At 48.9% G+C, this 71,085-nt stretch overlaps 3 protein-coding genes across 5 annotated transcripts; 1 reads left to right on the top strand and 2 right to left on the bottom strand.

Moving 5' to 3' along the window:
- The first annotated feature begins 35,494 nt into the window (after positions 1-35,494).
- Positions 35,495-39,848, top strand: LOC123079883 (polypyrimidine tract-binding protein homolog 3). Of its 3 annotated transcripts, XM_044502712.1 has the most exons (15): positions 35,495-35,709; positions 35,842-35,918; positions 36,029-36,100; positions 36,203-36,279; positions 36,541-36,622; positions 37,453-37,582; positions 37,829-37,893; positions 37,988-38,037; positions 38,118-38,159; positions 38,363-38,414; positions 38,546-38,591; positions 38,694-38,707; positions 38,850-38,948; positions 39,029-39,172; positions 39,284-39,848. In XM_044502712.1, the coding sequence occupies exons 2-15, from the start codon at positions 35,862-35,864 to the stop codon at positions 39,671-39,673; spliced, it is 1,320 nt and encodes a 439-aa protein (XP_044358647.1). In that variant the 5' UTR covers positions 35,495-35,709; positions 35,842-35,861; the 3' UTR covers positions 39,674-39,848. The 3 variants fall into 3 exon arrangements, with proteins under 3 accessions (XP_044358647.1, XP_044358646.1, XP_044358645.1); XM_044502711.1 differs by having other exon boundaries at positions 38,546-38,707; XM_044502710.1 differs by having other exon boundaries at positions 39,029-39,848.
- Positions 39,849-40,838: 990 nt separating this feature from the next.
- On the bottom strand, positions 40,839-45,403 carry LOC123079886 (protein LIKE COV 2). The gene is made up of 8 exons (XM_044502714.1): positions 45,115-45,403; positions 44,074-44,126; positions 43,883-43,992; positions 42,315-42,482; positions 41,758-41,855; positions 41,488-41,614; positions 41,249-41,377; positions 40,839-41,168 (listed from the first exon to the last, which is right to left on the bottom strand). Exons 1-7 carry the CDS (start codon positions 45,232-45,234, stop codon positions 41,274-41,276), a joined length of 780 nt encoding a protein of 259 aa, XP_044358649.1. The 5' UTR covers positions 45,235-45,403; the 3' UTR covers positions 40,839-41,168; positions 41,249-41,273.
- A 3,055-nt stretch (positions 45,404-48,458) lies between these two features.
- Positions 48,459-51,379, bottom strand: LOC123079885 (ethylene-responsive transcription factor ABR1). Its single transcript, XM_044502713.1, has 2 exons — positions 50,886-51,379; positions 48,459-49,616 (listed from the first exon to the last, which is right to left on the bottom strand). The coding sequence occupies exons 1-2, from the start codon at positions 51,223-51,225 to the stop codon at positions 48,808-48,810; spliced, it is 1,149 nt and encodes a 382-aa protein (XP_044358648.1). The 5' UTR covers positions 51,226-51,379; the 3' UTR covers positions 48,459-48,807.
- Positions 51,380-71,085: the final 19,706 nt, after the last annotated feature.

A 71,085-nucleotide genomic window follows, 5' to 3' on the forward strand; every position in this document is an offset into this window, starting at 1 on the left:
TCAACAAGCCTCTGCACCAAACCGAAATAGCTATTCGGAACAGGCTCGGTTGGCCACAACCGGATTATGACATCCTTCATGGCAGCGCCGGATATCTTATGAAGTTCGGACCATTGGGACATCTGTTCGTTGAGCAACAGAGGGCGCTTTGATGCGCCAAACTGCGACCAAAAAAGCTTCTCCGTTGCATACCCATCTCGCGCTTGGTAATACTGTGCCGCATCGGAAGAACTCTTCAGCAAGTCCAAGAACTCGTCCGGAGAACTCCACACTTGGTTCAGCTGAGCATAGTTCGGGTCACCAAACTTAGTTTGCAGCAGAAAGGGCTTTCCAGCCGCAATCTCCCTAGCCTGCCGAACCTCCTCACGGACTGCTCTGGATTCCGATCGCGCTTCCCTCGCCTCTTGAAAGGCCTTGTCTAGTTCAGCCGTTAAGGCTTTATTCTCCTTCTCCAGAAATTCGCAGCAGCTAGTGGCATTTTCCAGTTCGAGCACCACCGTGGATATCTTCTCCTTGTCTTGGCGCCGTGCAGCTTGTTCGGCTTTTAGCTCAGCCGATGCCTTTTCGGCAGCAGCATTGCTACGCCAGGCCTGCTCCTTGGCCCGGGCCAGCTCCGCTCGAAGAACTTCAACGGCGGCAGCACCATCTGCAGCCACGCATATTCCAGCATACAGATTTTAGCATCATGCTTATACCACAAAAATGTATGGGGATTGCCCCGAATACATACCTTGCGACTCATCAAGACGCATATTGATTAATGCAAGATCATCCCTTGCCACATCAAGCTTCTGCTGCAGCTCGGCAATTTCCATAGTCCAGGAAGTGGCCAAGGGGGAAGCAGCCTGTGTTCAAGTTCATCAGGTTAGTCCTCAAACGATCCTTTTCGATCCTCCGTTTGCTTCCTAGTGGAAGACAACCCGAGTCTCAGGGGCTACTACCTATACACAGGCGCATCTTTGCAAATGAAACATAGCTGAAAACATTATGTCACAAACCTCGAATCCTTTCAGTAAGCTCATGAAGGCTTCATTTAATCCGCTCTTCGCGGACAAAATCTTATCAATTACTGTACCCATCAAGGTACGTTGTTCCCCCGAGACAGATGATTTCCGCAACATGTCCTGCAATATATCCGGAGTCTCCGGGTCTCTGGAAGCCGCTCTAGGAGCACAAGCATCCTTTGAAGGAATTTGTTCACCCATCTCCAGAATCACTATCGGCTGCGAGCCACACAGTCCAGGGCCTTTGTTATCATCAGCCCCAGAATCCCGGATGGTCGGAGATCCACCTTCGGGTACTGCCTCTTTTGTCCCTTGCGTAACTTGTTGATTAAGAGGGACCCTCCGCGATGACACTTCAGAGTCATCCGCCTTATTGGGCGAGGAGGTTGGAGGAGGCGTCTCGCTCTCCATCATCTCTGGGAGGAGACTTCTCGAAGAAGAGGATCGCCCAGAAAAACTCTGTGCCGACCTGCAAAAATTCATGAACATGTTATGTATATCTTCGGTAACAGCAACGGAGCGGGATGCTATCAAAGTACTCCGGGTTCACTTACGGTTTGGCCGAGGGCTTGTCGCCTTGTTGGAGCTGTTCAACGGCGTCGCTTTCCAAACCCAAGCCGCTCGACGGTGGCATCTTGCCCTTCTTGGAAGACCGCCCCTCCCAATCTTTGGAGGCGGCCCTTTTCCTCCTGCTTGGAGAAGGGATACTGGGTCCTCTTCCGCCTCTATCTTCAGGCGAGGAAAGGTCAATTTCTCCGGACTCAGTGTTCGACTTACCCCCGAAACCAAGGTCATTTTGGGTCTTCTCACTCTCCTCTTTACCTCCCTTACCGGCACCTGGTATGGTGCCGAGGCCAGCATCCTTGTTAACACAGGAGTAGCTGAGTCTTCGGGAAGGGGAGCCGGACACCTAATCCGTTCCACCTTCTTTATCCAGCCCTGAAAAAGGATGATGCTGTCAGTATCTTGCCACTGGGTATCTGATTATGAGGTATCCGACAAACGGGTACTTACCGGGGTATCCAGATGGTTATAGTCTAGGCCGACATCTTTGGTGGTGTCCGGCCATTGCCTTCGTTTACCGAAGAATAATCTCCACATTCCTTCGTGCGTAGTGCCGAAGAAGTGCTGAAGAGTCCGTGGCCCTTCTGGATTGAACTCCCACAAGCGGAAAGGTCGTCGCTGGCACGGCAGGGTCCGATGAACTAGCATTACTTGAACGACATTAACGATATTGATGTCCCTCTCAATGAGGCTCCGGATGCGACTTTGCAGAATTTGCACCTCGTTCGATGATCCCCAGTCCAACCTGAGGGAGTCCTGGATGAGGGGGTCCTCGGACAGCCGGACTGTTGGACTATGAATATAGAAGATTGAAGACTCTGTCCCGTGTCCGGATGGGACTCTCCTTGGCGTGGAAGGCAAGCTTGGCAATACGGATATGTAGATCTCCTCCCTTGTAACCGACTCTGTGTAACCCTAGCCCCCTCCGGTGTCTATATAAACCGGAGGGGTTAGTCCGTAGGACAACAACAATCATACCATAGGCTAGCTTCTAGGGTTTAGCCTCTACAATCTCGTGTTAGATCAACTCTTGTAATACTCATATCATCAAGATCAATCAAGCAGGAAGTAGGGTATTACCTCCATTGAGAGGGCCCGAACCTTGGTAAACATCGTGTCCCCCGCCTCCTGTTACCATCCGCCTTAGATGCACAGTTCGGGACCCCCTACCCGAGATCCGCCGGTTTTGATACCGACATTGGTGCTTTCATTGAGAGTTCCACTGTGACATCACCACAAGGCTTGATGGCTCCTTCGATCATCGGCAACGATACGATCCAGGGTGAGGTTTTCCTCCCCGGACAGATCTTCGTATTCGACAGCTTCATACTGCGGGCCAACTCGCTTGGCCATCTGGAGCAGATCGAGAGCTACGCCCCTGGCCATCAGGTCAGGTTTGGAAACTTGAACTATACTGCCGACATCCGCGGAGACTTGATCTTCGATGGATTCGAGCCCATGTCAGGTGCGCCGCACAATCACGACGAGCATGACTTAGCTCTACCGTCGGACAGTGTTCGGGAGATCACATCTGCAACTACTCCGGCCCTCGATCCGAAACAAATTGCGCCATCTGAGGACGGGTGGATGGACCCTGCCATGAAGGCCGCACACTCAGTGGCGATAGAGCCGAATACTGACTTCACCTCCTACGAGAACCGTGTTGCTGAACCGTTGGATTCGTCCCCGGCCACGGGCTCTGAGCCGCTTGCGTCCGTGCCTATCGAATCCGATTAGGCACCAATCATGGAGTTTATCTCCGCGGATATCTTTCAGCACTCGCCCTTTGGTGACGTGCTAAACTCGTTGAGGTCTCTCTCCCTGTCAGGAGACCCTTGGCTGAACTATGTCCGGCTAGAATGGGATGCGGACGACGAAGAAATTCGCTCCCCACCCACCACCCACTTAGTAGCCACTATCGACGATTTAACCGACATGCTCGACTTCGGCTCCGAAGACATCGACGGTATGGACAACGATACAGGAGACGAACAAGAACCACCGCCCACAGGGCGCTGGACTACCACCTCATCGTATGACATATACATGGTGGACACTCCCAAAGAAGGCGATGGCGATAAGACAGCGGAGGATAATCCCTCCAAGAAGCAATCCAAGCACCGACGTCAGCGGCGCCGCTCTAAGTCCCGCCATAGCAAAAGCAGCGATACCGGCACAAGAGACAATAACACTCCGGATAGTGCCGAGGACGATGACAATCCCCTCCAGCCAGACCTCGAGCGGGAGGATGAACAAGCTAGCCCTCCGGAACAGGCAGCAGACGGAGAATCAGAGGATGACAATTACATGCCTCTCTCCGAAGACGAGGCGAGCCTCGGCGACGAAGAATTTATCGTGCCTGAGGATCCCGTCGTGCAGGAGCGCTTCAAGCGCCGGCTTATAGCCACAACAAATAGCCTGAAGAAAAAGCAACAACAGCTTCGAGCTGATCAAGATCTGCTAGCGGATAGATGGCCCGAAGTCCTTGCGGCCGAGGAATACGAACTCGAACGCCCAACCAAGAGTTACCCAAAGCGCAGGTTGCTACCCCAACTCGAGGAGGGAGCATTAAAACCTACATCACCAGCGTATGATGCGGCTGATCGGCCAACTCGTGGCCGAGACAGAGGGACATATCAGCCCGAAGTCCAGCCCGCACCCCGTCGCCAGACCAACAAAAACACCAAGGCCCGGGGCAACACACGGGACCTGCGAGACGTATTGGAAAACAAAGCAGGGCATACAAGATTGATCTACGGATCATGGGGACGCGCCCCAACACGTGACGATGATCTTCACGCCGGATACACTAAAAGCAAATCCGGCCGGGCCGAATACAGCAGACAAGACTCATATGAACTGCGTCGTGACATAGCCCGGCACAGAGGCGCCGCACACCCCCTATGCTTCATCGATGAAGTAATGGATCATGAATTCCCAGAAGGATTCAAACCCGTGAACATTGAGTCATACGATGGCACAACAGACCCCGCGGTATGGATCGAGGATTTCGTCCTCCACATCCACATGGCCCGCGGTGACGATCTACATGCCATCAAGTACCTCCCACTAAAACTCAAAGGACCAGCTCAGCACTGGCTGAATAGCCTGCCAGCAAACTCCATTGGCAGTTGTGAAAATTTGGAAGATGCATTCCTTGACAACTTCCAGGGCACTAATGTGCGACCACCAGATGTTGATGACTTGAGCCACATAACCCAACAGCCTGGGGAATCGGCCAGGAAATTCTGGACCCGGTTCCTAACTAAAAAGAACCAAATCGTCGACTGTCCGGATGCTGAGGCCTTAGCGGCATTTAAACATAACATCCGGGACGAGTGGCTCGCCCGACACCTCGGCCAAGAGAAGCCGAAGTCCATGGCAGCCCTCACGACACTCATGACCCGCTTTTGCGCGGGCAAGGATAGCTGGCTGGCTCGCAGCAACAACACATCAAGGAATCCTGGCACTTCATATGCCAAAGATACTAATGGCAGACCATGTCGTAACAGACACAAGTGCCGCAACAACGGCGATAACGCCGAAGACACGGCAGTCAATGCCGGATTCAGTGGCTCTAAAACCGGTCAGCGGAAAAGCCGTTCAAAAGAAGCAATCTAAGCCCGTCCAGTTTGGACCGCATACTTGATCGCTCGTGTCAAATTCACGGCACCCCTGATAAGCCAGCCAATCACACCAACAGAGAATGCTGGGTGTTCAAGCAGGCCGGCAAGTTGAATGCCGAAAACAAGGACAAGGGGCTGCATAGCAACGACGAGGAGGAGCCCCGGCCGCCGAACACAGGAGGACAGAAGAGGTTCCCTCCACAAGTGAAAACGGTGAACATGATATACACAACCCACATTCCCAAGAGGGAACGGAAGCGTGCACTAAGGGACGTCTATGCGATGGAGCCAGTCGCCCCAAAGTTCAACCCATGGTCCTCTTGTCCGATCACCTTCGATCGCAGGGACCACCCCACTAGTATCTGTCATGGCGGATCTGCCGCATTGGTTCTTGACCCCATCATTGACGGGTTTCACCTCACTCGAGTCCTTATGGACGGTGGCAGCAGCCTGAACCTGCTCTATCAGGATACAGTGCGCAAAATGGGCATAGACCCCTCGAGGATCAAACCCACCAAAACCACCTTTAAAGGTGTAATCCCAGGTGTAGAGGCCTGTTGCACGGGCTTAATCACACTGGAAGTGGTTTTCGGGTCTCCGGACAACTTTCAAAGCGAGGAGTTAATCTTCGATATCGTCCCCTTTCGCAGCGGCTATCATGCACTGCTCGGACGAACCGCATTTGCCAGATTCAATGTAGTACCGCATTACGCATACCACAGCTCAAAATGCTAGGACCGCGCGGGGTTATAACAGTTAATGGAAACACAAAGCGCTCGCTCCGCACGGAGGAGCACACTGCGGCCCTCGCAGCAGAAGCGCAAAGCAGCCTTATTAGGCAAACTGCCAATTCGGCGAAAAAGACCCCGGACACCTTCAAGCGAGTCTGGAGTACCCCGCAGGCGGATCGGCAGGCACGTTTTGAGCTCGACTAGCAATTCGGCCTCCGTCCTAGTCCCAGTCAAGTGGCGAAATTTGCGCCGCGCGTACATAACTACGCACTCAAGATACCGTGGGCATAGGCGGAGGCACCACTACGGCACGTCCCACAATGCGGCTCAACCACCCCAAGGGTTGTATACGTTTATCATTTTCTCTCTTTCAAGACCTTACTCTCTGGAAGCCCTTTCCGGCAGTCTAATTGTTCGACTCATCGCGGTAAGTAAATACCAAGGAAGCAAGATAGTCTGACGTACAAGGGAATCCCCAGGTGTTCTCTGGTAACAATCAAAATACCTGTTTTACATACCCGCACGCAACTTGCCCTTGGATAGGAGATGTCAAATGGCCCTATTTTTTGCTTATTGCACTACTTGTATCCGTACGCCTTGACATATTATTTAATAACAATGCATAGCGTTAGCCTATTATTGCATTCCCCTTTCCTTTTCTTTTTCTTGGCCGCCTATTTACGACAAATTGCACCCGTACATTCTGGTACGACCAATGCGCCAGGGGCTTCAGTATACCCCATAACACGGCGTGAGAAGTCCGAACACTTTCGACAGTACGGCACCCCGAACTTATAGCATTATATGCATCAGCTCCGAATCAAGTCTTGGGTCAATAGTTGGGTTTGCCCGCCTCCCATGTTTTGGTACCTTACGTTCTGCAATATCGGCTAAGGTAGCGCTGGGAGAACTACTGCGATTGTGTCCCGGTTCTTCCGGACAAGCACCTCAGTAGAGAAAGCCGAAAACTGACTGTCATGATGAGGCGAGAGCTGGTCGCTGTTCGAGAGGTCTCAAGTCCTTAAAGACTTTTTCCGCTTCGGGCGAGGAGTCGGCCTTGCCTGACTTAGGCGTATATAGCGCCCCAAATTCGTCCTTCCGAATACTAGGGGCTTCGCCAAAATTTAAAATTGTAGACTTCTATGGCTAAGTGAGAGTGATAAAGCTTTATAGTCCGATTGCCTGGTTCGCTCTGCTGAACACCTCCTTCGAAGGACCCAAAATTGGGATAAAGAGTGCTTAGGTTTATCCCGAACACCTCAGTACTAGTTACATGGGGGCAGAAGCCGACGACTGGCCAACTCTCAGATTTCATAAACGGCCGCACAGAAGGTAATATTTTAAATTAACAAGCGTTGCATAGCGCAAATGAACTCGTTTCATATTACAGGATCGCATGAGTACATTCATTCGAATATTACATCCTTAGCACATTCCTCCGCCACAAGCCGACCACCCTTCAGGACACTGTCATAATACATTTCGGGGTGGCGATGCTCTTTGCCTTCCGGCGGCCCCTCCTTCACCAGCTTTGCGGCGTCCAGCTTCGCCAGTGCACCTTCGCCCGGGCAAAAGCCCTGCGCGCACCCTCGATGCAGACGGACCGCTTTATGACTTTAAGCCGTGGGCAGGCATTCACAAGCCGCCTCACCAGACAGAAGTAGCTATCAGGAAGGGGCTCGCCAGGCCACATCTGGACTATAAGATCCTTCATGGCCTGTTCGGCCGCCTTGTGGAGCTCGACCAGTTGCTTCAACTGGTCGCTCAAGGGAATTGGGTGTTCGGTCCCAGTATACTGAGACCAGAACAACTTCTCCGTCGAGCTCCCCTCCTCAGCCCGGTAGAACTCCACGGCATCCGACACACTGCGGGGAAGATCTGCGAACGCTCCTGGAGAGCTCCGAACTCGGGTAAGTAAAAGGAAAGTTTCCTTCACATGCTTGCTTTGCATAATGAATGCCTTACTCGCTGCTATCTTCTTAACCGCCTCAATTTCCTGGAGGGCCTTTTGGGCTTCAGCCTTGGCATTTTGTGCGCTCTCGAGTGCCTTTGCAAGCTCGGACACCCGTGTCTTAGAGTCACGCTCCAAGGACTTGTACTTCTCGGCAAAGTCCTGGAGCTCTTGCTGCACCTCGCCAACTCGGGCCTCTTGTTTCTCGCGCTCGGTGCGCTCCTTGGCCGCTTTGTCTTCGGCCTTGGATAGCGCCTTCTTTAGGGATGCCACTTCGGTCGTGGCCCCTAGCAAATTCATGATGATCCTATTATTCCAAAACCAATTTTTTTTATAATGTACAGACGGGGTATGACTTACCTTTGTTCTCTTCGAGCTGCCTCTTGGTAAGGCCGAGCTCTTCCTTGGACCGCTCAAGGTCCTGCTTCAGTGCAGCGACCTCCATAGTACGTGCGGCAGCGGCTAGCAGTGAAGCCTGCATATGCACATAGACATATTCCGATTAGACTCCTGCGGTCATTATTTGATCCTCTATTCGTCCTTTCTTCGCGAACGCCAAACAGAGCATCAGGGGCTACTGTCTATGCGGTAATATTCTCTTATAATCTGATTACTTATCTCAAAGCCTGTTAGAAGGCTGGTACAGGCTCCAGTCAGTCCGCTCTTGGCGGACTGAACCTTCTCGATCACGGCACTCATGATAGTGCGGTGCTCTTCGTCGATGGAAGCGCCGCGAAGCGCTTCCAGCAAGTTGTCCGATGCCTCTGGATGGACAGAGGCCATCAGCACAGGCGGCTTGCCCCTCTTAGCGAGGGGTCGCCTGACAGAGTCCGGAACCACTGGAGGTTCTGGCGCAGTATTCGGCTGGGGGCCGAATTTGCTGCCCCCGTCATCGGAGCCCATGGGAGTCTTGCTCCCCTTGCGCCTAGTGTCCGGAATGTCGCCTTGAGCCGCCTCTAGGACTACCTCCCCTTGGTTCGGTGCCCTTTGAGACAACACCTCGACGTTGTCCGTAGGGCGAGGGGAGGAGGCGGTCGGAAGTGAATCGATGTTGAGGTCCAACGGGCCCAAAGAATCATCCGACGAAGATACGTCGATGTGGGCTCGGGAGGGGCTGCATAATCACGCGCAGCGTGATAAGAAACAGTAAAATAAGACGTACCATGAATTATTATGGTATCCAGATACTTATGACTTCGCCAGGGGCGTGTCCCTGGGCAACCACTCGTCGTCGCTATAGGCGGCCGTCGTGGAGCAGTCCAGGAGGAGGGTCCTTCCCTTCTTGGACCCTTCGGCCTCCCCGGATGGGGCGACCTTCCTTTTCTTGTCCCCGGCAGGGGGGAGAACTTTCCTCTTCCTCCTCCTCGTTTTCATGGGAGGAGTGCGCCTTGGTGTTTTCGGATGATGAGTCCGATATAACCTTGCGTCGGAGACCCTTCCTGGTCCCCGTGGCCTTCTTCGTGGACTTCTTCGCCGGCACCTCATAAGGCGCTGGAACCAGCATCTCCGTTAGGAGAGCATCGGCTGGATCTTCGGGCAGGGGGGCTGGACAATCGATCTACTCCGCTGTCGCTACCCAGTCCTGTTAAATGGCGTGGAGGCTTAGATCCCGCACATGGTTAAACTGGGGAAAACGAACATCTTATGAGATATAAAAGACTTACCGGATTGGCAGGGCGCTTTGCGCTCAGTCCGCAGTCCTCGGTAAGGGGAGGAGGTACCTCGGCGCCCTTGAACAGCACCTTCCAGACGTCCTTGTGTGTCGTGTCGAAGAGCTCTCGCAGCGTCTGGTGCACGGCCGGGAAGAACTCCCACAAATTTAATGCCCGTCTTTGACACGGGAGGACCGGCAAAATAGCATGATTTGGACCACGTTGACGAGCTTGATCTTCTTGCTCATCATGTTCTTGACGCAGGTCTGGAGTCCGGTCAGCTCTACCGAGGAACCCCAGGATAGGCCCTTCTCATTCCAAGAGGTGAGTCGCATGGGGATTTCGGATCAGAATTCGGGGGCCGCCACCCAGTTGGTGTCGCGCGGCTCGGTGATGTAGAACCACCCCGATTGCCACCCCTTTATGGTCTCCATGTAGGAGCCTTCGAGCCAGGTGACGTTGGGCATTTTGCCCACCATGGCGCCTCCGCACTCCGCTTGCTGGCCGACCACCACCTTCGGTTTAACATTGAAGGTCTTCAGCCACACGCCGAAGTGGGGCTTGATGCGGAGGAAGGCCTCGCACATGACGGTAAACGCCGAGATGTTGAGGATGAAATTGGGGGCCAGATCGTAAAAGTCCAGCCCGTAGTAGAACATGATCTCGCGGACAAACGGGTGGAGGGGAAACCCCAGTCCACGGACGAAGTGGGTAAGAAAAACCACCCTCTCATGGGGTTCTGGAGTAGGGACGATCTGCCCCGCATCTGGCAGCCGGTGTGCGATATCCGCGGCCAGATATCCGGCTCTCCGTAGCTTTGTGATGTCCTCCTCCGTAACGGAGGAGACCATCCACTTGCCTCCCGCTCCGGACATGCTTGGAGTGGTTTGAGGAGGAAATGCGAACTTGGGTGCTGGAGCTCGAGTGCGCAAGAATGGATGAGCAAGGAGGAAGAAGGCGTGGGTGAAAAAGAGGAATCCTTGTCCCTTTATAAGGGCGGAAGAAACTATACGCCTCCCCACCTGCCTGGTAAACTTGCTTATTCCCCAAGCGCCGTAATTAATGGCGCGGTTGGGTTACCCACACCCGTATTGATGAGAATCCCGTGATAAGGGGACACGATCTCTGCTTCGACAAGACGTGCCAAGAAAACCACCTCGCAATATGTGCAGTAGCTGGTTGAGAAAAACGGTTCGAATAATGACCGGGCCATGGTGTGGTGTCATGCTGCCGAATGTGTCAGCAGATTAGATTGGTGGAAATATTATTCTCTCTATGGTGGTATGTGGAACTTGTTTTGCAGAGCCGGACACTATCCTTATGTTCAAAATCTTCTATGGAATATTCAGAGGAGGAACCCGCCTTGCAATGCCGAAGACAATCTGCACGCCGGACTCATCGTCATTGAAGCCTGGTTCAGGGGCTACTGAGGGAGTCCTGGAATAGGGGGTCCTCGGACAGCCGGACTATATCCTTTAGCCGGACTGTTGGACTATGAAGATACAAGATTGAAGACTCTGTCCCGTGTCCGGATGGGACTCTCCTTGGCGTGGAAGGCAAGCGTGGCAATACAGATATGTAGATCTCCTCCCTTGTAACCGACTCTGTGTAACCCTAGCCCCCTTCGGTGTCTATATAAACCGGAGGGGTTAGTCCGTAGGACAACAACAATCATACCATAGGCTAGCTTCTAGGGTTTAGCCTCTACGATCTCGTGGTAGATCAACTCTTGTAATACTCATATCATCAAGATCAATCAAGCAGGAAGTAGGGTATTACCTCCATCAAGAGGGCCCGAACCTGGGTAAACATCGTGTCCCCCGCCTCCTGTTACCATCCGCCTTAGACGCACAGTTCGGGACCCCCTACCCGAGATCCGCCGGTTTTGACACCGACACAACCCCTTATTAATCCATGATGCAAGCTGAATTGGGGGGCTGGATCGCAATGCAGGCGCAGCCGCCCACTTGGAGCCACGAGGCTTGGTGATATAGAACCACTCCTGCTGCCATAAATCGGAAGATTTGGCGAAGGATCCTTTCAGCCAAACAGCGCTAGCAAGCTTGCTCACTGTAGCACCACCGCACTCAGCTTGCTCCCCCTCTATCACTTGCGGCTTCACATCGAAGGTCTTGAGCCACAAGCCGAAGCACGGAGGAGTTCGGAGGAAGGCTTCGCACATGACGATAAACGCCGAGATAAGAAGAATAGAGTCCGGGACCAGATCGTGGAAATCTAGCCCGTAATAGAACATGAGCCCTCGGACGAAGGGGTTAAGTGCAAACCCTAACCCGCGGAGGAAGTGGGACACGAACGCGACCCTCTCGTCGGATCTGGGGGTGGGAATAACCTGCCCCTCGGCGGGAAGCCGGTGATGGATTTCTGCGGTCAGGTACCTCGCCGCCCGAAGCTTTGCAATATCTCCCTCCGTGACAGAAGAAGCTACCCACTGGCCTTGACGGCTGGATCCGGACATGATTGGGGCTTATGGCAACTGAAACCCGGGTGCTAGAACTCGGGGTAGCAGGGGTTGAGGAAGAAGCAAGTGTGAAAGGAAAAGACGGGTCAGTACCCCTATATAAAGGCTGCGAATATCAAACGTCTCCTACTAGGCCTCAAAAACTTGCCTGTTTTCAAGGAGTTGTACCCAAGCGACGGTTGGGTTACCCACGTCCGGGTTGACAGGAATCCCTTAAAAAAGGGGAGACACGATCTCCGCCTGGATAAGACATGCCAATAAAACCACGTATTGAGACATGGGACGACGTGCCAGCTAAAACGGTCCAAAAATAATGGTCGGGCAGGCGTGCTGTCATATTACCAAAAAGTTGTCAGCGGATTGAACTCGTAAAATATTATATCCTCTTCGGTTGTGTATACAAGTCCGGATACAATCATTACATCTGAAGATTGTCTTAGAGTTCAGAAAGAAGGGAACCCACCTTGCAATGCCGAAGACAATCTGCGCGCCGGACTCCTCATCATTGAAGCCAGGTTCAGGGGCTACTGAGGGAGTCCTGGACTAAGGGGTCCTCGGGCGTCTGGCCTGTTATCCATGGGCCGGACTGGTGGGCTGTGAAGACATGAAGGCCGAAGACTGTACCCGTGTCCGGATTGGACTCTCCTTGGCGTGGAAGGCAAGCGTGGCGATCTACTATGAAGATTCCTTCCTATGTAACCGACTCTATGTAACTCTAGATCCCTCCGGTGTCTATATAAACCGGAGGGTGTAGTCCGGAAAAGGATACTCATTACCATAGTCATACAGGCTAGACTTCTAGGGTTTAGCCATTACGATCTCATGGCAGATCAACTCTTGTAATACTCATATTCATCAAGATCAATCAAGCAGGAAGTAGGGTATTACCTCCATAGAGAGGGCCCGAACCTGGGTAAACATTGTGTCCCCCGGCTCCTGCAACCATCGACCTAAGACGCACAGTTCGGGACCCCCTACCCGAGATCCGCCGGTTTTGACACCGACAGAGATGCTGACAGCTGGGTCCACGGCCGCAACAAGGAAGTGCCTCCTTATTACGCGGAAAATAAGTATTCCTCCACCTGACAGCAGGGACCCACCAGACGGGCTACCGTATTTCACAAAAAAAATGTTTTCCCCTGACTGCTGGGACCCACCAGCTACATCTTTGCATGCAAGGAAGTGCGTCCATATTACGAGCAAAAAAAATGATTCGCCCCCCTGACTGCTGGGACCCACCAGCTACATCTTCGCACGCAAGGAAATGCCTGACAGTCGGGACCCACCTGGTCGAAGTGTACGTAGCGTTGTCATTCTGGTCGCGAACGTGTACGTACATACGGTCGGTCTATCTACAGGCTGCAGCGATGAACCGTGGCCGTGTAAGGAAGGGCATGTGTCATAGTAGAGGCGCGCACGTGTCGTAGTAGAGGTGCGCACGTAGCATGTACACGTACGTACAGTGGCCAGGGTGCAAGATAGTAAATACGGCCACGTACGTACATACGGGCGGGGTCTCGAACGCCTACTCGCGCATACGTACGGCCAGGGCTCGTGTACATGGCTGGGTCGGAACGGAGAAACTGCGTCGTCGTCATGTTCATGGGGATGCAACGGAATGCGTCGTGTTCATCGCGAGGCAACGGAACGCGTGCTGTTCATCGGGAGCCAACCGGCTTGGACGGAACAGCCGATGGAAATGAGGCCTGGCGTACCGCGGAATAGAGGAAACGACCTTGTGTTCGACCGACCAAGGTCAAAATGGGATCCCGTTCATCGGGAGGGGTCTGGCATACCGCAAAACGGAGGAAACGGACCTCCTACGATCGAAACGGGGTCCTATTGATCGGGAGGGGTGTGGCGTACCGCAAAACGGAGGAAACGGACTTGTGTTGGAGCGCTACGGTCGAAACGGGGGTCCTGTTCATCGGGAGGGGTGTGGCGTACCGCAAAACAGGACTCCACGGGATACTGTTCATCTCCACCGTCGACCTCCTCCAGCCTCCATGGGCTACTGTTCATCCACCGTCGACCTCCTCCAGCCTCCACCTGCGACTGTTCATCCACGGGCTCCTGTTCATCCAGCCTCCACCGCGCGCTCCTCCATCGGCTACTGTTCAACCAGCCCTCTCCACGGGGTCGTGTTCAACCACCCCTCCACGGGCTACTGTTCATCCAGCCCTCCACCGGCCGTTCAACCAGCCCTCCACCGGCTATTGTTCATCCAGCCCTCCATGGGGTCCTGTTCATCCAGCCCTCCATGGGGTCCTGTTCATCCACCGGCTCGATCGATCGGGGTACTGTTCATCCAGCGGCAACGGCCTTTACTACCACGGGTTCATGTTCATCCAACCCCCCACCCAGAACTGTTCATCCAAACCCCCCAACAACGCTCACTGTTCATCCAGAGGCAGCATTGATCGGCTTCAGTTAGCAGCAGTAGCGAAGGAATCACTCGGTTTCAGTTAACAGCAAGGGATCGATCGCCCAGGTTCGGTAACATAGCTAGTGCAATCGCTCGGGTTCAGTTAGAGCCCAACGCCTCGCACACACACGCGTACGTACGAGAGAAATGCGCATCGCTCGGCCCCCGACCACCCACCGTAACCGGGAACTCCCCGATATTTTCCGAGTTCTCGCTTCTACCACGGTTTTTTTCCGTCATGGACAGCCCAAAGAATGTCATGCAGCTGCGTCTCCAGCCCGCCCAGGACGAAAAGCCCATTTTCTGTCATGATTTTTTGTCATAGAAGTAGGACCCCACCACATCCATGATGATACCGGGTTTTGTCACAATTATCGTCATAGAAGTGTCATAAGTATGACAGAAAAAAAATCGTTCGGCCCAAAATGTCACGGATGTGTCCTTTTTTGTAGTGTGTGGTCGGGTTTTGAGTCTTTACTCAACTTCACACCTTGCAACACAGGCAAGAACTCCTCCTTTGAATATTCCATTTTGAACTACTTCAAAATCTTGTCAAGGTATGTACTCATTGAAAAGAAAAACTTATCAAACGTCTTGTTCTATCTCCGTAGATCTTGATGCTCAATATGTAAGCAGCTTCACCGTGGTCTTTCTTTAAAAACTCCTTTCAAACACTCCTTTATGCTTTCCAGAAAAATTCTACATTATTTCCGATCAACACTATGTCATTCACATATACTTATCAGAAATGATATAGTACTCCCACTCACTTTCTTGTAAATACAGGCTTCACCGCAAGTATGTATAAAACCATATGCTTTGATCACCTTATCAAAGCGTATATTCCAACTCCGAGATGCTTGCACCAGTCCATAGATGGATCACTGGAGCTTGCACACTTTGTTAGCACCTTTAGGATTGACAAAACCTTCTTGTTGCATCATATACAACTCTTCTTTAAGAAATCCATTAAGGAATGTAGTTTTTGACATCCATTTGCCAGATTTCATGAAATGTGGCAATTGCTAAGATGATTCGGACAGACTTTAAGCATCGATACGAGTAAGAAAATCTCATCGTAGTCAACATCTTGAACTTGTCGAAAACCCTTTTCGACAAGTCGAGCTTTGTAGATAGTAACACTACTATAAGTGTCTGTCTTCCTCTTGAAGATCCATTTTATTCTCTATGGCTTTCCGATCATTGGGCAAGTCAACCAAAGTACACACTTTGTTCTCATACATGGATCCCATCCCGGATTTCATGGCCTCAAGCCATTTCGCGGAATCTGGGCTCATCATCGCTTCCTCATAGTTCATAGGTTCGTCATGGTCAAGTAACATGACTTCCAGAACAGGATTACCGTACCACTCTGGTGCGGATCTTACTCTGGTTGACCTACGAGATTCGGTAGTAACTTGATCTAAAGTTTCATGATCATCATCATCAGCTTCCTCACTAATTGGTGTAGGCATCACCGGAACTGATTTTTGTGATGAACTACTTTCCAACTCGAGAGAAGGTACAATTACCTCATCAAGTTCTACTTTCCTCCCACTCACTTCTTTCGAGAGAAATTCCTTCTCTAGAAAGGATCCATTCTAAGCAACGAATATCTTGCCTTCGGATATGTGATAGAAGGTGTACCCAACAGTCTCCTTTGGGTATCCTATGAAGACACATTTCTCCGATTTGGGTTCGAGCTTATCAGGTTGAAGTTTTTTCACATAACAATCGCAGCCCCAAATTTGAAGAAACGACAATTTGGGTTTCTTGCCAAACCACTGTTCATATGGTGTCGTCTCAACGTATTTAGCTGGTGCCCTATTTAACGTGAATGTAGTTGTCTCTAATGCATAACCCCAAAACGACAGTGATAAATCAATAAGAGACATCATAGATCGCACCATATCTAATAAAGTACGGTTATGATGTTCGGACACACCATTACGCTGTGGTGTTCCAGGTGGCGTCAGTTGCAAAACTATTCCGCATTGTTTCAAATGAAGACCAAACTCGTAACTCAAATATTCACCTCCACGATCAGATCGTAGAAACTTTATTTTCTTGTTACGATGATTTCCCACTTCACTCTAAAATTCTTTGAACTTTTCAAATGTTTCAGACTTATGTTTCATCAAGTAGATATACCCATATATGCTCAAATCATCTGTGAAGGTCAGAAAATAACGATACCCGCTGTGAGCATCAACACTCATCGGACCGCATACATCAGTATGTATTATTTCCAATAAGTCAGTTGCTCGCTCCATTGTTTCGGAGAACGAAGTCTTAGTCATCTTGCCCGTGAGGCATGGTTCGCAAGCATCAAGTGATTCGTAATCAAGTGATTCCAAAAGCCCATCAGCATGGAGTTTCTTCATGCGCTTTACACCAATATGACCTAAACGGCAGTGCCACAAATATGTTGCACTATCATTATCAACTTTGCATCTTTTGGCATCAATATTATGAATATGTGTATCATTACAATAAGATTCGATAAACCATTTATATTAAGTGTATGACCATAGAAGGTTTTATTCATGTAAACAGAACAACAATTATTCTTTGAGTTAAATGAATAACCGTATTGCAATAAACATGGCCCAATCATATTCATGCTCAACGCAAACACCAAATAACATTTATTTTGGTTCAACACTAATCGCGAAGGTAGAGGGAGTGTGCGATGGTGATCTTATCAACCTTGGAATCATTTCCAACACACATCGTCACTTCACCCATAACTAGTCTGTGTTCATTCTGCAACTCCTATTTTTAGTTACTACTCTTAGCAACTAAACTAGTATCAAATACTAAGGGGTTGCTATAAACACTAGTAAAGTACACATCAATAACATGTACATCAAATATACTTTTGTTCACTTTGCCATCCTTCTTATCCGCCAAGTATCTAGGGCAGTTCCACTTCCAGTGACCATTTCCTTTGCAGTAGAAGCACTCAGTTCCAGGCTTGGGTCTAGCTTTGGGCTTCTTCATGGGAGTAGCAACTTGCTTGTTATTCTTCTTTGAAGTTCCTCTTTCTTTCCCTTTGCCCTTTTCTTGAAACTAGTGGTCTTGTTAACCATCAACGCTTGATGCTATTTCTTGATTTCTACCTTCGCCGATTTCAGCATCGTGAAGAGCTTGGGAATTACTTTCGTCATCCCTTGCATATTATAGTTCATCACTAAGTTCTAGTAACTTGGTGATAGTGACTAGAGAACTTTGTCAATTAATATCTTATCTGGAAGATTAACTCCCACTTGATTCAAGCAATTGTAGTACCCAAACAATCTGAGAACATGCTCACTGGTTGAGCTATTCTCCTCCATCTTCTAGGCAAACTACTGTCAGAGGTCTCATACCTCTCGACACGGGCATGAGTATGAAATACCAATTTCAATTCTTAGAACATCTTATATGCTCCGTGGCGTTCAAAACGTTTTTGAAGTCCCGGTTCTAAGCCGTAAACCATGGTGCAGTAAACTATTAAGTAGTCATCATATTGAGCTTTGTCAAACGTTCATAACGTGTGCATCTGCTCCTGCAATAGGTATGTCACCTAGCGGTGCATCAAGGACATAATTCTTCTGTGCAGCAATGAGGATAATCCTCAGATCACAGACCAAGTCCACATCATTTCTACTATCATCTTTCAACTTAATTTTCTCTAGGAACATATCAAAAATAAACTGGAAGCTACATTGCAAGCTATTGATCTACAACATAGATATGCAAATACTATCAGGACTAAGTTCATGATAAATTAAAGTTCAATTAATCATATTACTTAAGAACTCCCACTTAGATAGACATCCGTCGAGTCAGGTAAATGATCACGTGATCCATATCAACTAAACCATGCCCGATCATCACGTGAGATGGAGTAGCTTTCAATGGTGAACATCACTATGTTGATCATATCTACTATATGATTCACGCTCGACCTTTCGGTCTCAGTGTTTCGAGGTCGTGTCTGCACATGCTAGGCTCGTCAAGTTTAACCCGAGTATTCTGCATGTGCAAAACTGGCTTGCACCTGTTGTATGTGAACGTAGAGCTTATCACACCCGATCATCACGTGGTGTCTCGGCACGAAGAACTATAGCAACGGTGCATACTCAAGGAGAACACTTATACCTTGAAATTTAGTGAGGGGTCATCTTATAATGCTACCGCCGTACTAAGCAAAATAAGATGCATAAAAAAGATAAACATCACATGCAATCAAATAAGTGATATGATATGGCCATCATCATCTTGTGCCTTTGATATCCATCTCCAAAGCACCGTCATGATCACCATCGTTACCGGCTTGACACCTTGATCTCCATCAAAGCATCGTTGTCGTATCGCCAACTATTGCTTCTACGACTATCGCTACCGCTTAGTGATAAAGTAAAGCAATTACATGGCGATTGCATTTCATACAATAAAGCGACAACCATATGGCTCCTGCCAGTTGCTGATAACTATTACAAAACATGATCATCTCATACAGCAAATTATATATCATCACGTCTTGACCATATCACATCACAGCAAACCCTGCAAAAACAAGTTAGACGTCCTCTACTTTGTTGTTGCAAGTTTTAAGTGGCTGCGCTTAGCAAGAACCGTTCTTACCTACGCATCAAAACCACAATGATTTTTAGTCAACTGTGTTGTTTTAACCTTCAACAAGGACCGGGCGTAGTCACACTCAATTCAACTAAAGTTGGAGAAACAGACAACCCACTAGTCACCTGTGTGCAAAGCACGGCGGTAGAACCAGTCTCGTGAACGCGGTCATGTAATGTCGGTCTGGGCCGCTTCATCCAACAATACCGCCGAATCAAAGTATGACATGCTGGTAAGCAGTATGACTATTATTGCCCACAACTCTTTGTGTTCTACTCGTGCATATAACATCTACGCATAGACCTGGCTAGGATGCCACTGTTGGGGAACGTAGTATTTCAAAAAAATTCCTACGATCACACAAGATCTATCTAGGAGATGCATAGCAACGAGCGGGGAGAGTGTGTCCACGTACCCTCGTAGAACGAAAGCGGAAGCGTTAAGTAACGTGGTTGATGTAGTCGAACGTCTTCGCGATCCAACTGATCAAGTACCGAACGCACGACACCTCCGCGATCTGCACACGTTTAGCTCGGTGACGTCCCTCGAACTCTAGATCCAGCTAAGGCCGAGGGAGAGTTTCGTCAGCACGACGGCGTGGTGACGGTGATGATGAAGTTACCGACGCAGGGTTTCGCCTAAGCACTACGACAATATGACCGAGGTGGAAATCTGTGGAGGGGGGCTGTAACGCCCCGGATGTAACTTTCCATATTTGTAACTCCAACTCTTGCCATTTTCGGCTATGTGTTATGATATTCCCTCCGTGGTTGGGTTTTTTGTCTTTCGTTTTGCATTTTTTTCATGTCATGCATCTCACATCATGTCATCATGCGCATCTCATTTGCATACGTGTTCGTCTCATGCGTCCGAGCATTTTCCCCGTTGTCCGTTTTGCAATCCGACACTCCCACATGCACCAGCGCACCCCTCTTGTCTTTTTTCGTGAGTGGGTGTTAAACATTCTCGGAATGGACCGAGGTTTGCCAAGTGGCCTTGGTACATCACCGGTAGACCACGTGTCAAGTTTCGTTCCATTTGGAGGTCGTTTGATGCTCCAACGGTTAACCGGGTAACCGCAAAAGCCTTTAGTGTGTTGCAGCCAAACACCCCTCCAAACAGCCCAATAACCCATCTAAGCCATCTCCATACTCTCGGTCATTCGATCACGATCGTGTGGGCGAAAACCGCACCCCATTTGGACACTCCTAGCTCCTCTACCTATAAATATGTCTTCCCCTTCCAAATTCACGGTCAAACCCTAGCCTCTTCCTCCTCCCGCCGCCGGACGCGTCCACCCCGCCGCCGGACACGTCCGCGCCATCGCCCCGGCCAATCCCACATCGCCACATCACCGCCGCCGGCCCCCCTCTCTCTCCTCCGCCGCCAGGGCCCGCAGGGCCCGAGCCGCCGCCGCCCGTGCAGATCCCGCACCTCGCCGCCCTTCGCCGCCTCGTCGCCGGTGCCGCCCCGCCGCCTGTTCGCCACCGCCTCGCCCCGGTGCGCTGCCGCGCGGCCGAGCCTCCCCGAGCTCTCCTCCGACCCCGCCGGCCCGAGCCCGCCTCGCCGGACCCTCCCTTGCCGGATCCGAGCTCGCCGCCCTCCTCCTTCCCCATCTCCAGCGAAGTTCCGGTGAACCTCGATTCACGTGCCCACGAAACCCTAGATCGAGGTTGACTTCCCCCCCCCCTCGTTTTTCTGCTAAGTCCCGAATATATCACTTTATGTTGCTCTGTTCATCATGGCATATCTCATTGCATACTGCTCCGTTTTGCATGTATGATATATCGAAATGTTCATCACGAGATGCTCTTCATTTTGTTCCATTGTGGTATGCTCGTTTGAGTCCATCTTGATGCCCAAATCTCTGATGCAAGAGTGCTATATGTTGTTTACTACTGTCACTTATCAGAATTTGATGTCTTATCATTTTTGCTGCATTTGATGTGTGCATCTTATGGGCATGAGCTCTACAGGTGTTTTGATCTATGCCATGCCATCTTTACAGAGGTGTATGCCATGTATTTTTGTGATCTATGTGGTGACTAGCACAAGCATGCAAACTAGGCTTCATGATGTTTCTGTTTTCAGGGACTTAGGATTTTGCTAAGTCATTTACCTGCTGTTATTTTGTTGCCATGTATCCATGTGGCTACAGTGAGATCCATGCTTCTTTTGAGTATATTCAGTAAGGATGTTTTGGACATATAGTTGTGCTCTATCCATCCATGCCCCTGTTTGCAATTATGGAGTGCCCTAGCATGTCTCAATCTTGCTCTACTTTTGCTATAAAATGTTCCTGGCAGAATGTTAACATGATATTCAATTTTGCCAAGGTTGTTGTAGTTGATCCATACATGCTATGAACTTGCTCTTGCCATGGTTAGCTTCATGAACATGCCATCTTTCTGTAGGTATGCTTGTTTTGTCATGCATTGCTTTGTGATGAGTGAATAGAGCTCACAAAGATGCCTTCATAATTCTGTTAATGTCATGCTCTGTTTTCTGCTAAGTCTGAAACCTGTTAACGAAACTTGCTATGTTTACATGGGTGCCATCATATCTGTTGAGGATATAGACCTTAGAGTCACCCGCCAGGAGGGGCCGGGTTACTCGTATGGTCATTGCCAGAAGCCCGGAGCCAAGCTTGAAGACGATGGGCCAGAGATGGGCTAAGACCCGGATATGGCTTAAGGCCCGTAATTACAATCATTGTTATGATAGAACTTGTAGTGTAAGGCAAGAATAGTTGAGAGTCCGAGCAGGACACTCTTATGAGCCGGCCGGGACTCTGAGAGCTGCAGGGCGTCAGCCTCCTTATATAAAGGGACGACCCAGCAGCGGTTTAGGGGCGACAACAATCTCATCGAGAGCCGGGATAGCTGTTTAACTCCCTAGTGATCGTAACCCTAATCAATACCACCTCAAACTGGACGTAGGCTTTTACCTTCACCGTAAGGGGCCGAACCAGTATAAACCCTCGTGTTCCTTGTCCCGCATTAACCCCTTCAAGCTTCCTAGTTGCGATGGCTCCACGACTAAGTCCTAGCTCGAGGACATCTGCCGTGACAATTCCACGACAGTTGGCGCCCACCGTGGGGCCAGCGCACGGTGGATTTGAGTTCTTGAAGGGCAGCTTCGAAGGGCTCAAGGGATACGCTGTGGGCCGGATGACCAAGAGTCGTCGCGGCAAGCTCTACATCGACGATGCAAACTGGGGCCCCGACGCCGGCTCAATTGAGTACGGGTACCGGGTCCCCTTCGGCGGAATTCATGTTTTCATTGGCAAGATTGGTGAGCCGGGCCCTGAGCCGGGTCTCTGCGCTGATCTCATCGAGACGGCTCAGCTTGCGCGACCCGCCCAGGCCCGGCCTGCCTTAAGGCATGCTTTTGTGGGGTGCATCCATGGAGGACTCTCCGATCAATCTGGATCTGGTGATGAGACGGCCGCCGGCTCTGACGGCGAGTCGGCCACCGATGAGTCAAACTCGTTGTACCAACTTCAAGATGGCAGGCTCATGGGTTGTTCCGATGGTGACAGTATTCCGGACCTTTTTGAGCCACCAAGTCAGGTTGGAGTTTTTATGGCTGGTGCGCAGCCTGTTCAGAACCCCGCTGCTGGAGCGGGAAACCCGGTGCCTTCTCCGGCTCAGGTGCTAATGGATCTCACGGACAAGATGACGGCCCTGTTAACCGCCACGGTTGACCCGGCGGATCAAGCTCAGCATGATGCGGAGGTGGCACAGTTAAAATTGGATCTGATAAAAGCTAAAGAGGATCTTGCAGCGGAAGGGATCAGGCTGGCTGCGGAGCGGGCGGCTCTCGATGCCCAGACTCAGCTGATTCAGGCGCAGTCCTTCCAACTCACGATGGATCAGAACGCGGCCAATGAGGTCATGAGAAGGAGGCATCAAAAGGCCCAGTCTCGACTCCCACCGGTTTACGATCCACGCAACCTCTTCAACACGCCAGGTGCAGGGTCTAGTAACCCGCCAGGGGTCATAGCGCCCGGGTCTGGACCCCTTATTCAGCCACGAGTGATGGGGCCTCCCCAGGTGCCCCCTGCCCCGCCTCAGTATGTGCCAATACCCCCGGGTCATTATAATAACCCGCTGGAGAACATGGTCGCTGCGGCAGCACGGCTGGCGGCTCTCCCAGTTGACGGCGACTCTCCGACGGCTATTGAAACCCGCCGGGTCAGGGAACTCCTGCAGACGGCACTGGCACAGCAGGAGGCGTACTCCTACAGCCGGGATAGGATCCACTCGACCCCTCGTCCGGGGCAGAGCCCGAGTTACAGCCGGCACATGGTCTCAGCAACCGGCTCAAGTAACGTCCGACGCCATGACCCGCCCCCTGGCCATGGTCCGGCTCATAATGGAGCCTTTTATGCAGCAGAGCAGGACAAAGCGCGGCAAGAGGCGGAGCAAGTGCCTCAATTGACGGCTTACCAGACCCCCCCGGCTTATCCGACGACTTCCGTTGATGTGGGTATCCCTACCAGGACCGGGGGTGTCCCTTGTTTGGTGCCAGCTATCCGTAATGAACGTCTACCTAAGGACTTCAAGGGCCCTAGGAAGGTGCCTAACTACACAGCTGACTTACAGCCTGCAGCCTGGATCGAGAGTTATGAGATGGCCATGGAGCTACTGGAGGTCAGTGAGGCAGCCATGGCTAAGTACTTCACCATGATGTTGGATGGGACTGCCCGCACTTGGTTGAAAGGGCTACCACCGAACTCCATCGGATCTTGGGCTGAGCTGAAAGCCCGGTTCATCCAAAACTTCAAGGATACCTGTAGGCAGTCTATGTCAATTGTGGATTTGACTAACTGTAAGCAGCAGGAGGGTGAATCCACGACTCATTGGGTTCGCCGGGTCAAGGAGATCATACATTCATCAGATAAGATGGATGCCGGCTCTGCAGTCTTAATGTTGGAACAGAATTGTCGCTTCGTGCCCCTGAAGATGAAACTCGGGCGGCTTAAGCGCGACTGCAGTGACATGGGCACGCTAATGGCGGCTCTTGTCAAGTACGCCGATTCTGATGGTACCAAGGATCCCCCTTCAGATGATGAAAGGGCAGGGAAGGGAAAGAAGAATGGCAATGGCAAGGGTCCCCAGCATAACCCGGGGAACCAAGGAGGAGGCAAGCGCAAGGCCGATGGCAGCCTAGAGTTTGTAGCCAACGCCAGCTCACAAGGTAATAACCAGCGACGCAAGGGGAGACCCCCTCCCCGCGGCGGCGGGTCAGGTCCGACGCTGGAGCAGCTGTTGAATGAACCTTGTCCAAGGCATGGCTCTAGAGAGAAGCCAGCGACTCATCTATGGAAGGATTGTGCAATCATGAAAGCCTTTAAAAACTACAATGGCCCGGGCGGCGGCTCAGGCGCCGGCGGCTTTCATGGCCCGGGGGGCGGCTCAAATTCTGGTCCTCAGAGTGGTCAAGGGGGCTTTAATCAACAGTCTGGCCAGGGTCATCAACAGCAGCAGGGGGGTTATCAGACCAATCCAAAGCAGCTTAGCGGTGGACAGTATCATGTGTTTACCACTAGTTTGTGCAAGCGAGATCAGAAGCTTCACAAGAGGGCTGTGAATGCGGTTGAGCCGGCGGTCCCACGCTACTTGCGGTGGTCTGAGCAGCCTATAGTGTGGAGTAGGGAGGATCACCCTCCCCGGGTGGATAACCCGGGCCACTTGGCCTTAGTGGTGGCTCCTCAAGTGGGAGGATATAAGTTCACAAAGGTGCTCATGGATGGAGGCAGCAGCATCAACATCCTCTATTATGAGACCTTTCGCCGTATGGGGTTGGTTGATAAGAACCTCAGCCAGTCAAACACCATCTTCCATGGTGTAGTACCTGGTAAGTCGGCTTATCCAGTTGGCAAGATCGAATTGGAAGTGGCCTTTGGTGATGAGAACAACTACAGGGTGGAGAAATTGACCTTTGAGGTGGTCAAGATAAGAAGTCCATACCATGCTATATTTGGACGGCCGGCTTACGCCAAGTTCATGGCACGGCCGTGTTATGTGTACTTACAGCTCAAAATGCCGGGTCACAATGGGACTATTACGGTTCACGGCAGCCGGAAAGTGGCTCTGGAGTGTGAGGAAGGCGACGCGGCTTATGCAGAATCTGTGTGTGCTACAGAGGAGTTGAAGTTTTACAAAGACAATGTTGACCCAACAGATATGACCTCTCTGAAAAAGCCAACCACAGAACAAGAGCCGGCAATGAAATTTAAGTCAGCTGATGAGACTAAACTTGTTGATTTTGTTCCAGGTGACTCATCTCAGCAGTTTAGCATCAGTGCAAATCTGGATCCAAAATAGGAAAGCGCGCTCATCGAGTTCATCCGTGAGAATAGGGACATCTTCGCGTGGAAACCTTCTGACATGCCAGGTGTACCTAGAGAACTCGCTGAGCATACTCTCAATGTTGATCCGAAATTTAAGCCGGTCAGACAGTTCCTTCGGCGGTTTAATGAGGAAAGGCGGAAAGCTATTGGTGAAGAAGTAGCCCGGCTCTTGGCGGCCGGGTTTATCGTTGAAGTTTTTCACCCAGAGTGGTTGGCTAACCCGGTGCTCGTACTCAAGAAGAACGGCACCTGGCAGATGTGTGTGGACTACACGGACTTGAACAAGGCGTGTCCGGCTGATCCTTTTGCCCTCCCCCGTATTGATCAAATCATTGATGCTACGGCAGGTTGTGCACGTTTAAGTTTCTTGGATGCTTATTCTGGTTATCATCAGATCAAGATGGCAGTTAAGGACCAGGAGAAGACGGCGTTCATCACTCCCTTTGGAGCCTTCTGCTATGTGTCTATGCCCTTTGGACTCAAGTGTGCACAGGCGACTTACCAGCGTTGTGTGCAGAACTGTCTTCATAAACAGATCGGACGCAATGTTCATGCTTATGTGGATGATATTGTGGTTAAATCCATCAAAGAGGAAACCCTGATAGATGATTTAAGGGAAACCTTTGATAATCTCCGGGTCTATAAGATGATGCTTAACCCGGCCAAGTGTGTCTTTGGTGTTCCTGCAGGAAAACTCTTGGGCTTCTTGGTTTCTGACAGAGGCATTGAGGCTAACCCGGAGAAGATCAAGGCCATCACCTTCCTGGCTAAGCTGGCATGTATAAATAAGCTGTTTGGGTGAGAAGGCCATGCCCTTATATCAGTTGATGAAGAAAACCGATAACTTTGTCTGGAATGATGCAGCTAATATCGCCTTTGAGGATTTGAAGAAGCAGCTGGCAGAGCCCCCAGTCCTTGCTGCTCCGATTGATAAGGAGCCCTTACTACTGTATGTGGCGGCAAACGCACGAGCCGTCAGTGTGGCTATTGTGGTGGAGCGCAAGGAGGAGGGTAAGGAGCATCCGGTTCAGCGGCCGGTTTATTATGTCAGCGAAGTGCTCATTGAGTCCAAGCAGCGGTACCCGCATTGGCAGAAGCTGGTATATGGTGTGTTCATGGCAAGCCGGAAACTTAAGCATTATTTTCAGGGTCATCCCATCACTGTGGTCAGCTCTGCCCCCCTTGGCGATATCATTCAAAATAGAGAGGCCACAGGGAGAATTGCTAAGTGGGCTATAGAACTTGGACCTCATGGTCTCAAATATGTGCCACGCACTGGTGTTAAATCTCAGGCCTTGGTGGATTTCATCAATGATTGGACAGAGTCACAAGTACCCGAGCAAAAGCCGGACAACACATATTGGACCATTCACTTTGTGGGTCCAGGCAGTTGGAGGGCTCGGGGGCTGGCGTTGTATTGGCTTCCCCTAAGGGTGACAAGTTCCATTATGTGCTACAGTTGATGTTCCCTTGCACTAACAATGCGGCTGAGTACGAGGCCTTGCTCCACGGTCTTCGGATGGCTAAGGAGATGAGCTTGAGCCGGGTAAGGTGCTTTGGTGACTCAGACTTGGTGGTTCAACAAGTATCAGGCAAGTGGGATTCTAAGGATCCTCTCATGGCGGCTTATCGCCGCGAGGTTGATGCCATTGCTGGGCACTTTCAGGGCTACCAAGTGGAGCACATTGATCGCAGGAAGAACGAGGCGGCTGATGCTCTAAGCCGGCTGGGCTCTCAGCGAAAGCCGGTGCCGCCTAACACTTTCCTGGACGTCCTGTATAACCCTTCAGTTAAGTTGCCTACAGAGGAAGACTTGGCTATCCCTGACCCGGAGGCACGACTGGTGGCGGCTCTTCATGTCATACCAGACTGGACAATGCCATATCTGGCTTATATAACCCGGGGAGAGTTGCCTGAGGATGAAACTTTGGCCAGGCAAATAACCCGGCGGGCTAAGTCAATGATCGTTATCGATGGCGAGTTGCATCATCGCAGTGTTACAGGGGCATTTCAGCGTTGTGTCTCCCCTGAGGAAGGTCAAGAGATCTTGCGTGAGATCCATGAAGGGGATTGTGGCCATCATGCCGGCTCAAAATCCCTTGTGGCCAAGGCTTTCCGTCATGGTTTTTATTGGTTGACGGCTCATGCTGATGCAGAGGACTTGGTCAGTAAATGTGATGGTTGCCAAAGGTTCTCACGACGGGCTCACGTGCCGGCTCAGGAGTTGAGGATGATCCCAATCACTTGGCCCTTTGCGGTCTGGGGGCTTGATATGGTTGGGCCTTTTAAAAGGTCCAAGGATAAGAAGACCCACCTCTTGGTGGCAGTTGATAAATTCACAAAGTGGGTGGAAGCTGAGCCAGTTAGCAAGTGCGATGCAGCCACGGCGGTTCAATTTATGAAAAAGGTGATTTTCCGCTTTGGCTTTCCGCACAGCATTATAACTGACAATGGCACCAATCTTTCCAAAGGCGCCATGGAAGAGTTTTGTCAACGAGAGCATATCCGACTTGATGTTTCCTCAGTGGCTCATCCTCAATCCAATGGTCAAGCTGAGAGAGCTAATCAGGAGATTCTGAAGGGCATCAAGCCCCGGCTTTTGGTCCCTTTGCAGCGGACGCCGGGTTGTTGGGTGGAGGAGTTGCCCTCCGTCTTATGGAGTATCAACACTACTCCTAACAGGTCTACAGGCTTCACGCCTTTCTTCATGGTTTATGGAGCAGAAGCAGTCCTTCCTAGTGACATCCGTCACGACTCACCTCGCGTGGCGGCTTACGTTGAGACGGATAATGAACAGGCGCGTCAAGATGCTCTTGACTTGTTGGACGAACAGCGTGATGTGGCAGCAGCCCGTTCAGCGATTTACCAACAAGACCTGCGCCGTTATCATAGCCGCCGGGTCAAATCCCGGGTCTTCCAGGAAGGCGACCTTGTGCTCCGGCTCATCCAGGATCAAACAGATGCACACAAGTTATCCCCACCTTGGGAAGGGCCCTTTGTGGTCAGCAAGAACTTGCACAACGGGTCATATTACCTCATTGACATTCGGGAGCACAAAGATTCACGTAAGTCGGAGGAAGAGACCCGTCGGCCGTGGAACATAGCTCAGCTTCGGCCTTACTACACTTGAGCCACCGGCTCTCGTGGTGTACATATTTCTCTCAGCCATGTATATATTATGATAAGCAATAAAGCAGGACCTCTGTCCTTTTTTCTCCCCCAAATATGCACGTGTTGTTTACATGATGACTTAAAGGAGGATCCGGCTTATGATCGTATTCGAATCTAGCCGTAAGCGGTAAAGTCACTTGGGGGCTTCCTGTTCAAACATGGGTCGTATTCGAACCAAAGAGAACATAGCTGTCGATACCCATTTGATTGGCAAAGTGCCGAGCTCATTGGGAGGTTACCTTTGGTCATATTTGAATCATGGTTTACCCCCTCTGAGAACCGACGTGGATCGTATTCGAATCAGCGTCGTTAAACAATTCTAAAAGTCACTTGGGGGCTTCCTGTTCAAACATGGGTCGTATTCGAACCAAAGAGAACATAGCTGTCGGTACCCTCTTGATTGGCATCGCCACACCCACTGGGGGCTATATGATCGTATCCGAATCTTGGCTTAACCCCTTTGGGCCGGGTCTCTGGTCGTATTCGAACCGGAAGCCCCTAAAGTTCCTCTGCTTTATCACAAGTTTACTCTGATTATGTCAAGGTGTGTACGGCCGGGTCTCACTTTACCGGCTTAACTTTGGTTTACAGTGTTCGTTGAACGCCATGGGTGTCATTACGACAGGTAAATCGGAGTTAAGATACCAACCTTGTTACCCGGGTTATCTAAACCGGAAGTATGCTTACAGGCCGCTAAGTGTATTATTACGGCTGTGTTAAGGATATAATTGAGGACCAGTCTTTTTTGATTCATATTCCGGGTTATCTATCCAAAACACCTGATTCTCAGGGCGGTAAGCTGCCTTGAGACTTGTGATTTGCCTTTCTATGCAGGTTATTTAAAGGCACCTCTTTGAGGTTGAGAAAAACAAAGGGATGGTTATAACCCGGAGAAATATCAAAGAGACAACTTCAAAGGACTTTCGCATTCAATACGTGCACGATGGCACGGCAGAAATGAACTGTTGCACCTATTCTATTACAAAAACTCATCAAGTCTAAGACGGGTGGAACATTGTTTGGTAAACCGCCAGCCGAGTCACGATGCCCGCTGAGTTGAAGTCTCCGGCTCGTTCCTGTCTTCTCCTCCGGCTGATCCCAACACCTGGAAGGTTGATGACTTCCAGTCGATGCCGCTGAGAGCTTCGAATTGGGCTTCCTCGTCAATTAACCCGGCCGGGTCAATCTCCGGGGCGAAGGTGTGCTGACGAGCCGGAGGGATCAGGTTGAGGGCTTCATAGCGAGGGGTTGGAATCCTCTGATTCTCCGCATCATAACCCGGCTGGTACTTGGTCAGATCCGTGTCGTTCCCGATAAGGGTGGCCACCGGGCGTACAGCCTTCACGCACGCTGCGAAGTCCTTCTGGTCGAAAGCTGAGCCGTCCTCCTTCAGACTTGGATAGCCAAGGGCGATGTCCGCCGGGTCTAACTCCGGCAGGAATGCCTTGGCCCGGCTCAGCGCGGCGATCGCTCCGGCTCTCGCAGAGGCCCGTCGCAGCTCTTGGATCCGCTGAGGCAGAACGGCGAGCCGGCGCAGGACTTCTGCCAGGTGAGTCGGCACCTCGTTGGATAGGGCCACCACAGCTAAGGCGCGCTGTGACCCGGTGTAGAGCTGCTCCACCAGGGTGTACACGGCCTTTAGCTTGGTGACCACGCTCTGGTTGAGGTTGGCACTTCTGGGACCTGTTTAACAGAATCAGATAAGCCGGCGACAAGGATGAATCATGAGATGTAAACATTCTAACATGGATGAAAGCCGGTGAGGCGACTTACCGAAGATGGCGGCCACCATTTGGGAAACCTGGCGCTTTAGGCCGGAGAGCTCGGCGGTCTTCTCAGAGAGAGCCTTCTCCGCCTGTTCCGCCCGGGTCACCAGTGCGGCCTTCTCTTCGGCCCAGGCTTTTCTCTCAGCATCAAACTCGGTCTTCAACTTTTCTTGCGTGGCAATGCTGGATACAAACTTGGCGTTTGCCTTCCGGGTCTCCATCTCCTGCATCTTCAGCCGGCTCTTGAGATCCGCAAGGTCCGCCTCTAGCTTCTTGCCCACAGCCTGTATAAATTTCCGGGTTATGACATGAGCAGTTACTATATAAGTCCCAAGCACTTTCCAAGCAAAGACACTTGGCACTTGGGGGCTAATGCATATTGAACGTATCTATCTACATACTGCCGGCTCAATTGAGTAAGCCGGAACCTAAGTCTACAACATATTCAAATCATAAGTCGTCGACTTGGGGGCTAGCATGGCAAAGGTAACTATGCAGTAAGTAAGAAGATAGCAGAAGGATACCTCAGATTTTTGCTGGATCTGGTTTACCATGGCGACCTCGGCGTCCCGGCTCTTGTGTACTTGGCTGATGTAGCCAGAGACGAGCTCTCCAATGCTCAGGTTGCTGTAGTTGGAGAGGTCCAGATTCGCCCGGTGGGGCTGCAGCAACTCCCCCTTAGCGGAGCACTTGGCCAACACGGTCGGTCTCCCCGGCTCAACAAACTCCGTCCGGGTGATTACCACGTCCGGGTCGTCTGCTGGTGGAGCTGAGCCGGAGGCCTCCGGGTTAACCGAAGCTTCGGTCGTTGCCTTGGTAGTTGGGGCAGTGGCTTCAGGTGCTGTGTCCATTGGAGTGGTAGCTTCGGGGGCGGAGGCAGCTGGTGGTTCTTGAACCGTCACATCCGGCTCAGGCAAATCCGGCACTCCGGCTGATCTGGTCTTCTTTGCTCTTTTGGTGAGTTTTGCCTGGGCACTGAAAAGACAGAAGTGTTAAGCACACAAAGAGTAAGTACAGACAAAGATAATGTAAGATGGTTGTCATTACCCGGGCGCGGTCTTGAAAGTCGGAAGACTCGACTGCATAGAGTCGCCCGAAGAAGGGGAGGTCTCCTGATAATTGGAGTCAGAAGAATTGAGTGGCTGACGGATAACACCCGCCAACGGATGAAAAGGGTACAAGTGAGAAAAAACCTCAGTTCGACGCTTCCTTGTTGCGTCGGGTAACCCGGCGGAGAGATCGGTGTCCTTGTTGGTCCGGGTGTGACGCCGGCTTTCATGAACCTGTCGCTTCAAAATAAATTGAGGGTCTTGGTAAGCTAAAGGATGTGAAAAGCTTACTTTCCGGGTTACCCTTCGGACTTTCAGCTGTGGCAAGGGCTCCGAGTCGGAGGAAAGTGACATTACCTCTTCAACCACCGGGTTACTGGCGCCGGTGTCATCCTGTCAATGAGCAAGTGTTGATAAGGAAAACAGCAACAAATAACAAGTACAGCAAGAATTTAAAGGCTTGGGGGTTACCTCTGACTCGGAGCTGTCGCTTAATTGCATCAGCTCCGAAGCAGTAGGCCTGCTTCCTTTTTGCGAGGGGCGGCTTTCTTGGCGGCTTTCTTCGCCTTCCTGGCCTTCTTGGCCGCCTCATGGTCATATTTGACCCGCCAGAACTTATCATCAGCCTGAAAAATACAATGATGAATTCTCAAAACGGTTCAGATGCAGGTTATATGCAGAAGGAGATAAAACATTAAAGTCAGCGGCTTACCGCTGGGGCTGGGTTGGTCTTGCAGAAGGGGGCTAACCCGGTCCTTCCGCAGTCTGCCAGGCTCTCGTTTAAAAGAGCCTTGGTCATCTCCTCTGCAACGTCTTCTGGAAGATCATTGCGGCTGTGCCTCTGAGGGTCATCCTTTCGTCCGGTGTACTCACACATTAAGCCGGGGCGGCGGCTCAATGGGATCACCCGCCATGAGATCCAGACCCGGACCAGGTCGATTCCGTTCAGACCATTACCCAGGAGAGCTTTGATTTTGTTGATCGTGGGGAGCAGAGGCTGGCGCTCCGCTTGAGTCAGCTTGTCCGACAGTGGGTGAGTCGGCTCCAGACGTGTTGGGCGAAAGCCGGGCAGCGGGCTTTCGTCAGCCGGGGATGTATCTTGGCAGTAGAACCAAGTCATGTTCCAATCCTTTGGGTGGCTCGGCGGCTCTGCGTAAGGGAAAAGACAGTCCCTACGCCGCTGGATGGAGATGCCACCTAACTCCAGACTTGGCCCATTGGCACACTCATTCTGACGGTTTAAGTAAAACAGCTCTCTGAAGAGCAGCAGACTCGGCTCTTCTCCAAGGTAAACCTCGCAGAAGACTTGGAAATTGCAGATGTTGGACACTGAGTTGGGTCCTATGTCTTGGGGCCGCAAGTCGAAGAAATTGAGCACGTCCCTAAAAAACTTTGAGCCGGGCGGTGCAAAGCCCCGGCTCATGTGATCTGCAAAAATCACTACCTCCCCATCCTTTGGCTGTGGCCTTTCTTCTGACGGGTCAGGGGCACGGTAGGACATGATGTCTTTCTTGGGCAGATATCCTGACTTAACAAAATCAGCTAGGGTCTCGTTGGTCACGTTGGACCTCATCCAGTTGCAAGTGATGGGAGCCTTGGGAGGCATGGTGAAAGTTGGCAGTCTATGACAAAAAGGAAAATGTCCGGGTTAATTATAAGCCGGAGATCTACAGTTCCAAACTAAGGTGGCGGCTTATGAAGGGGACTAATGATATATACTCAGGTACAGTGGGTTACTTAAGCCGCAGGGGCATTCAGAATAAGTTGATTATCTACGGCCTTATCACAGTTAAGCCGGAGGAATCTACGAAGCATGGTTTTCTTTAAACCGGAGGATTCTACAGCGCGTGGTTTCTTTAAACCGGAATTATAAGCCGCCAAGATTCAATGGTTGCAGTTTTTACTAAGTGTGGTAAAACAGGTTTCACATACTGCAGTAACTTTTTTGGATCAAAATGGTCGGTCCAAAGAAAATTTTCTAGACCTAAAATACGGGCACAGGGGATGTTCTTGAGCTCGAACGAAGCATTCATGCAGTAGAAAGAGATCTACGGGCATTTGAAATGAGTCCTAAACAACTGCCGCACTAGTTCTATACAAGGCTAAAGATCAAACAAGGGCAGTGACTAGGAGAACTACCGAAGCTTGTGGCAATGGCGAAGAACACGGACGAACCCTATGGTAGATCTATCCTACAGGACAAGCAAGACTTACCGGAGCTGGAGAGCCGCGGAGGTTGTCACGTTTCTCTGGTCCGTTCAGGGTGATGCAGCGGCCTGAGCTGGTGACGACGAGGAGACCCGCGGCGGCGACGGCGGCGGAGCTCGAGCAGCACGGGACAGTGAGAGGAGGAAGATGACAGAGAAGGGAGCGTGAGAAGAGCCCGTCGGGCCGGCCTATTTATAAGGCAAGGTCATAAGTGGGCGCGAGATTCAAGGAGACCACGGCGTGGTTATCTCCCCACGGAACGCCTCGATTTTCGGGATGACAGTAAAGAGAAAGATCCGTTGCGGATCTGGCGGAGTAAAAAACGGACTTAATGGAGGATGACGTCACGGCGGATTATCCGGAGTCCAGAGGATGACGTCACGCCGGGTTATGGCCTTCACATGAATGGTAAGCCGGAGATTTTTTCTGTCAGAAGAGTTGAAGATTGACATGAGCCGGCTCAAATCAATCTGGGGCCTAATGTTGAGGATATAGACCTTAGAGTCACCCGCCAGGAGGGGCCGGGTTACTCGTATGGTCATTACCAGAAGCCCGGAGCCAAGCTTGAAGACGATGGGCCAGAGATGGGCTAAGACCCGGATATGGCTTAAGGCCCGTAATTACAATCATTGTTATGATAGAACTTGTAGTGTAAGGCAAGAATAGTTGAGAGTCCGAGCCGGACACTCTTATGAGCCGCCCGGGACTCTGAGAGTTGCAGGGCGTCAGCCTCCTTATATAAAGGGACGACCCAGCAGCGGTTGAGGGGCGACAACAATCTCATCGAGAGCCGGACATAGCTGTTTAGCTCCCTGGTGATCGTAACCCTAATCAATACCACCTCAAACTGGACGTAGGCTTTTACCTTCACCGTAAGGGGCCGAACCAGTATAAACCCTCGTGTTCCTTGTCCCGCATTAACCCTTCAAGCTTCCTAGTTGCGATGGCTCCACGACTAAGTCCTAGCTCGAGGACATCTGTCGTGACAATTCCACGACAGGTCCGTCGAGGCCATGGTAGGGCTTCCGATGGCGGTAGACTCATAGGTGAAGGACCCGTTTCACTTTTTGGTGCGCTGTCATGCGGGTGCAGGGGACAAAGTGTTGTTTTCGAAAGATCGTTGGCTTCAAGCGTCGCGTCACAAAAATCTCCCCAACGATGACAACTGTTATTTCGTATTATTGGGCGGTCAGGGATGGACTGTTGTTGTCGTTGGGCTACTGACATGGAGGGGAGCTGCTCTTTGAGGGCTTGGTTCAGTTTATACGCCTATGACAGATTATCTTGGAGGTACAATTGAACCCTCGGGTAGTGACTTTGCTATTTGGAAAGGGTTGAAATATATACCACCAGTCGAGCTCCCCGCAGTCCCATGATGGGTTGGATCACACCCCACGTATTGCGCATCCGCCATGGTTGGAGCCATACCCGAGCTTGGGCCCGCTCCCAAGATCCCTGACTCGGCTGCATGCACCCTACCGGCATGTACCACAGTCAATCTCTCTGCGTACCACCACCCCGCCCATGGTGCACCTGCGACGACGCTTTAAACGACGAGGTCGAGACCTGCAACCGATCCCGAACCCTAGCAAAATGGCAAGGGAAGTTGACAATATCCCCGTTGTCAACTGACTCCCCGACCCGAAGGGAACGTGCCGTCACGCCCCTGGTGTCCTGGAGCACGAGGCGGAGAGCGTCCCGGCGAAGTCAGAGCTCCCCGTCGACGAGAGTCACGGTGCGCGGGCACAATATTTTTTGCTACCAAAATGCTCACCAAAATTTTCCCAATGGAACCAAGCAAGTCCGCAAAGGCACAGGTGACAGGACCCTTGCTTCCACGAGTGCGTGCGTACAGCCGTCAAAGCTTGTCGGTCTCTCGGGCTCGCTCGCCCCCTGCCCCCGTCAAACAGAAACAGGCGTGCGCTCGCCCACCTAATCCCAAATCCAAACAAATCCGGCTCCTCTCAAATCCCCCGGTTCTCCATCCGTCCATCCCTCCCCCCTCCTCTCCTCTCCCCCGTCTTGTTTTACCGAGCGATCCCCCCAGCGAGCTAAACCCTAGATCCTCCGCCCAACCGCTAAAACCCTAGCAGGCGAAGGTACGGCTCCTCCCCGCCCCCTCTCGCGCTCGCCTCCTCGGCTGTACGGATCGAGCCAACTTGTTTCTCGAACCCTAGTGGACTAATCTGTTCTTCGTTGGATTGCTCTTGTTTTGCTGCCTGCGATTGCAGTTCGTGTGTCCGGGGCAAGGATGGCCGAGCCCTCCAGGGTGATCCACATCCGGAACGTCGGGCATGAGATCTCCGAGGTGAGTGAATCCTGGCCCCCTTTCCCGAGCTGCTCGGCGGAATTCCTCGCCCGGATTGCTCTGTTGTCCGGTTCAAAGTTTGATCTTTTCGGTCTTCTCGTTGCGTGCAGACTGACCTGCTCCAGGTGGTGCAGCCGTTTGGCGCGGTCGCCAAGCTCGTCATGCTGCGGACCAAGAACCAGGTGCCCTCTCGGCCTCAGCCGTAGTTTCATTAGGTGGATGGATGCGCGCTTCTTGCAGTTTTGTGTGATTGTAATGTGGCGTTTGTGCCGCTGCTACTGCAGGCCCTTGTCCAGATGGAGGACCTGTCTGCTTCAATTAGCGCCATCCAATACTACACTACGATTCAACCTAGCGTGAGGTAATCTTCTTCTTGGACCTTATGTGGGCGCATCCTAAAGAATTTTCCTCTTGGTGCTTCAGTGTCAGCCGTTTTCTGTCTGTAGAGTTACTTTTTGAGTTATGTTTCTGTGTGTTGCTATTATTATCCACAATAGCAGAGAGTTATGTCATTGTCATACTTAATGTTGTTATGCTTCCATTAATTTTTTACTTAACGTTGCTATGCTTCCATTATAATTTACAAAATCAGATAGTGATGTCAGTTTTCATGCCATATCAGGGGAAGAAACGTATACTTGCAGTACTCATCTCACCAGGAACTGACTACTGATCAGAGCTCTCATGGACGGAATCCTGATCAGGTACATAATTATCCAGTTGCACTTTGGGTTCTATACTCTATTAGCATGATTGCTTTTCTATAGGTAATCAGCTGTTTTGTGCATTTCTGTAATCTATGATCTCTGCATGTAAACATATTGGCCTGTTTTCATTCCTTCTACTTAGAGTGTGGGTTGCTCTTCTCTAATATAACATTATGGGTTCTTGCTTCACAGTATATACCAACCTAAATGACCAAGAGTTTAAAAATGAACAGCTGGCTTTTCAAAAATATTATATGCACGTTGTAATGAGGTACTGATGCAAGAAAAAAAATCATCATTTCTTAGAAGAGATCATCACACATTAGAAAGTTAGTTGGCCCTCGTTCAGAACTTTGAAGCCTATAAGCTCTTACCCAACTGCATATGATGGTTTAGTTGCATCCATTTATCAGTTTTTGAATCTTTTGGGCCTTGAATTGTTCGTCGTGATATACATTCTTGGACATAATGTGTATGTTTTCCCATGAAATAGGTGCTTGCTCAAATCTATTTTTATTGTTCGGGCCTTTCAAAGTGTGCTGCTAAAAAATATTCTTTTGTCGTGCCAGCAACCATGTAATATTACTGTTACTGATTAATTAAGAAATTAAAAGAAAAGTAAAATAAGTCATTCCATATAAAATGTAATAACTTTTCATACTGTTGTTATTTTCACCTACTTTTTCATCATTTGCTGTAGCTTACTGATTTAGTTTACATGCTCTCTCTACTCTCTTCTATTCCAACTAGATACCTATTCTTCTCTATTCATTCTTCTCTCTCTCTCCTCTATTCTTTCTCGGTACTCGTCTGCTGCTGGGCCTCAGGATGAACCCAACCGAATTCTCTTAGTTACCGTTCATCATATGCTCTATCCTATGACCGTCGAGGTGCTTCATCAAGTGTTTTCTCCTTATGGATTTGTGGAGAAGATTGTCACATTTCAAAAGACTGCTGGTCAGATTCTTCCCGTCTCTAATTCTCACTCTTCTTGTATTTCATGCATGCTTATTTTCTTCTTAGTATCATGCAATTGACGATGTGTTTTTCATGTTGCTTTCAACTGCATATATTTTTTTAAAATCTAGCCATTTCCTAGCACAGTAGAACATATCCTTTTCCACTAGAATTATCAATAAGTTACCACATGTTGAATAGAAGGACTCGTGTTTGCTATTACAATACTCATTTTTGGTGATGTAGGTTTTCAAGCCCTTATACAGTTTCAGTCACGCCAGAGTGCAATACAAGCAGCTGGTGCTTTGCATGTAAGTCTCCTGTTGCATATACAACTTTCAGAACTTAATGTCCAGATGCTTTTGCTATGAATCTCTTGACATCCACCAAAATAAATAATTTCAGGGACGGAACATTTATGATGGTTGCTGCCAGTTAGATATTCAGTACTCAAAGTATGTCTTCAAGCAGTTCCCCTGTTTTTCTTTTGTAACATTTAACTCCTGAGCCTGATCTTATTTTCTTGAATTCCCAGTCTCAGCGAGTTGCAAGTTCACTACAACAATGATAGATCTAGGTAAGATGACTTATTTTTTATAAGTTTGGTTTGGTTTATTTTTTATTAGTTTGGTTGAGCAGCTAGTAGAAGTTGCTTCCATCCATAATAGATTTCACTACATTATGGTTTCTCAAGTGAATGTTGTATGTGATTATACATCTATTTTATTCCTTGTTATATATAGATTCTGAAAGCCGCTTATTTCTGTTTTTCTTCCTCAGAGATTTCACAAATCCATCTTTGCCCACAGAGCAACGTCCAAGATCCTCTCAGGTAGTTATTTACTCCTTTGTGTTATCTTCTATTATTGTTTCTACTATCTAATGTTTGTTGCATTTTTGTTTGGATCATTTGAGTGGGTAAGCTAAGTATTAAGCCTCTGTTTTGTCTATTACTTTGAACAGCTTGGTTATAATGATCCTAGCCTTTTTGGTTTCCAACAGCCTGGAGGTAAGACATTGCAATTTTCCTTCACATTTTTCATCATTCACTCTTGTCATCTTATTAAAAGTATATTAACTTCTTTCCTTCAATCTTCTTTCCGGGCTACAGCTGCATATGGACAGGTTTGTATTCTTTCAAGTCGTCCCAATTCTATAATGTCTGTTAGTTTTTACTGCTTCATTCTGTGCTTCGCTAAACGATATCATTATCTCACATAAAGCATTTGCTTTTGCTGCTGCAATGTTTCTATATCTGATGGGGCAGGCTGCAGTGATTGCTGCTGCATTTGGTGGAACATTGCCTCCTGGAGTGACTGGTACCAATGATCGCTGCACACTTATAGTTAGCAACTTGAACAGTGATGTAAGTAAGACATAACTTGCCATGCACTCTCCACGTTGTTCAACTCATAATTATCTTGTTTATCTTACCTTTATCTGCAGAAAATCGATGCGGATAAGCTCTTCAATCTATTTTCTATTTATGGAAATATAGTGAGAATCAAGGTACTCCGCAACAAACCAGACCATGCCCTTGTCCAGATGGCTGATTGGCTTCAGGCCGAGCTTGCTATACACTATTTAAAGGTGCTTTGTGGTCACTTGACTCCTACCTTAGTTCATTCATTCGTCCTACCTCATTACGTGTTTGTGGTATATATCACCCTTGATACCATTGGAATTTATTTCCTACTACAGGGAGCAATGTTACTTGGACAGAAACTGGAAGTGAACTTCTCTAAGTACCCGAGTATTACCCCCGCTCCTGATGCACATGACTACTCAACCTCCAATCTTAACCGGTTCAACAGTAATGTGGCGAAGAACTACCGCCATTGCTGTGCTCCGACCAAGATCATCCACATCTCAGCGCTTTCACCAGAGATATCTGAGGATGCGATCCTTGAACACCTAGGTGAGCATGGCACCATCGTCAAGTCCAAGCTGTTTGAGGCGAGTGGCAAGACGCAGGCTCTCGTGCAGTTTGAGAGCGAGGAAGAGGCGACCGAAGCGCTGGTCTGTAAGCATGCGAGCAAGCTCGAGGGATCCACAATTAGGATTTCTTTCTCCCAGATGCAGAATATATAGCTATTCTTCCTGGAAAAAGTGTGATGACTCCTCTTTCTTTCTAAACTTTTCAAGTTTGTTATGTGGACCTGTCTTTGTTTGCGCCATGACCAACGATTGTTGCCTGTATCTTGTGTGATGGTTGTAAACTGCTGCCAGCTCATCTGTATCATTTTAGCCTGCTATGGTTTGCTTCCGAGTTACCTGTTCATTTGCAATCGTGGATTCTTTTGCAATTTTATGAGTTGTTGCTTCTCTTCCTAGTAATGACTTCTTTTTAATAATAATATGTACTAGTGATCTAAACGCTTTTATATTAGTTTATGGAGGGAGTACTAATGTATTACTGAGACCATAAATATTTAAACCATATTCCCTTCAGACCATAAATTAGACCAGCCAAATGTGAATTATATGTGAAAATATGTTTTCATTATTATTGATTTAATTTATGATCAAAGTTTGATTTTGAAAAGCGTTGTGCACCTTATGTAGGTAGTATAACCTTGAAATCCAGGGAGTATAACTTTGAAAAATCCATCCGAGGACGATAAGGGGTAGTCATTCCCAGCGAGGATGACAGGTTGCCTGTGCCTGTGGCTGCAATTTGCCCCTATTCTGTTCCATGTCGTTTCCATTTACGATGACTGCTTGCCGAACTTGGTCGAAGGAAGAAGATGAAGACGAGACAACGATTTCAATCGACCTAAATGGACCTGTCACTGATGAGATTTTTATAATAACAGTAATATTTTGAAAAAAAATAAACACGCAGTACTCTGGGAACAAAATATTGCTGAACCTAAAAGGTTCTCTCGTTGCAAAATGCAATGTTGTAGATTCATTTTACTATATCTCACTGATTCAATTTTGTTTAATAAAACTTGGTATCACTGATTAAGAACTCCACACTCCAAAATACTAGCAGGTTAAATAATTGTATCACCGGTAAAGAACAACAAACCAAAACTGGATCAGCAGAACGTGCCAAAAGGATGAAGCAGCGTTGATGCTCTTTTACTGCTCCCTCCGATCCATAATAAGTGTCGTGGTTTTAGTTCACCACGACACTTATTATGGACGAGGGAGTGTGTCACAGCAGACCATGAAACAAAGAGACAGTGTCCTGGCTTTAGTTCACCACGACACTTATTATGGACAGGAGGGAGTATATCACAGCAGACCATGAAACAAAGAGATGTTCACAAAGAAACCAGTCAGCATGGTATGTATACTATAGTAACGAAGTCGACATGGTATTACACGACACACTCTTACAAATGAATGTAATCAGGCACACTAGTTGTACACCACCGGTGCATCGAAGTTAACACTTTGGACCAGTCAGCAAACAGAGAAAAACAACATGCGTCACATAACAGCATTCCAGGCCATCGGTACGATGCTTCCGTCCAGCTTGGTCATCACGTTCCCGTATCCAACCTTGACATTTTACACGTAAGAAACGAACAGCACAAACAGACCAGCACTGGAGTCCCATCCACCCATTTGCGACCTGCTTGATGGGCAAGCCAATATCAGCAAGCATGAAGCAGAATGGTTAGAGCAACTGAGCTCATGGCACTTACTACTCACCCTTGCTTTGATGACTCACACATCCTCATGTCATTATTCTATTTAGGCGGATGCTCTGGCTCTTTCTTGGGATGGGATCTAGCGATGCAATTACTTGTGGCATGGTCATTCCTCCAGAAACGATAATTTCTGTAGGATCAAATGATTTCAGGTTAGTTTCATTATCAGCTCACAGCTCTAGCCAGCAAGAAACAAACACGGGGAGAAGCCTGTAAAGCGAAATAGGATAGACATCATACCAATTCCTTCTCGAATGGATAAGTTTGGTCTGATGATCTCTTCAGAGTTCAGCAGAAATATATCACCAATATATAGATGATTTGTTGGCACATAAACACTACACAATTCCTCATCACCTTTGTCTGTCTGTAGCACAACACAAAACAGGAGACCATAAAACAGCTGTAATTGCACCATATGGAACATATATTACCCATATAGAGTGGGGTGTCTCAATAACACATTGCTTATAACCAAACTATAGCAATATCCTTGTGAAAAATAAATACCTGAAGGACAACAGTTGATGTTATAAATCCGAATGCGTATTCACCAACACGTGGATGCCGAATTATTGCAACTTCTTTAAATGCTGTCGTATTTTGATCTGTCAAAAAAAATGTAATAAGTCATCATGCGCAGTAGGTCCTGTGATACACTTTTAACAAACAGAACAAAGTAAACACAATGTAACCCTGCTGTGAAACAGATGCACCAAAAGGACTACAAAGAACTGATCTATGACATAGTTAAAATGGGGGTACAACTTAGAAAAAGGACAAACCACTCAGATAGCTCACATGGTTTTTGCAGTAAAAGCCTAAAAGGCAAAGCTGTGTTGTGCTATTTACTAAGTGTGCAAACTTATATGTAATTCAAGCCATCTGAGGGGAGTATTAACCACTAGAAAAATGTCTGAAGAGCATTTGTAAGCATAGAACAAACAATCGGTCCAGTGCAGATGACAAGATATGTCAACTACTTAATGGCAATAAATTACATTAAAGGCAGTCTGTAAGACATGAGAGATAGATGATCAAGCATCACATATGATACGAAGAATAACCTGGTGAAATGGCAGTGCTGACTTGCTTTGATGCCGAATATATGTGCTTCACAAATGGCATTTTCTTTATAAACCATTCTCCAACCCAGAAGACAGTTGAACCCAACCACGAAGAAACAAATATTCCAGCCAGAAATATGAATGCCAGAGAAGTCAGAAAACCAAGACCTGCAAAGTGTGGGTGACAAAATAAGTACTCCCTCCGTCCGAAAATACTTGTCCTAGAAATGGATGTATCTAGACTTATTTTAGTTATAGATACATCCGTTTTATCCATTTCTAAGACAAGTATTTTTGGACGGAGGGAGTACTTGCTACAAACATAAACATTGATTTAATGATAAAGAGAATTACTTGCATTCCATATAAGTGCACGTTTAAGTGCTACAAAATCATTACTGCAGTAGAGGATCTAAGTTAAAATTGGCTATTGTTCAAGAATGCGGACACCAATACCATCAATATTAGCTTATGTAATATCCTACTAAAACATAAAGTTGGATATTATGATTGCTTGCCAAAGGCCCTACAATACTTAGGTGTATGGTTGCATGATGCCAACCAGATATTCCTTTACAATCACACAATATACAACTAGAAGTTCCAATCTCCATAAGAGCATCTCTAGCAGACCCCGTAAAAGGCCGCCGGCCCAGAAAATTCCAGCCGACATGCAGGTTTGGGCATTTTGTGCTTTGAACAGATCCCGCATATCGGCCTGGCCCGTAAAAAAAATATAGGGTGACCTGGAAATTCGGCCCCTCCGCCGCTATATACACGGCACCGAGGGGCTTTTAGGGTTAGCCTCCCGGATCCCCTCTGCCGCAATTCGTCCTCTCCGCTGCAAGCCCTAGCCAACTCTAGCGAGAAATTCCCTCCGCCTCTTCTCTGTTTTTTCCCCTCCACGATGGCCGGCGGCGCTGGTGGAAGCCGTGGCGGCCACGTCGGGTTGCCTCCGAGCAAGCACGCATAGCACAACACGGAGGCCGGCAGCTCCGGCCGCGCCGTGGAGCCATGGCAGTCGAGGCAGGCGCGGGACCGCGGCCGGCTCTCCCGGAGCAGCGGGCGGAACGCTTGGGCCGGCTTTGATGTGCTCGACGAGCATGTCTTGCCGCACATCAAGAGGTGTCACGCCACCGATGAGGAGCTCGTCGCCGCAGAGAAAGCGGTGGCGGGCGGAGAAGAAGGCACCGCCGACCGCCAAGAGGAGCACGACCTCACCCACGCGCTCCACAAGTCGGCCGCCAAGTTCTACCTCGGCATCGACGAGTGAGGATGTCGCCAAACTAGGGTTAAATTTCTAGCGCGAAGTATGTATTAGTATGTATGCACTATGGTGACGAACATGTTCTAGTGCGAAGTTTTAATTTAAATTTGCAGTACCATAGAAGTATGTTGTGGTATACCGCAAACGGTTTTTGCGAGAGGCCGCTTTGCGGGATCTGCTAGAGATGCTCTAGCCACGCCAATAATTATGGAATGGAGGGAGTAGTATTTGTAATTCTAAGTTAGTAAGTTCAGAACTGCCATAAACAGCATGATCATCAAAGTACAAGTACAAGAATTACCAAATATGTTGACTCCGAGTTTTGCGTATAGTGGGCTGAAAAACCCATCAACAAACTGAACGAACCACCATGTGATGAAGAACGTGAAAGCCACAGGAAAAAGAACCACACTGGAAAAATATGACAAAAAAAAAAGATCGGTAAGCATAGTATTGGTAACAAGTTTAACTTATTTCTGGTGAAGGATGTACCATCCAGTCATAAATTTTCTCGACACCCAACTCTGAAGAACAGCGCAGCATGCCTACACAAAATTTACCAACCATCAGCAAATTAGTGAAATGAAAAAATGGCCTGCCTAGTGGATGCAGCTTCTTTTGAGTAAAACATTGAAAAGATCACAACATTAGAGAGCTGTGTCAGAGTTCTATACAATCCTAATAAGCGCTACAAATGCATGAATTGCAAATTACTCCGTACTACTTACTCGAATTAAGGGCATAAACAGAAATTCATCAAGCACAAAAATGTTCAGCTTACCAAGTAACTGAACTTGAAATTTTTCATTCATAAACCTCTTTCCAGCGAAAGTATGCAATGCAAACCTATATTGGGTTCTACCTTGGCACCTAAATAAGGGTATGATCCCAGACACCCACCATGTTTTCCATACACTAAATACAACACCACAGTCCTCAAATCGCTACCGGGTGCATTTCTGCACAAATAGGCGACCAACATTTCTCAACTCTGGCTTCCCAGCACGAACATTGTACCACCAGTTCACAGCTCTTTCAGAAATGGAACACCAGCACGTCCAAATTCATTAATAGTAACTTGGACACTAAGGAACTAAGACAAATTAATCGTATCCAAATAAGAGAATGTGTTCTAAGCATATGTCTCAAGGTAAGCCACCACAAGGCACAAATGGACAACAAAACCAGGGGCCGAACCGCTTGATTACTCAAACTATGAAGAAAGCTTCAAGTCAGCTCCAGTCTCCTGAACAGCATCCATATCCCCAATAATCTCCCGAACTAGTAAATTCGATCAAACCTAGCAAAACTCCTACTACTCTGGAAGCACAACATACTGAATTTACCAACCGCCCCACACAAGAGCCGGCACCTAAAACGTGCTCGCCTACGCGCAGATCCGACCATCTGGAAGGCCACAACCACACCGAAAACTCCGGAACTAGCAAACGCAGCGGCGGGGCCCTACGGCAGCGGCACAGGTACGCGCGTGCGATTGGGCTGGCGAGGTAGCGGGGTTGGATGGATCCGGACCTTGCGGGTGGAGGTGGTGGGCGAGCTGGGGCGCGGCGGCGACTTGGCCGGGTCCTCGGGGTCGACGGCCTCCGCCGCCTGGCTGAGCGGGACCGACGTCGACTCCTTCTCCTCCGCCATCTCTAGAACCTTCCGGCGGGCGCTGCGGCTGGGGGCGGGGGTGAGGAGGGAGGTCAGGTGAGGTGAGGCGTCGCTGGCTGCGGCTGCCTTTTCCCCGGCTGGCGGAAAGTAGCAGCAAGCGGTTGGTGCGGAGTCCGCAACCGAGCGAGGGGAGGCGTCAAGCGGTGCCGTGGCGGAGCCACCAAGTCCAAAGTCCAAGCGAAGACCTCCTATGACAGGCTGGGCCCACCTGTCACGGCGCGAGCCAGCTCGCCTCGGCTGCCCCCTGCTCCGCCACGCGGCGGTCTGCGGCACATCGGCTATCCCTGCTGTGCGATGCAGGGCGGTAACGACAAGCCGTGACGGCGTCAGCGAGGCAGCGCCCGAGCGGCCGAGCGCGTCGTCGCGGGTGGCCTTGTGGGGTTTGGGTTCCGTTTGGGTAAGCTGGTGCCGTGTTGGACGCGCTGGCGTTGAGCTGGCCCGGGAGAGTGTGACGCGACGGAGGAGGAAGGGGCGGACGTCGGCTCCATCGGGTCCGACCGGACGGAGGCTGGCCGGAGACCCGTCCGAGTCTGTTCGACGGTCGCTCTCCATGCGCCCACTGCGGCCACCACATCGTTATGGGGTGGGCTGAGGCAGGTCAGCTACTTCTCCCCGGCCTGTTAATTGCAGATCTTTTCTAAAAAAAATACGCGTTTTCGTTTTTCTTTTCTTTCGCGAGAGTCACGGGCGTGCCTCTTTCGGAAAGGAAAAAACACGTTTTCTGTTTTTTTTCTTTCCACGAGAGTCACGGGTTTGCTTCCACGAGAGGCACGGTTGTGATTTCGCGAGAGGCACGGGCGTGCCTCTTTCGGAAAGGGAAAAAACCGTGCTCCCGGTTTGGTTTTTTCGTCCGGTTTTTTCGTGAAAAAAAAGTTCGTCAAAATCTATCAACATGGGATCTAGTTTTGAAGATCTCGACGCAAGAAATCCAAAGGTGAAAACGGTTTGAGATTTGGATGCACGGTTTAAGAGATAAAACATTTTGAATAAACGAATATACGAAAAAAAGAAAAACTGCCAGGTTGCGACAAGTGGCGCGCTGCATGTGCGCCACTTGTCGTGACCTGGGAAGATGGAGTGTTCTTTGCAACAAGTACTCTTTAATTAGTGATTTCGGGTAAAATGATAGTCTATAATTGTGGTTCGACCATGAGTTAGGAAGATGTTTATTGGAGAGTTGCTCAATGAAAATCAAGAAAAATGAAAGGAACCCTTTAAAAAAAGGAATGGAAGATATAGCCCAACGATATGCAGAGACTTGATACTGGATCGGTTCATCGGATCTCATGGGCCGACACTAGGAGAACCTCCCAGTTTCTTTCTTATGTGCGAAATAATTGAGCCCAATTCTGGCCCATAAAATTCTATCTAGTAATGTTTCATTAGTATTTTTCGTTTCTTCTTTACGATAAAAATAATTTGTCGGCACATTTGATGCATCAATTCCAGACAAATAAAAAACTGAGAGGCCCTACAACGAGGGGTGCATTTGATGGCGGCAAAAAAGGTCGGTAGATTTATTGTAAAAAAATTGAGAGGCCCTTCGACGAGGGGTTCCCAACCCACTAAGATTTGACCATGTCAAACCGGTGCCATTGAACTATTGAGATATATGGAGATCATGCCAGAAGAACACATCATTCCAAACAAATATAGAGTACCGACACTTGAAGAGAAGGTGAGCCACAGATTCTTGCACTTGGTTGCAAAGTGGGCATAACTTGGCCATCCTCGTCGTTGGAGTCTATCCGCCGCCCACATCTTTTTTTGAGTGAGTAGCCAAGCGAAGAATTTGCCCGAGGGGGAGGGGGAGCCTTCCAAATCGTGGCTTGTAAGCTAGACCCGGTGAGCCTAGTAAACGGGGTCATGTAGGCGGTCGTAGTGAAGTAGTTTCCATCCTTGGTGAACTTCCACATGATGATATCCTTGATGCTCAGTTGGACGATGACATTAGCAAGCTTCTCCTAGAGCCGTGAATTGTTGGATGTGCCAAAAAAGAGGCTTATTTGGGTGTCAATTTGAGCTATCCAATGTCCATCCCTCAAAGCCATAGCAGCAGATCATCTTTTCTTGCGGGATATCGCAAAAAACTTAAGTGCAATGTCTTTGGGTTTGAGACCCTCAAGCCAAGAGGACTCCCGAAAATTTTCCTTAGTTCCATCACCTTAGTGGCTGCCGCGAAGAGGCCACGATCCTCATTAGTGCATGCCGTCCCCAAACCACACCACGCCCCGGTGGATCATCCCAGTCAAGCCAAAGCCATCACAGACGAAGAGCAGTGGCATACTTCACAAGATTCAAAATGCTAAGACTTCGACATTCCTTTGGTTTGCAAACTTGATCCGAATTGACTATGCACTTGCATCTGTGCGCTTTTAATATAAGTGTAATAGTTGTCTTCGAGCTCTAGAGTTGTGCCAAAAGATTGTATTGACGTGGTTTTCACATATAGAGGTGTACATATATACATGTTTTTATCTTCAAACATGAAAACCCCCATCAAATTGAACAGTACCCCCTCCTCCCCTTTAATCTTTCTTTTTCCTCACCCTGTGTAACTACATGAATGTCGTCATCTCTCCCCAGCAAATATAAGTTCAGGCTGGCACAGGCCGCCCTAATTTCCCGTAAAAAAAATTAAACATTGTACAAAGAGGTCAGTGGAAGGAAAATAATGGCATCACACACAAATGCAAAAAAAAAAAAAATGGCATGAAGGCCGAGCATGACACCATCTTTTTTCCATCGGCCGGCCGTGGAATGGATCGCGTTTGTATCGTAGTACGATCTCTTCTTGTTCAAACATTGTACTAGAATTCAGTGGTTTCTTTAAAGGCATATACAATGATTATAAGATAATTTTATTTTAAGTCTTGCATATAATTTAGAGATGAACAAAAAAATGTCTACAATGAATCATTTCTTAGTAATTACTGTAGTTATTTCTAAAAACATGATGAGACATTATGCTAAAAGATCATCTCTTGTTTTCTTTTAAATATAAAAGAAGACAAGTCTGTCTTAGTATGAGTTCTTCCTCCTCCATCTCATCATGTATCCTACATGACACTTCTAAGATAGCATCATCATACATTCCTAATAAAAATCGATCGGAGCTGCTAATCCATGCCATGCTTTGCAGTAGAGACCACACTACAAATCTACGCAGCAACATTATTTTTCCCAAACGACACGATTAAAGCTTCCCAAAAGACACTGATTTAACCTCCCCTGAAGTATCCAAACCTCCATTTCTTCGCTTAATTTGCAGTAATAACCAAAACAGAAAGTACTAACAACGGGTCGACCCCGCCCCACCACCCAAACTAATAATCAACGAACGAACAAAATGAGCACCGTCCATAGCTGTCAATCAACACATGCCCCTCAGCGAGTGACGCCATCATTCTCGATCTTCTTCTGCTTGTTTTTTTCTCGATCTTCTGCTTGCTGCTGCTGCGCCCGTCTCCGTCGCCATCCGTACACAACTTATTCTTTCTTCCAGAGACGGCGCAGAATCTTGGCCTTGGCTTTGGTTTTGCGATTGCTGCGCTATTGGGTGTGCGGCGGGTGGTACGGCTGCTGGCTCGAGTCGGACCAGGAGGCCGCCGCCGTCGTCCCCGGGTAGGGCGCCAGCGCGCTCTCCCAGCTCCACTCCGCCGCCGCGTCGCCCTGCTGCTGCTGCGAGTCGTGCGGCGACGAGTAGTAGTGGCCCGGCGCAGAGGAGGCCGAGGAGGAGGACGGCACGGTGGCCACCGACACGGAGGAGGACGGGAACGAGTAGTAGGAGCCCAGGAAACCGCTCATGGTGCCGCCGCTGGCACCGCCGCCATAAGAGCTGCTCATGACTCCGCCGCCGCCGCCGTACGAGCTGGACATGGCGCCGCCCCCGCCCCCGCCGTAGAACGAGAGAAGGTTGCCCTGGTTGGCGGCGGCGCCCCTGCCCTGCAGGAGCATCTGGTAGCGCAGGTAGTCGGAGGCCGGCCCGGCGGCGGCGTACACGGCGGGCGTCGAGGCCGATGCCGCGGCGATCGGCGCCCGGGCCGGCGCGGCGGCGGGGGCGACGGTGGCCGGGTGCAGGCGCGCGTCCTCGGGGAAGTTGAGCTTGGCGCGGCTGCCGCGGAAGCGCAGCGCGGCGTCGTCGTAGGCGCGCGCCGCGGCCTCGGCCGTCTCGAAGGTGCCGAGCCAGACGCGCGCCGCCTTGTGCGGGTCCCGGATCTCCGCCGCCCACTTGCCCCACGGCCGCTGCCGCACCCCGCGGTACCGCCGCCGCGGCGCCTCCACCACGTTGGACGACGCCGGGGAGCGGGAGCGGTGTTCCTCCATGGTCGCGCTCTGGGTGTCCGAGCTCTGATCCGACCCTGCGCACGCACGCGGAAGCATATTTATATGGTGTCACGGGGGCGGGGCGCCAAAGCGAAAGCAGATAGGATGCAAAGCGAGCCAGCGCAAGCGTGTTCCAAGTTGTGCACTCGCGCATGCAGTGTGTGTATGTGCATGCACCGGAACGCGATTTGCAAGGTGTTAATAAAGCGCGTCCGTCCCGATCACCGAGGGGCTAAATTTAGGAATGTGAACTGGAAGGCAGTAGAGAAAAGATATTCATGCTCCAGCAAAGCGATAAGCACCAGCTCAAGAATTCGAAGCGCTTTTCGTCGCAAAAGAAGAAGAAAATGAAGGAAAAAACTGCCTTTTCAGGAAAGAAATGAAGTCTCTCGACCGTATTCTCGGTGTTGTATGCGCGTCACGCAAGCTCATCCATGACATATTGACATGTCCTACTTGACACGAAGATGCACTGTATTTTATACGTATGTACGATGAAATGCTACCTGAAGACTTAGCTGTATCTTTGTTCCGTTGCAGAGGTGCAGTGGATTACAAGACTAGGTTCAATGGCGTACAACTGTGCAGCAGTGGATTACAAGAGATAGGGTTTGTTTCATTTTCCTTATGTCAGCTAGACAGCTACGAGGAATCCAGGCGCCTCGGTTCCGTCCAGCGTTTCGACTTTGAGCTGCACGCCGTTCGTCCGTACGACCAGTTTGTTACACTCGCGCGCGCTTGCATGTTCCGCACGCATTTTCCTCTATTATTTCCAAGAAATAACTCTTTTCGTAACACATTTTGTGCCTAGGGCTCTGCACTGACCAAAACTGGTAGTACACGTGTTCACCGGTTCTTTATGACCTGATCAGAGCTAGAAACGTAAAGGTTCGAACTTCATCGAATGTCTTCTTGGTTAAGTTAAGTTATAAGAAGAATGGTGTACGCCCGGGGTGCCAATATTAGTTTTTTACCTCTAAAATATTCTTGTAGAATATTACTATAACTTGCTGTTTTGCACCGATGGATATAGACATTTCCTTTATGTTACAAGCTTATTAGGATACTAGTAATGAACCTCTGAATGCATCGCATAAAAGACACTCTAAAAAAGGAGATTTTGCCCATGCCTGACACGTTTCGAGCTGGAGTAGCATGCAAGAATGCGATCGGGCAAAAGCAGATCGTGCGGAGAAGCTCGGTGGAGCAATATCAAATCCAAGGCAAAAGCAGAGCATGCAGACTCAGAAACTCTTCCTGGCCAAGCTAGCTTCAATAGCATGCGTGTGTTGACTGTTTGTTACCTGCGAACTCTGAAGACGGGAAGCTCCCCAGCTCGTGCACGTAGCCGCCGCCGCCGCCGCCGCCAGCGCCGGCGTGCATTGCCTGCTGCTCCTCCCAGCCCCACCCCTCCGGCCCGGCGCCGGAGCCGGACGGCGCCCACGGGTCGTCCTCCGCCACGACCCGCGACAGCGCCGACACCATCGTCGACATCTCCTGCGCCTGGTAGTAGCCCGACATGAGGTCCGCCGGGCTCGCCATTGTCATTCCCGACGCCGCCCCGGCGCTGCCGTCGTCGCCCTTCACCGTCCGGCCGCCGCCGCTGCCGTGCGGTCCACGTTGGTCCGCCAGCTCGTAGCACATCAAAGTCGCCCGCCGCCCGCCCAGCGCAGAAAAAACAGCGCCTCCCTCCGAACCTTTCTTTTCAAATGGCAGAGCAGAGCGGAGTCGTCGTGAGGCTGGGAGCTACTACGATCTCTCTCACTCTCTCTCTCTCGTTTAATTTCGTTCAACGCTTCGAACATTTCCGGGGGGCGACCTTCGCATATATAGCTAGGCTAGCGGCGGAGCACGTACGTGCCACTAATAATAATCAGCAAGCAAGAAAGGGAGAAAGAGAAAGAAAGAAAAAACGTGGCGAAATAGCCGTCATGAGATGTTCGTTTCAAACGGGGAGGCAGAGAGGCCAGTTCAGCTGTAGCCTCGTCCCTCCTCTGCTCTCGTTTATTTTTCTGAAGAAAAAGCTTCAGCTTCCTCCTGCCTCTGACGATCCGAGGCGGTCAAGCAATGTGCGAGTTTTACCCCTCGGATTATAAATTTAGTTAACGAAGGTCTCTTGGTAATTCACGTACCTTCCACTTACGCTGCTACTAGCCTACTACTAGTACATTCCAGGCAGTCCCCGGTGTGAACGGGGGTCCGTACGGTCGCCAATGCGCATGATCGAACACACAGTTTCATAGGTCGGCAGCGTTGGATCCGATCCATCCATTCGATGTCGCTCGAATACGCAGCCTCGTGTTGTATTATCTGAGGGCCGAGGCTTGGGTCAGATTTACTTACTGCTCCACTACTTGCTCCGGTACCGATCGCTTTCGCCGACATGAGGGAGGGAGGAGCGCGTACGTGGTTCACGCACCCTGGACGGCCGGTTGACGCGGTCAGCGACGAGGAGGAGCAGTTCGTTATGTGGAGCGTGCTTATCTCATTTCGCTACCTTTCTTTTCTTCTTTTTCCCGTCGCGATTTTGATCATTTCCTTGGGTAGTTTTCCTTCCAACGAACTGTCTAGTAGTAGTAGTGGTATAACTTTCTTCAGGTAACCGCGCGCGACGGTGGTGGATTGTTTCGTTGAGTTGCCACTGACGAGTGACCGGACTGCTTCAGCATAGGGATAACGGGATATGCTCGGAGGAGGTTGGATGGATAACGGGCCGGTCAATGTTTAGCGGGATCATGTTGCTCATGCTGCTCTCGCTCCTTGACTCATTCGCAAAATATTAGGCGTGGTTGGAACATGGTCTTTTCACTGGTTTGATGGGGTCTACCGTTTCTTGAGGAGTTGCAGCATCTATTACTCCTTCTGTAAACTAATAATATAAGAGCATTTAGATAACTATAATAGTTTACGGAGGGAATACATGCTACAACAGCCGGACTTGGCAAATCCGGCCCGCAATATGTCCGTCGGACGTGTCCCGCCGCTCATATGTCATGCCTGACAGCCATATATCTTAAATCCAAACTCTCAAATACATGTAAATCGATGCACGTCCATCATACACGTCAATGTAACGCGTAAATAACAAATGTTGGTAGCAAAAATACATAGTTCTTGCATAAAATTGATGTTAAGTGCACAACTCAAACATTAGCTCTTTGGTTTTCACTATGGATCCATATATGCTCCATAAGATCATCTGATGATCTCAAAGATTCTGATGCATCCGCAGAAAGTTCATATGCTGGTTTGCATTTTGATCTTCCGAGATTTAAACTTGTTCTCTAGGCGCTTCAAAATCATTGGTTTGGGCTACCCCATCAACCTTATTCTCGACAATCATATTGTGCAAAATAACACATGTCATCAATTGCCACAAAGTTTCTGATTCCCACATCATTGCAACTCCATAAACAATTCCCCATCAAGCTTGAAGCACTCCGGGTGCCCTCTCCACATCCTCCCTAGCTGGTCCCTGCATTGTTGCAAAGTGACTTTGTTTGTTGCCTTGTGGTCCAACTATGGTCTTCACAAACGCCGCCCATTGAGGATAGATGCCATCGGCAAGATAATATCTCAAGTTGTGGTCGCGACCATTGACAGTGTAGTTGCACGATGACGATTCCCCATTACAAAGTTTTCTGGAGATGGGAGATCATTGAAGCACACTGATGTCGTTGTGAGAACCTGTCATTCCAAAGAAAGCATGCCAAATCCATAAGTCATTATGCAAGCCATTCATTACAAGAGATTGCAGCGACAAAAGGATGGGTTGGAGAGGGTGGAGCAGGAGGAGATGGCAACAGCGGAGAAGGAGGCGGAGGCCAAGGCGACGTACACGACAGCGACGACAGATTGAGCGTGGAGGCTCAGACTGGCGGTCTCGCAGGGCAAAAATCCTATTATTTGCATGGACAGCCGGACCAATATCCTTTTGTCATCGGGCCTGTACAAACTAAGCATATTTGCCTCTTTTTGGTTGTGATTCCGATGAGGTGATCCGGTGCTGGTGTGATCCGCCGCACTATGGATCAAACGTATTTGAATTTGAAATTGCCCTTTTATTGTCAGACATATAGTGGCTAGATCTTATTTTGCGAATTGAAACTTACATTACTCAAACCCCACCAAGATTACAATCATAAGAAGCAAGTTCTAAAGCTCTAGGCTGACCAGAGCCTAACCATGTCATAGTTCTACCTTCCTCTATAGCGAAAATAGCTAAACAATTACTAAATTTATTCTCGGGTCTACGAATATGAGTAATACTAGTCTCACGGATGCTCATCATATGCTTAACCTCTATAACTAGATAAGCATTGATCTATCATTGTCACCGGACTGCACAAGCTTGATCAACTCTAGGGAATCCACCTCCACTTCAACAAGTAACTCGGTTCTCATCAAAGAAGATGATAATCCCTCCATACACACACATAATTCTGCTTCCAAGGCATCTCTACAGGAGAACAAGGATCTGCATGCTGAAAAAATGATGGCTCCCGACTCATCTCGCAACACCATACCAGCATACGCCATTCCATTCGACGGAAAGGACCCATCTGATTTCAACTTGACCTTCCCGACAGGAGGAGGGATCCAAGTAGGATCAACTCCCGCTCGGTTAATACAGGGAACAACAGCTTGCGACAACATCAATTACCGGCGTCTTTCCCTTGCAAGGGTCTGCAAAAGGTTCATTCCTTATAGCTAGCAAGGAGTCCAAAATAGCTGCATAAAAATCTCTTGGAAATCTCTATTGGCGACGGTTTTTGTCATGGAGAATTTCATTCCGAACATACCAACTTCTCCACAATGTCATCAGTATCATGCTCCTTACTAATTCAGAAGCTTGATCAAGCAGAGACAACATACATTCCTTTCCTGTATTATGAGCTTCTTGTAACCTTGGTAGAGACCACATTGATGACATGCAACGCCAAAGTTCATGTGTCAAAGGGCATCGACAAAATGGGTGATAGTTGTCCTCTTCTTTAGTTTCGCAAACTGGGCATATTGCAGCCACTTCCAGATTCCTTTTACATTTGTTCTTCCGTATCGGCAAGGAGTCTGTGGCTAATCTCCAAGCGAATTTGATGGCCGTGGGAGAACATTGTGATAACCCACAAGTATAGGGGATCAATTGTAGCCTCTTTCGATAAGTAAGAGTGTCGAACCCAACGAGGAGCTAAAGGTAGAACAAATATTCCCTCAAGTTCTATCGACCACCGATACAACTCTACGCACGCTTGACGTTCGCTTTACCTAGAACAAGTATGAAACTAGAAGTACTTTGTAGGTGTTTGGATAGGTTTGCAAGAAAGGAAAGAGCGCGTAAATAAAAAGTAGGGGCTGTTTAGATGAAGACACAACTAAGTTAGTTTTAGTAAAGAGCTTTTTGTCACGAGAAAGTTATTTGTCCCTAGGCAATCGATAACTAGACCAGTAATCATTATTGCAATTTTATTTGAGGGAGAGGCATAAGCTAACATACTTTCTCTACTTGGATTATATGCACTTATGATTGGAACTCTAGCAAGCATCCGCAACTACTAAAGATCATTAAGGTAAAACCCAACCATAGCATTAAAGCATCAAGTCCTCTTTATCCCATACGCAAACAACCTACTTACTCGGGTCTGTGCTTCTGTCACTCACGCCACCCACCATAAGCAAATCATGAACATATTGCAAACCCTACAGCGGGAATCCCTCACGCTTGCGCGACACGGAGAGCACCATAGGACAGCACCAATAATAAAACATGCAACTCAAACCAATCTTGATCATCAAATAGCCCATAGGACAAAACGGATCTACTCAAACATCATAGGATAGCCATACATCATTGGGAAATAATATATAGCGTTGAGCACCATGTTTAAGTAGAGATTACAGCGGGTAAGAGAGAGAGGTTACACCGCTGCATAGAGGGGGGAGAGTTGGTGATGATGGCGGTGAAGTTGTTGGTGAAGATTGCGGTGATGATGATGGCCACGGCAGCGTTCCGGCGCCACCGGAAGAGAAGGGGAGAGGGGGCCCCTTCATCTTCTTCTTCCTTGACCTCCTCCCTACATGGGAGAAGGGTTTCCCCTCTGGTCCTTGGCCTCCATGGCGTGGGAGGGGCGAGAGCCCCTCCGAGATTGGATCTGTCTCTCTGTCTCTCTCTGTTTTTGCGTTCTCTCGTGCTGCCCTTTCACCGTTTCGTATATATATGGAGATCCGTAACTCCGATTGGACTGAAATCTTCGCCGTGATTTTTTCCTAAAAATTAGCTTTCTTGCGGCCGAAGAAGGGCATCAACCGCCTTACGAGGAGCCCACGAGGGTCAGGGGCGCGCCCCCTGCCTCGTGCCTCCCTCGGGCACCGTCTCGCGTGGATTTTCCTTCCCATATTCTCCGAATATTCCAAAAATAATCTCCGTCCGTTTTTATCCCGTTTGGACTCCGTTTGATATGGATATTCTGCGAAACAAAAACATGCAACAAACAGGAACTGGCACTGGGCACTGGATCAATATGTTAGTCCCCAAAAATAGTATAAAAAGTTGCCAAAAGTATATGAAAGTTGTAGAATATTGGCATGGAACAATAAAAAATTATAGATACGACGGAGACGTATCACATTGCACGACAACAACAATTTCCAATAGGCAAGGCTTCCATCAGGTACGGTACTTGAGCCCAACGTATCCTCCAAAGAAGCTTCTTCGAGTGCCAAGTTATATGCGCTTTGCACTGAGAAAATGCCCATCTTCCCTGGACCCCACGACAAAGTATCATCCTCCAGGCGTGGAGAGATTCTGATCTTAAGTATCTCCTACACATCACAGGGCATAAAATATTCTTGAAGATCCACCTTCCAAGCTCCAGCTTCATTTATAAGATCTGAAATAAATCGGATCCTAAACCTACTCCGTGGGGAGATTGGTTTGTAAGGAAATGGCCTAGGAATCCAATTATCTCTCCATACCCGGACACTTCTACCATTCCCTATCCTCCATAACAAACCCTTCTTCAATAATTGCAAGCCATGACTGATTGTTGTCCGTGATGAGGATGCATTAGCAGAGAAGACCGTGTCTTCGAGGTTACCATTTGGATAATAACGAGCCTTTAAAACCCGAGCACACAAGCTACCTGGTTTAACAAGGAGTCTTCATGCTTGTCTTGCGAGTAGTGCTTGATTAAACATACGAAAGTCTCTAAATCCGAGACCACATTTACTCTTTAGTTGTATAAAAAATTTCCAAGCTTTCCAATGGACTTTCCTCTTCCCATCTCTTAATCCCCAATAAAAGTTTATCACCATTCTAGTGAGATCATAACAAACTAAAAATGGGAGCTTAAATACACCCATAATATAAGTTGGTAATGATTCGGCAACCGATTTGACTAACACTTCCCTTCCTGGTGGTGCAAGAAAAGCATGTAGACTCCTTCTTAAACCAGGTTGGCTTGCAAGTTTTGGAGCCATCCCTTGGACATGCGGCCTTCAGGAGTAGGGAGCCCAAGGTATTTTTCCCAAAACATGAGCTAGAAATTTTTAACACCTCTCTAACCTGCCCCTGATCCTCCACTGGACAAGCCGAATTAAATAAAAATAGAGCACTTGTCATAATTTTAAAGCTGGCCAGTAGAATGTTCATAGAGATCAAGCCCCTCCTCTATTCTAGTAGCTTCAATATGAGAGGCTTTGAAGAATAACAGTGTGTCATCCGCGAACAACAGATGAGAAATACCAGGCGCACATTATCACACCTTAACAGGGGAAATATTATTTGACTGGACTCCATTCTGTAATATAGCAGACAGTCCATTAGCGACAAACAAGACCAAGAACGGGGATAGTAGATCACCTTGCCGAAGCCCAGGCGACGGTGCAAATGAATTCAAGAGGGTCCCGTTAAATTTTACTGAGTATTTCACCGATGTGACACACACCATAATCCAGTCGACCCATCGGTGCGAGAACCCTAACTTTTGCATCACCTACTGTCATATGCTTTTGATAAGTCCAACTTGTAAGCACAAAAACTCCTTGTGGGATCTTTCTCCTGTTTTATGTGGTGAATGCATTCAAAAGCAACCAACACATTGTCTGTGATCATCCTACCAGGAACGAAAGCACTCTGTTCCTTAGAGACAAGCCCATCCAAAATAGTCCTCATCATGTTTACCAAACACTTGGAAACGACTTTGTAAATAATTACATAAAATAATTGGTCTACACTCCGATAGCTTGGTTGGATTTGAAATTTTTGGGATAAGCACAATGGATGTGGAGTTCACCCCATTAGGCATCACACGTGAATCAAAGAACCCCTTCATAGAAGCAATAACACTCACCTTAAGTGTGTCCCTATTGCGCTGAAGAAACCGGGCAGGAAAATCCTCTGGTCCCGGTTCCTTTAAAGGCCCTATTTGAAACAATGCATTGGCTATCTCTTCATCGGTAAAAGGGTTAGTTAACCTTCCATTATTCATCTCAGTAACTCTTGGCATAATTAAGTCCAATAAGCCGAAGCATTCAGGCGAGGGTCCACCAAGTACACTGTTTAGAAATATTTTGTGATCATCTTACTCAAAGTCTGCACAGCCAAATGTGAGACTCCATTGCCATCTTTTAATTCTCTGATATTATTTTTCCTTTCCCTCCAAACAACTCTACTTTGGAAATATTTTGTGTTGCGATCCCCCTCTTTCAACCAAGAAATTCTAGACCGTTGTGACCACATCATTTCCTCTCTATACAATAATTCATTGATTCTATGAGTTATCTTCCATATTTCCTGACGGTCTGCATTCACGTTCATCAATTGTTCAAGCTGGGCACGAGACTTCTCTAGTTCCTTTCTGATATTTCCTAACTTTGCTCGACCCCATGACCTCAAAGTAGTCATAGTACAACCCAGGGCATCATGCAATTGAGCCTGATTCTGTACAGTACCAAACGAGTTCCAAGCATTTTTAATGATCTCCGATAGAGCCGCATCACGTTCCCACAAAAGTTCATACTACCTACATCTTGATCGGGCAAATGAAGTTTCTGGCTCACCCTTTAACATCAAAGGAACATGGTCAGAACATGGAGTAGTCAGATGATGAACCAAATGTGAAGCATACATGTTACGCCATCCATTGGTGGCCACGACCCTGTCTAGCCCCACTTTGACATTTGCATTGCCAGCTCTCTTATTATCATATGTATGTGGCACACCCGTGAAGCCAAGATCAACAAGTCCACAAATCTCTAGAACATCTCGGAAGGTAATCATCTGTGCTTTCGGTCTCGATGTTGCCGAGAAGTGTTCAAAGTCCCACAAGGCTTCATTGAAGTGAAGCTTCACCCACATTAGATGGCGATTTTTCAACTCGAGGTTCGTCATACACACAAGTCAATCTCCACTGTTCACTTGATTCCATAATGTGTACCACAATATCAATATAGTGGTCATCTTTATCTATAATATTAACCAAGCAAGGTTCATGCCAGTGAAGCGCTAACCCACCGCTTAAACCTGTACTGTCAAGACCCTCAAAACCACGGAGGCCAAGCCGATCACTTTTACCTCTCATTCTTTCCACCTTTTGTCAAGTTTCACACACATAAAAAAACGAACGATTTGTCACAAACGTCGCTAGCTCTCGAATTGTTCGGGTATTCCCCCCTCCCCGACAGTTCCAATTGATGATATTCATTGGGTTTGGTGGTCCTCCTCTAGGGAGGCCGCCGTTTTGGACACATCTGAATCTCCTTGGTCACCACCATTAGCTTGCCTTCTCCTTTTGACAATAGGCACTTTCCCTGGAGTACCCGCAGGTGGTAGCGACACCCCAGGTTCCTCCCCTGCTCCATTCTCAAGCATAAAAATAGTACCAACAACCTTCCCTAGTAAGTTTGGCACCGGTTGCCCATTCACATTTATAGTGCCATCATCTCTAACCAGCCTCTTCCTAACTCCCCTACCCAACTCATTAACCATCTCTGGTGTATAATCCATGTTATCGAACATCTCTTTCTCACCTTCACCTCTACCCCTACCTCTCCCTCTAACTTCTCTCCCTCCCCTTTCTCCTCTACCTCCTCCATCTCTCTGCCGTATGGGTTAACAAGAAAGAAAGAACTCGCAGCGAAGGTGCCAAAGAAGGTGGGAAAACCACCCTTTACAGTGGTAGTAAATGAAGGGAAGATAAACCCATCAAGCTCACTCCGTGTAAAGGTTTTCGTCGATGTCAATCAGCCCTTGGTGAGGTTTGTGTCGATTACTCTCAAAGAGAGGATAAAGTATCTAGTGCACTATGAGAAACTACCAGATTTCTGTTTTTTTGTGGACGTATGGACCATGTGGTGCAAGAATGTAGCGACGACATACATGAGCCAAGTGCTTGTGAGTGGGGAGGCTGGCTCTTATGGAGTAATGATCTGAATGGTAGTTGCAATGGTGGTGGGAGGGGGAGGGGGTGGTTTCGATGATGGATAGTGTCTAGCTTTGGATGACCGGCTCCCGCATCAGTGTCCGCGGACTGGTCCCCGTGTCCGTAGACGAATGCGGTCTCCGGTTTGCGGATCGGTGTTGAAGATGCCCTTATATACCTGCTTCCAAATGATTCATTATTATGTTAAAACTACAAATTATCGCTTTCCTAGGCCACAGGCCAGGTTGAGCCAGGCTTGGCGTTCTTAGCTTGAGCTATGCAAATCCTGACCAAAACTTGACCTAGCCTAGGGTATGCTTGCGTAAATTATGAACTGTTATGTTCTTTTACGTGAACTAACTATTTTATAGCCCTTCTAGGATAGCTCTGTTAGAATATGTATAGGATAGAGATATTTCATTCAAACTGTAATCTATCTCTATCTCCTTTTCTTCCTCTCTCTCGTTACCTCTTGTACCGAACTCTCCCTAAGATCGATCCTTCCCTGATCTCTACTTGTACTCCAAGGCATTGCCAATATATAAACATGCGGTCCGAGACCAAAGGGTTCAATGCTTCCAACCCAATTTACATGGTAATCAGAGCATCTTCCTCCTAGATCGAAGATCGCATCTAGCTACCTTCCCGCGGCCGAGATCATGTCTTCCTCCGTAGCCCTATCTTCCACCACGAGCGCGCTTTCCACCTCCATCTCCTCCACCTTCGCATCATCATCCAGCAGCAGCTCTGTTCCTCTTGTACCGCCATCACAGGAGAAGCTAACAAGGGGAAACTTCCTTCTATGGAAGGCCGTCGTGCTCCCGCAAATCAGAGGCGCACAGATGGAGCACCACCTTGACGGGAAGAGTCCGAAACCACCGGCCACCCTCACCATCACCAAAGATGGCAAAGAAGAACAGGTCGTCAACTTCACCCGAACTCTCTGGTATGCACAGCAGCAACAACTCCAGGGGTATCTGATGGGATCTTTGTCCCGTGAGATCCTTGCTCAAGTTTCCACACTCCAGACGCCGGCCGAAGTATGGAGCGCCATCAACGCCATGTTCGCCGCCCAGAGCCAAAGTCAAGTCATCAACACCCGCATCGAGCTCACGAACCTGAAGAAAGGTAACATGTCCATGGCAGAATATCTTGGCAAAATCAAAACTCTTACAGATGAAGTCGCATGCTGCACCGGAGTCCCTCTTCCCGATCCCGAGATCATCTCCAAGATCATGGCTGGTCTCGTTCTGGATTACAATCCAGTCGTGTCCGCCCTGTCTGCTAGGGTCGAGCCAGTCTCGGTTCAGGAGTTGTACAACCAGCTCTTGAGCTTTGATGCTCGCCTCACTCTCCTTCACGGCACCAACATTAGACAGTCCTCTATCAACTCGCCGGCTCGTGGGTGCGGCCGTGGGCACGGTCACCAGGGACAGAGTCACAACGCCAATGGCGGCGGTCGTGGCCGCGGCAACTACCAGGGTGAGGGCGCTCGTTCTTGTGGTGGCAGCAACTCAGGAGGCGGCAACAATAGCCGCCGTGCTTCCTCAAATCACCGTCCTCGCTGCCAACTGTGCAAGAAGTCGGGCCATGAGGTCATGGACTATTGGCACAGATATGACGAAGACTTCGTCCCCGACGCTCGTCATGCTGCTGCTGCCATCCGTGAAGAAGGAGGAGGAGATGGCATTTGGTACGTGGATTCGGGTGCAACAGATCGTGTCACCAGCGAGTTAGAGCAACTTGCGCTCCGAGAGAGATACCACAGCGGCGACCAGATTCACACCGTGGCAAGTGGTGGAGGTATGGATATTTGTCACATTGGACAAGCTTTCATTAATTCCCCTAATCTCAAACGTGATCTAGTCCTTAAAGACGTCATTCATGTTCCACAAGCTGACAAAAACCTTGCATCTATGTCTCGTCTAGCCACTGAATAATAATGTCTTCCTTGAAACTCACCCTCGTTACTTTTTTATTAAGGACCGGGCAACGAGGGAACTTCTTCATCACGGTAGATGCATTGGAGGGCTCTACCCCATCACATCCGGAGCACTTAGTCGCAAGCGTCGTCAAGTTTATTCTGCCATCAAACCCTCCTTGGCAAGGTGGCATCAAAGATTAGGACACCCATCATCGATCATAGTTAAGCAAGTAGTCAATAAAGACAAACTTTCTTTGTCACACAGTCAAAATAGTGAGTCAGTTTGTGAAGCTTGTCAGTGTGCCAAGAGCCACCAACTTCCTTATCCCAAGTCAAATAGTGTGTCTCATGCTCCTTTAGAGCTTATTTTCAGTGATGTATGGGGTCATGCAAGAGATTCCTTTGGATGAAATAAATACTATGTTAGTTTTATTGACGACTATAGCAAGTTCACTTGGATTTATTTACGCAAATATAAATCTGAAGTCTTCTCTATCTTCCAAGAATTTCAGAAACTTGTTGAAAGGCACTTTAACAGGAAAATTCCTACAGTTCAAAGTGACTGGGGAGGGGAGTACGAAAAACTCAACTCTTTCTTCCGTAGCATAGGCATTCAACACCATGTTTCTTGCCCACATGCTCATCAACAGAACGGTTCTGCCGAGTGCAAACACCGTCACGTTGTTGAAGTTGTCTCTCCCTACTTGCTCATGCGGCCACTAAAATATTGGGATGAAGCGTTTCTTATAGCAACATATCTCATTAATCGTCTTTCCAGTAAAGTCATTGGCAACTCTACTCCATTGGAACGTCTCTATCATCAAAAACCTGACTACAACTCTCTCAAAATATTTGGGTGTGCTTGCTACCCCAATTTACGTCCATATAATCATCATAAACTTGAATTCCGTTCCACTCAATGTGTTTTTCTAGGCTATAGTAACCTACACAAGGGATACAAGTGCCTAGAAATTGCAACTGGACGTATATATATTTCTCGAGATGTAGTTTTTGATGAAACCCTCTTTCCTTTTGCCAAACTTCATCCCAATGAAGGCGCGCTCCTTCGTGCTGAAATAGCACTTCTTCCGGACTTTGACACAATATCTGCTCACGGGGGTGAATTATCTAAAGCTGACCATGTGAACAAATCCACAGAAAATTGCACCTCTAATGATGTTTGTACAGGTGCAGCTCATGATTTTATGTGTCCAGAAACAGCCAACGCAGCCGTCGCTAGCCCCGAGGAGGATCCCTCCAGCAGCAGCAGGCGATCTGGCGTGCGATCCCAGGAAAATCCTGGTGCCAGCGCAATCATTGGCGCACGATCCGAGGAGGATTCCTTCCAGCTGCGGGCGGAGGCGGCTCGTGACCCGGTGGCCGACAACGACAACGTGGAGCCCACCAACCCAGGCGGGGGCGGGGGCGACTCTCCGCTCGCCACGAGTCCACGGCCCGAGGGGGTCGCCGACCAGCCGCCCGACCGCGGCTGGGGCCAGCCCACGGGCTCCGACGCGCACGTCCACCCGCACGGGCTCAGCGGGCGACACGCGGAGCGCCTCGACTGGCGGATCGATCCCGAGGCCGATTTCGCCCGCAGGAGATCTGGCGCGCGATCCCGCGGCGGCTGGGCATGATCAGGCGTCACACAAGGTCTCAATCAGGTATTACTAAGGAAAAATAATACAAAGATGGTACCATCAGGTATGATAAAAAACGTGCTTTCCTCACTACTGCTGGTGAACCAGTTAATCTAGTTGATGCTCTTGCTCATAAAGATTGGAAAGAAGCCATGGATAGTGAGTATGACGCACTTATGAAAAACAAAACGTGGCACCTAGTACCATCAAAAAGTGGAATGAATATCATTGACTGTAAATGGGTGTACAAGATAAAAAAAAGTCTGATGGAAGTATAGACAGGTACATGGCTAGATTAGTTGCTAAGGGTTTTAAGCAAAGGTTTGGCATTGACTATGAGGACACCTTTATCCCAGTTGTTAAATCAGCTACTATTCGACTTGTCTTGTCTATTGTTGTTTCCAGAGGTTGGAGCTTAGACAGCTAGATGTTCAGAACGCGTTCCTTCATGGTGTTCTTGAGGAAGAGGTATTCATGCGGCAGCCACCAGGTTATGAAAACCAGAGTACACCACATTATGTTTGTAAGTTGGATAAAGCATTATATGGTTTAAAACAGGCCCCAAGAGCTTGGTATTCACGATTGAGCATGCAACTACAACAACTTGGATTCGTACCATCCAAGGCAGACACATCCTTGTTCTTTTATAATAAAGGAAATGTCACTATTTTTGTGCTAGTTTATGTTGATGATATTATAGTTGCTAGTTCAAGTTCAAGTGCCACCACTTGTTTGTTTAAGGATCTTAAGTTGGAGTTTGCTCTCAAGGATTTGGGAGATCTTCATTATTTTCTTGGCATAGAGGTCAAACAGATAAGAGATGGTATACTTCTGACACAGGAAAAATACACAGCTGATATACTCAGGAGAGTAGGTTTGGAAAATGTAAACCTGTGAGTACACCTATCTCAACTTCTGAAAAACTTTCTGTTGAAAGTGGAGAGGCACTTGGATCAGAGGATGCAACAAATTACAAGAGTGTTGTGGGTGCCTTGCAATATTTAACACTTACACGACCTGATATTTCTTATGCTGTCAACAAGGTATGTCAGTATTTACATGCTCCTAGCACTACTCATTGGACTGCAGTTAAGAGAATTTTGAGGTATCTTAAGTTTTCAGAGGGACTTGGACTTCAGATTACCAAGTCTTCTTCTATGCTTGTTACTGCCTACTCTGATGCAGACTGGGCAGGATGTATTGATGATAGAAGGTCTACTGGTGGATTTGCTGTATTTCTAGGATCCAATCTTGTGTCATGGAGTGCAAGAAAGCAGGCTACAGTCTCTAGATCTAGTACTGAGGCTGAATACAAAGCTTTGGCAAATGCCACAGCTGAAGTAATGTGGATACAAACACTACTTTATGAGCTTGGAATTAAGACTCCAAAAGCTGCCAGACTATGGTGTGATAATATTGGTGCAACCTATCTGTCAGCTAATCATGTCTTCCATGCACGCACGAAGCATATTGAAGTTGATTTCCACTTTGTCAGAGAAAGAGTAGCTAGAAAGCTTCTCGAGATTTAGTTTATTCCTACTGGAGATCAACTTGCTGATGGCTTCACAAAGCCTCTCACTGTGAGGAGGTTAGATGAGTTTAAGTACAATCTCAACCTTGACCGAAGTTCATGAGGTTTAGATTGAGGGGAGTGTTAGAATACATAGGATAGAGATATTTCATTCAAACTGTAATCTATCTCTATCTCCTTTTCTTCATCTCTCTCGTTACCTCTTGTACCGAACTCTCCCTGAGATCGATCCTTCCCTGATCTCTACTTGTACTCCAAAGCATTGCCAATATATAAACATGCGGCCCGAGACCAAAGGGTTCAACGCTTCCAACCCAATTTACAAACTCGTCATTGTCAAATTTCTTGCCAATTTCGCCGTCCACTCACATCCCCACCACCCCACATAATATTTCCTTTAAGTTTTGAGGCGAACTATGAACCATTGACACAATTATGTGAGATCAAACTTTTTAAAGGTACAAAACATGTTAAAAAATTATGAAAATATTTACAGACACACATCCATGTTTGATGTACAACCTCAAAAGGTTTCAGTTTCTAATTTGAACTAACTTAGAGAATAAAGAAAAAGACAAAATCAGATGTGAATAGTGTCAAATACTATTCACCTAAAGTTGACACTACTCATAGCTTAATTTGACTTTTTTTTAAGTTGTAGGCATACCCCGCTGGTGTTGTAAAAAATAAAATCTGAATTTTCGAATTGTCTAAATATGAAATTTTGGGGTTGATCCTACGATCTCACCTAAAAGGCAGATCCCGTGTGTCAGCGTGTTTATGCAGTTTCCTCGACTGTAAATGGTTGACATTTGCTTAATACTATAATATAATTCAGCTGAGGAATCTCTGCCCCCTTTATTATGAAAAAAGAACTCTGCATAATTCCCACGGAGCATTCCACATCGGCACAATTAGACGACATCTGATGCTCGTAGTACAACTAACTAATTGACGAGGCACCACCACGCAGCCGATAAGCTCTAAACGGCGGGCGCCGCATGGACCACGGTTCACTCATAAGACACATGCCATTTTCCGTCGATGTACGGCAGTCCCCATGGCCTTTCCGATTCAGAGAACCGGAGCTGCTACGGACGGACAGCGACCGCACTCCCGCTCATCGCGCGCCGCGCGTGGCGCGATCACGATCGACGACGATGCCACCACCACCACCGGTGCGTTCGGCTGTGCTGGGGCGGCGTACGTGGAGGCCCCCGCGGCCGTCGGTACGTTAGGTCAGATCCCGCCGTTAACCCGCCTGGGGCCCTGCACGGAAGTCGCTTACCCGCCTTTTCGCCGGCTACGCCCTTCGTGCTCTATCCACTGCCGCCGAGAATCACGAGCTGTCGCCGTGGCACGGGCGGCGCTCGTGTTTCGGATGCCCGGGTTCGTTAGTTTCTGAAACATTCCGTAGGATTCCTTCACTGCGAGCGAAGGCAACAGAGTACCTGGACTCCTTGAAAGATTCTAGAAGCAAAATCCTAGCCTTCCGAGTTACGACAACCAAGTGGTACAGTATAATGGCCCTGTTTGGATACTCTAACTCAGTTAGAAATTAGAGTTAGATTCTAATCCTGAACCAACCTTAAACTAACTCTAACCAAAGAGATGTTTGGATGGCAGGGTTAGATTGACAATAAATGCTCTTTCTCAATCATTTGGCTACTTTGGACCCTATTTCCTGCCGGATTTGGCGGAGCGAGCCCTGGCCGAGAGCTGCGCTGGCCGAGGCAGACGGAGACGCGCCTGACAAGGAGCCGCGCTGGCCTCTCGTGCAGCCCGCCGGCCGAATCCGTCGTCCCTGCGTAAGGAGCCGCGCTGGCCGAGGCCGGCGGGGACGGGTTGCGCAAGGAGTCGTGACTGCTTACCGGTGGGCGGACGGCCGCGGGGAGACGAGGGGGTTGGAACGGGAGGATAGGGCGGGGCTGCTTACCGGCGGCGGACGGGAGCGCAGATACGGCGAGGTGCCTTCACGGGCGGTGCGAGAGTGAGGGAGGGAGAGGACGAGAAACTTCGAGGAAGTGCGGAGGGATCTGCTGCGGGGAGAGCGAGAAAAAAAGATGTTTTTTTAGTGGTCCCGAGGAGAACTAACCCAAATAAGCACCTCTTGGGTGGGTTAGATTTTTTGGATGGGTTAGATACATCTAACCCAAACTAACCCTTCTGTTTAGATATATTTGGGTTAGTTGAGTCCAAACTAATCCAAACTAACTCTAACCTATGGATCCAAACAGGGCCAGTGGGTGGCTGATCTAAAGCAGGACCCGCCGCGCATGCATGAACTGCATGCAACTGGGTAACTAGCCAACTAGGCAACCGGGTATCTAGCCAACTGGACTAAGTTGACGGCAGAGTTGAAACTTGAATGGACACTGAACAACGAGTGAAATGGGCCGTCAGAAATTCATATTCCGGGAAGAAGAACCGAATCGTGTGATTGGCATGCGACGGTGACGGGTGATTGCTGATTTAACCGATGGCTCGTGTCCGTCGCTGTTTGGCCAACTTTGGCAGAGGGGTGCTTTATTCTGTGATGGTTGATGGCCACTTGAGAAGTGGAGTCATATTACGCGTTGCTCGTGTCTGGCTTTACCATCTTAATCTATAAAGGGGATAGTGTGTGCGACAACACTAGAACTAAAGATACAAACGACGCTAGCCTTTGCACAAAGTAACACCAACCAAAAAGAAATCAAGACCAACAAATCTCCTGAGGTTGACCAACTCCCATCATTTGTTTCCGGCACCACCATAACGGCCATCAAAGGAGAAAATGACGGCCTCCTCACCCGAGCTCGAAGCGGCTCCATCGTTGCTGATATGAAGCTTTGCGGATCTTCAAGGTGGCTCACCGAAGGCGAAGCCATTGCCGTTGAACAAATATGACGAGGGCAACACGCCGGACACACTATCGAACTCCAAATATGGCACCCCCACACGACTAAGACGTCATAGGATGAAAAACCATACCTGCCAGCCACGAATCACGAACTCATGACACGTTCCACCATCTTTCAGATGCCGCGGATGCAGACCACAATCTGCATCCGCTCCCGGATTACCTTCCAAACTCCACACCGGCGCTGGAGCAAACGTAGTTACAACGGCAGAGCTCGAGGACACAAGTCCACCACGAGGATACAGCCGCTGGCACGTGATCCTTGCTTGAACATACTAGTTTCCAAATCCATCCTCAACCATAGGGCCGATCATCTCATCGGAGAAGGATCTGAAGCTTCTTTATTCAGCGTTGTCGTCACCACCGCCGAAGCCAGGACGATGAACGGCCCAAAAACCTAAGCTAATAGGGCCTAAAACCAAAAGCTACACGATCTGCACGCGTGGATCCGGCGATCCCCCTCACCACCGACGACCGAGTGAAAGTGCAACTAATCCCCGGGTGGTTTTTGTAATTCATAACAATATATAGTTCATTGAACTATTATCCTTTCAAGATAAATATTTCAGGATGTTCAATGATTGGCATGGCATAGACTAGAGATGTGGACCCCTCAAAATGCTGAGGACAACGATTGGAAAAAGCTCAAGACTCTTCATCTTTATTTTCGTGATCCAAGATCACATTGAGTCCATAGGAAAGCCAATACTATTAAAAGAGGATAATGTGTTGCTTAATGGTCTACTTGCTTAAATGCTTAGTGATATTGCTCCAAAACCCTCAACCACTTTCTCCATCCAAATTTGTCCAAACCCAAAACTCCAACTCGGCCCCATCGATTCTTTCTACCCGCAGCCACCGAGTTCATATGACATAGCCACTGCCAGAAACCTGAACAGTTCGGTCTCACCGATACGGATCTCGGTCTCACCGAGATGGCCTTGCCAGCGCTCTGTGACTTGTTGCATTCATTTCGGTCTCACCGAGTTGGCTTGACGGACTCTCTGTTGCTTATTGCTTCACTTCAGTCTCACCGAGTTGATGCAATCGGCGCCACTGTCGGTGTCAAAACCGGTGGATCTCGGGTAGGGGGTCCCAAACTGTGCGTCTAAGGCGGATGGTAACAGGAGGCGGGGGACACAATGTTTACCCAGGTTCGGGCCCTCTCGATGGAGGTAATACCCTACTTCCTACTTGATTGATCTTGATGATATGAGTATTACAAGAGTTGATCTACCACGAGATCGTAGAGGCTAAACCCTAGAAGCTAGCCTATGATTATGATTGTTGTTGTCCTACGGACTAAACCCTCCGGCTTATATAGACACCGGAAGGGGCTAGGGTTACACAAAGTCGGTTACAAGGGAGGAGATCTACATATCCGAATTGCCAAGCTTGCCTTCCACGCAAAGGAGAGTCCCATCCGGACACGGGACGAAGTCTTCAATCTTGTATCTTCATAGTCCAACAGTCCGACCAAAGTATATAGTCCGACAGTCCGAGGACCCCCTTATCCAGGACTCCCTCGGTAGCCCCTGAACCAGGCTTCAATGATGATGAGTCCGGCGCGCAGATCGTCTTCGGCATTGCAAGGCGGGTTCCTCTTCCGAATACCCCATAGAAGATTTTGAACACAAGGATCGTGTCCGGCTCTGCAAAACAAATTCCACATACCACCGTAGAGAGTACAATATTCCACAAATCTAATCTGCCGACAACTTTTCATAACGGGGCATCCTGCCATGGTCCGGTCCTTACGAACAGTTTTTCCCAGCCTGCCACTGCACGTGTTGCGAGGCGGTTTTCTTGACACGTCTTGTCGAAGCAGAGATCGTGTCCCCTTATCACAGGATTCTCATCAATACGGGTGTGGGTAACCCAATCGCGCCTGCTGGTATGACTCCTCGATTTTAAGCAAGTCCCGAACGGCCACGCGGAGGACGCTTAATATTCACCCTCTTTATAAGGCCTGTCCTTTTCTTCTCGCGCTCGATCCTTCCCTTCCCTCACCTCGAATTCCAACACCCAAGGCTCAGGCTAAGCGCTTCGGACCTTCAATCATGTCCGGATCCAACCTTCAAGGCCGGTGGATGGCCTCCTCTGTCACAAAGGAGGACATCAAGAAGCTAAGAGAAGCCAGGTATCTGACCGCCGAAATCTCGCACAGGCTGCCTGCTCAAGGGCAGGTCATCCCCACTCCCGAACCCAATGAGAGTGTCGTATTTGTTTCCCACTTCCTCCGAGGGCTAGGTTTTAGTCTTGATCCCTTTGTTAGAGGGCTTATGTTCTATTACGGGCTCGATTTTCATGATCTGGCTCCGGATTCCATCCTTCACATCTCGTCGTTCATCGTCGTGTGTGAGGCCTTCCTCCGCATCACCCCACACTTCGGCTTATGGCTCAAGACCTTCAATGTGAAGCCGAAGATGATCGATGGGCAACATGCAGAATGCGGAGGTGCCATAATTAGCAAAGGCGTCGATGCTCCATGGCCAAAGGGTTCCTTCCCGGAGATGTGCAACTTATGGTAGTGGGAGTGGTTTTACAGCATAGCTCCCCGAAGTACTAAGTGGGTAGCTGCCCCCGCCTTCCGTTCGGGCTCCCCGCCACAACTGGCGTCATGGGTCAACAAGGGGCTGGACTGGGGGCCAGTTAATGACGTGCCGACATTGCAGAGTCGCATCCGAGATCTCCTCAAGAGAGATGTCAGCCTTGTCAAGGTAATGCAAGTCATGCTAGTTCGTCGGGTCCTGCCATGCCAACGTCGACCCCTCCGTATGTGGGAGTTCAACCCGGAAGGACCGCGAACTATTCAGCAATTCTTCGGCGTGACGCTCGAAGAGATGTATGGATTGTTCTTCGGATCATGAATAAAGTGTCCGGACACCACCGAGGATGCGGGTCTGAACTGCAATCATCCAGATACCCACGTAAGTAATTCTGCGGCCGAACATGCCGTCTTTTTATTTGTCACAACATCATTCTGAAAAAATCGCTCTTTGAACAGGACTGGATAAAAAAGGCGAAGATGATCAGGTGTTTGGCCCCCCTTCCCGAAGGCTCACCGGATCCCGTACTAGCCAGGATGC

Source organism: Triticum aestivum, chromosome 3D (assembly GCF_018294505.1).
Source record: "Triticum aestivum cultivar Chinese Spring chromosome 3D, IWGSC CS RefSeq v2.1, whole genome shotgun sequence".
Classification (NCBI taxonomy): domain Eukaryota; kingdom Viridiplantae; phylum Streptophyta; class Magnoliopsida; order Poales; family Poaceae; genus Triticum; species Triticum aestivum.

Coding starts and splice junctions, on each gene's coding strand:
- LOC123079883 (XM_044502710.1), top strand. CDS start 35,862: ATGGCCGAGCCCTCCAGGGTGATCCACATCCGGAACGTCGGGCATGAG. Junction 36,280..36,540: donor ACGATTCAACCTAGCGTGAG/GTAATCTTCTTC, acceptor ATGCCATATCAG/GGGAAGAAACGTATACTTGC. Junction 37,583..37,828: donor CACATTTCAAAAGACTGCTG/GTCAGATTCTTC, acceptor TTGGTGATGTAG/GTTTTCAAGCCCTTATACAG.
- LOC123079886 (XM_044502714.1), bottom strand. CDS start 45,234: ATGGCGGAGGAGAAGGAGTCGACGTCGGTCCCGCTCAGCCAGGCGGCG. Junction 42,483..43,882: donor ACTCGGAGTCAACATATTTG/GTAATTCTTGTA, acceptor CACACTTTGCAG/GTCTTGGTTTTCTGACTTCT. Junction 41,615..41,757: donor CATCAACTGTTGTCCTTCAG/GTATTTATTTTT, acceptor GTTGTGCTACAG/ACAGACAAAGGTGATGAGGA.
- LOC123079885 (XM_044502713.1), bottom strand. CDS start 51,225: ATGTGCTACGAGCTGGCGGACCAACGTGGACCGCACGGCAGCGGCGGC. Junction 49,617..50,885: donor CCCGTCTTCAGAGTTCGCAG/GTAACAAACAGT, acceptor GTGCGTGCGCAG/GGTCGGATCAGAGCTCGGAC.